At 32.9% G+C, this 72,089-nt stretch overlaps 5 protein-coding genes and 4 pseudogenes across 9 annotated transcripts; 2 read left to right on the plus strand and 7 right to left on the minus strand.

Moving 5' to 3' along the window:
- Positions 1 to 2,050: 2,050 nt before the first annotated feature.
- ATSUV3 (ATP-dependent RNA helicase) lies at positions 2,051 to 7,129 on the plus strand. The gene is made up of 16 exons (XM_088488491.1): positions 2,051 to 2,428; positions 2,505 to 2,634; positions 2,853 to 2,974; positions 3,062 to 3,252; positions 3,584 to 3,724; positions 3,921 to 4,043; positions 4,165 to 4,242; positions 4,510 to 4,678; positions 4,869 to 4,981; positions 5,182 to 5,262; positions 5,523 to 5,588; positions 5,890 to 5,954; positions 6,246 to 6,291; positions 6,372 to 6,488; positions 6,707 to 6,798; positions 6,886 to 7,129. The coding sequence occupies exons 1-16, from the start codon at positions 2,380 to 2,382 to the stop codon at positions 7,001 to 7,003; spliced, it is 1,701 nt and encodes a 566-aa protein (XP_088344617.1). The 5' UTR covers positions 2,051 to 2,379; the 3' UTR covers positions 7,004 to 7,129.
- A 367-nt stretch (positions 7,130 to 7,496) lies between these two features.
- On the minus strand, positions 7,497 to 10,815 carry LOC107640303 (pentatricopeptide repeat-containing protein At3g22670, mitochondrial-like; annotated as a pseudogene).
- Positions 10,816 to 16,858: 6,043 nt separating this feature from the next.
- Positions 16,859 to 19,587, plus strand: LOC148563529 (protein RDM1-like). 4 transcript variants are annotated; one of them, XM_088488728.1, is made up of 5 exons: positions 16,859 to 17,057; positions 17,123 to 17,289; positions 17,846 to 17,919; positions 18,147 to 18,380; positions 19,012 to 19,587. In XM_088488728.1, the coding sequence occupies exons 4-5, from the start codon at positions 18,281 to 18,283 to the stop codon at positions 19,398 to 19,400; spliced, it is 489 nt and encodes a 162-aa protein (XP_088344854.1). In that variant the 5' UTR covers positions 16,859 to 17,057; positions 17,123 to 17,289; positions 17,846 to 17,919; positions 18,147 to 18,280; the 3' UTR covers positions 19,401 to 19,587. The 4 variants fall into 4 exon arrangements, with proteins under 4 accessions (XP_088344854.1, XP_088344855.1, XP_088344857.1 ...); XM_088488729.1 differs by having other exon boundaries at positions 18,150 to 18,380; XM_088488731.1 differs by having other exon boundaries at positions 18,262 to 18,380.
- On the minus strand, positions 19,576 to 22,136 carry LOC107643229 (pentatricopeptide repeat-containing protein At3g22690 pseudogene; annotated as a pseudogene). The gene has a single exon (XR_015883671.1). The product of XR_015883671.1 is annotated as a pentatricopeptide repeat-containing protein At3g22690 pseudogene (transcript).
- A 988-nt stretch (positions 22,137 to 23,124) lies between these two features.
- On the minus strand, positions 23,125 to 26,863 carry LOC107643231 (serine/threonine-protein kinase 54). The gene is made up of 7 exons (XM_016346821.3): positions 26,443 to 26,863; positions 25,446 to 25,796; positions 24,753 to 24,874; positions 24,261 to 24,472; positions 23,997 to 24,171; positions 23,755 to 23,889; positions 23,125 to 23,665 (listed from the first exon to the last, which is right to left on the minus strand). The coding sequence occupies exons 2-7, from the start codon at positions 25,762 to 25,764 to the stop codon at positions 23,459 to 23,461; spliced, it is 1,170 nt and encodes a 389-aa protein (XP_016202307.1). The 5' UTR covers positions 25,765 to 25,796; positions 26,443 to 26,863; the 3' UTR covers positions 23,125 to 23,458.
- A 7,807-nt stretch (positions 26,864 to 34,670) lies between these two features.
- On the minus strand, positions 34,671 to 35,689 carry LOC148563530 (uncharacterized). Its single transcript, XM_088486843.1, has 4 exons — positions 35,538 to 35,689; positions 35,279 to 35,338; positions 34,988 to 35,048; positions 34,671 to 34,913 (listed from the first exon to the last, which is right to left on the minus strand). Exons 1-4 carry the CDS (start codon positions 35,687 to 35,689, stop codon positions 34,671 to 34,673), a joined length of 516 nt encoding a protein of 171 aa, XP_088342969.1.
- A 12,816-nt stretch (positions 35,690 to 48,505) lies between these two features.
- LOC148563531 (uncharacterized) lies at positions 48,506 to 49,668 on the minus strand. Its single transcript, XM_088488982.1, has 4 exons — positions 49,651 to 49,668; positions 49,315 to 49,507; positions 48,879 to 49,184; positions 48,506 to 48,688 (listed from the first exon to the last, which is right to left on the minus strand). The coding sequence occupies exons 2-4, from the start codon at positions 49,453 to 49,455 to the stop codon at positions 48,515 to 48,517; spliced, it is 621 nt and encodes a 206-aa protein (XP_088345108.1). The 5' UTR covers positions 49,456 to 49,507; positions 49,651 to 49,668; the 3' UTR covers positions 48,506 to 48,514.
- LOC148563532 (replication protein A 70 kDa DNA-binding subunit B-like) lies at positions 49,663 to 51,726 on the minus strand (annotated as a pseudogene).
- An 18,167-nt stretch (positions 51,727 to 69,893) lies between these two features.
- On the minus strand, positions 69,894 to 70,581 carry LOC148563533 (cytochrome P450 84A1 pseudogene; annotated as a pseudogene).
- Positions 70,582 to 72,089: the final 1,508 nt, after the last annotated feature.

The following is a 72,089-nucleotide window of genomic DNA, read 5'->3' on the forward strand; positions in this document are numbered from 1 at the left end:
AAGTAAAGCTCAGTAAAACACGGGGTATACATATAGAAATAACCCCAATCTCCCCTCTTTTCACACACTCTCTGATCACTGTCACAAGGAAGCAACTCAATACCCACATTCGAACTATCCTTAACCAACTTCAAAGCCTTAAGCTCACGAAGTGATTCCTCGTCACAGCAGGAAGAAGAACGAGTCTTCACATCCACGTGTACCCAATGATAAGGGTTTTCACTTTTCACTTCAACCACCTTTTCCTTTTCTTTTTCTTTCTCTCTCTCTTTTTCTCTTTCCCTAACCATCATGAAGGTAAAATGACAAAGGGAAGGACAAAGAAACTAACCTCTGATAATCATGTCTTTTTCACTTAAGTAGAAGAACTTTGGGTCAACTTTCGTGTCCTTTTTCAAAAGAAAAATAGTAATAAAAGTGCATTATAACCCACTAACTTAATGGGTAATTTGAAAATGTAATTGTTCAAATACCCAGGAAGCTTCCAAGGCCCAAATCCAATCAGAGAAGTTAAATCATGAATTTATTACAAACACGACTCACAAGCTAAATTTATTATTAATTTTCATTTTGTCATTATGTTTTAACATACAGCCCAAGCTTGAGGAATGTCAACACGCGTTGAGCTTGGGGGCTAGCATAGTTATCCATAACTGAGGTATAACCACATTCTAAAGCTCAAATTGCTAAAGCGTAAGTTTGGCAAGTCATGCTTGGGGGCTATGTACCATATCCCTTATACGTCAAAAAAACCGAATTATACTTCGGTCAAATTAAATAAAATTAAGATCAAATCAAACCCCTCAATGTAACCAAACTGTATCCTAACAAACCTCTTCCCCAAAATCTCGTCCTGATGTCGGCCACAAGGATCTCGGCACCAACTAACGAATAATTCAGCCTCGATCAAACTATAAATCAGGGTGAGGGTCGATGATATGGGGCAGAGCATTCAACACCACCATACTGATTATATACTCATTTTCTTAAGTGATTCTTCGTTGACTTGAGCGTCGGAGTCATTTTTACAAGTCTCATGCTTGAATTCGAGTTCACAAGGGTACTCCAATTCCAGATCGAGCTGTCAGACGCACCAAACAGACTACATAAGAAGGTCTCTAGAAGCTATATCTTCATTGGTAATTAGGTTAGAGACTTTGTTGCAAAAAAGTCTCTCAAGTCCGACGATAAAATTATCTTCTATTGATATTCTTAAACTAATCACTTTGGACTTTAGTCCCGTTTAAATTAAAAAAAAAACTAATTGCTTTTATTTTCTGTTTACATGCATGAGAAATAAAGATTTTTTAAATTATTTTTATATGTAATATTCAAAAGATAGACTATTAACTAAATTCTAAACTTAAATCATAAATATTAAATTTAAATTTTAAATTCTCATAGTGTAAAAATAAAGTGTTGGCCAATATTGATAAAAAAATCTAATTGCTTAACTTTTTTTTTCATGTAAAAAAGTAGATTAATATAAAAAATAAAATTGCGTCTATCTTTAATCAGTTTTTAAAATAATTAAAAATAGAGATATAAGATAAAATTTAAACTAGTCCAAAATCATACATATATTGCAACTATTATATTGCAGTTAAGCAAGCAAAGAGATTATATTGCAACTATTATATAGAACTAGTAACAATTATCTTATCAACAAGAAAAGCCAAAGACATATATTACTAGACCAAAAAAAAAAAAATATATGACAACTAAATGGTAATTAATAACTAAATGTGTCTTATAAAAAAAAGCTAAAGAAATATATTATAAGACAAAGAATTAAAAACATGAGAAACAAATGGTAACTAATAAATAAGTTTAAGACATCAACATACATATTTGTGTCTAAATTCATGATGTATATAAAAACTAACAAACATAGTCACGATTTTAAAATGCTGCCTAAAACTAATACTCTAATAGCATCGGTGGATATAAATTGCATTATTGCATAACTGGATAACTGATCATGTACGCATTATCCTACACGCAATAAAGTGATACTTATGAAATTTTACTTATATCGAGCTAGGTATCTAAAAAAATAAGGAAAAGCATATTCGCAGCTTGAATTGAATTGAATCACTTTTCTCCTTTGCTGCGGGAGCTGCTCCTTACTAAAATAGTTTTTTGGCGGTGAGAGAGAGAGAGAGAGAGAGAGAGAGAGAGAGAGAGGGGAGGGAGGCAGAGAGCGAGGTTCGCTGCTTCTGTTGTGTTTCGATCATCCATCCTAACGCCAATTGCGTGGTGTTAATGTTAATGTTTATCCCCTTCTTCCATTTCTTCCTCTTTTGACTTTCTTCTTCTTCTTCTTCTTCTTCTTCTTCTTCTTCTCTCTTCAACTCACTTTCTTCTCTTCCAATATTAATGGCTTCCTTCTTCCTTCGCCGCAAAATATTCTCTCGCTCTCTACTAGGTTCGCTCTCGTTACTCTCTTCTACCGGCTATCATTTCCGTCCAATTATTCATTCCCCGTGCAAATTTGTTTCCAGGTAGTAAGGATCCTCTTCGTGCCTACTTCCAATTCAAATTTGATTGCTTAAGTAGTGCTTCTTCCACCAAGGTGCATCCATACACCACCTCTACTCATGGTTCCATCAGAAACGATTTCACTGACTTGACGTAAGCTTACATTGCATTGCTTTTCAATCTGCTCTCTTTACATTAGTTTCGGAACTTTGCACGAAACCTGTTTGTGATAATGCTCTTTTGTATTCGTTACTGAAATTCTTAATTGCTATTTATCATTTGATAATTAAGTTAAAAGCTGCACTGGCATTGATATTGATTTTATCATTTTATGGTTCTGAAGCCTCATGATTGATTTTTGGTTGTTTTAGCTCCCCTCATACTTGGTATCCACAGGCCAGAAGGAAACATCGCAGGATTATCCTGCATGTTGGTCCCACAAATAGTGGTAAAACGCATCAGGCTTTGAAGCAACTTGAGTCAAGTGATTCTGGTAACTCCATTTTTACAGTGTAGGATAGCCAAGAAAGAGGGAGGATGAGAGCTTTGTAAATGGGCTAAGTATTTTTGCGCTATGCAGGTTTATATTGTGGTCCTTTAAGATTGTTGGCATGGGAGATAGCAAAACGGCTGAACAAGGCAAATGTTCTTTGTGACCTTATTACTGGTCAGGAGAGAGAGGAGGTTGATGGTGCCAAACATAAGTCTGTTACAGTAGAAATGGCCGATGTATCATTTGATTATCAGTGTGCCGTCGTTGATGAAATTCAGGCAAGTCAATTTTTCATTGTGAATCCTTTTTTCAAATTGTGTCCTGTGTAGCTTGTAGGAACATTTGGTTTCATATGAGGCTAGATTATAAGTTTCAGGTTCAAGTCTCATCTTGATTGTGTCATGTAAGTTTTTCAGTTTCAAAACTGTTATTAAATTTATAATTAAGAGAGTATCTATTTCAGTAAAGTGTCTACATGTGAGGAGGCATAGGTAACTCAGGGAGATTTTTTTTTTTTTTTAATGAAAATACTACCTTATAGGTTTTTCATTGGTCTACTAGTTGTGACTTATTTCCACTACTAATCTTCATCTATCTTTCTGCATCCAGATGTTAGGATGTACTAGCAGAGGTCATTCATTTACACGTGCTTTATTAGGAATAGCTGCTGATGAACTTCATCTCTGTGGTGATCCAGCTTCTGTTCCCCTTATTCAAGAGATATTGAAAGTTACTGGTGATGATGTTGAGGTATCAGAAAAACATCGCCTAGACCAAACAAGCAATTATTTCCTTTTCTTCTTTTATTTTGGTGGTGGTGGCAGTAAGCAATGAGGGCCAAGCCAGTAGAGTAGACTGATTATAGTTATTGCTATTTTCATTCCTGTGGATTTTCCATTTTGGTAATTACTGATCGATAAAATTCTCTCCCTCATGTGTGCTGCAGGTTCACTATTATGAGAGGTTATCACCCTTAGTGCCATTGAAGGTCCCTCTTGGATCCTATTCTAATATAAGAAATGGTGATTGCATTGTAACCTTTTCACGCCGAGACATTTACAAATTAAAGGTGAGATCTTACAATTTTTATATCAGAATATTTTTTTTTGTGAATTTACTTGCATATTTCATTCGCTTGTCTTATATACACAATGGACTAACTAGTAAAAGTTGGCATTCACATTGTTCAGAAGAAAATTGAGAATCAAGGAAAGCATCTTTGTTCAGTAGTATATGGTTCGCTGCCACCAGAAACTCGAACAAGGCAGGTGTGGACTCTTACCTAAGTTTTAATTTCCCTGTTGACTTTCACTTGTTTCACGGAAATCTGATATTTGAATTTCAAGTTTTACTCTTTCCATACAAAAATTTATGCTATTTGTTTCCTTATTTAGAAAACTTCACGTGTGCCAACAATTGACAATAAATATCATGCTAGGCAAAATCAGTTGTGCTCCAGTGTTATTTATAATGGATTGTATTTGGATGGCAACCCTTAAGGATTTTCTGAGTTGAAATTTTAATTAGGACTTCAGGCAAGCATGTTCAATGATGCAACAAGCGAGTTTGATGTTCTAGTGGCCAGTGATGCCATCGGAATGGGTCTTAATTTAAACATATCTAGGATCATATTTTCAACCTTGAAGAAGTTTGATGGTTTTGAATTTCGGGACCTGACTGTACCTGAAATAAAACAGATTGCAGGTAACACAAGATTCAACTAAGTAGATAGACACCTTTTTGAAATAAAGAAAAAAAATAAAGTCAAGAATTGTTCTTTATGTCATGTTATTAGAAATTAACCAAATTATATTTTTATATTCTATTCAAATTTGGAGACTTGGATATTTGAATCTTATTTTATTCCGGTGTTTTTGAATGCATATTATTGCAGGGAGAGCTGGTAGATATGGGTCAAATTTTCCTGTTGGAGAAGTAACATGCATAAATGCAGGGGATCTACCCTTGCTTCATTCATCTTTAAACTCCCCATCACCCACTTTAAAGGTAACTTGACTTCGATCACTGTATATGTATGTGTTCCTGGACCAAAAAAGTTGATGAAGAAGAAAAAATGAACAAGAAGGCTCACTTTAAGTATGAATCACTTTATGTCAAGCCTTTTGTTGATAACTTGATATGAATAAATTTCTTTATTTCAAGACTTCTATTTTGATGATTTATGTTTAACGCTTAATCTGATGCAGTGTGCTGGATTACTTCCTACTTTTGATCTAATGTATATGTATTCACGTCTGCATCCCGAATATGGTTTCTGTCAAATACTGGTATGGTATATCTTCCTGTTACTGCCAGCCCTATCTTCCAATCTTTTATCTATTGGTATACCAGTCAAATTGTTTACCCTATGCAAATGCAAGTATCAAGTTTGGTGATTGGTAATTACTTGCTAAGAGAACAAGATGATTTGTCCGCTCTATCCATCAAACTATCAACCTTGAAGATCACTAGACCTGTTAACTTGTAAATGTTTTTATCTTGTAATTCCCAAAACTAAATGTTGATTAAAATTTCTTTTATGTTGCAGGACCATTTCCTTGGCAATGCCAAATTATCCGCAAATTATTTCATTGTTAATTGTGAACAATTATTGGTATGTCTTTTTTATAGACCCATTTAATTGCCACCATTGCATAGAAGTATTGGAAAATTTTCAAATGTAGGTGTTCTAGTAATTTTAACTGTTGGTTTCAATTAATAATTATATATATTTTTTATAATTGAGATCAACGGTTAAAACCATTGGAACATCGATGTTCTTGGTACATTTGAAATTCTTCCAAAAGTATTTCCTTTTTATTCAGCAGAAATATCAATTACCAAATATTTCCATTATTTGATTATCGCTTATTGACTTCTCTTTTAATTATTATGTGGGTACATGGTGGCACTAGAAAGTGGCTGCTGTTATTGATGAATTCCCCCTATCATTGCATGATAAATACCTTTTTTGTATCAGGTACATTATGTTTTCAGAAAATAATAAATTTTCAGAATGTAAGGCCTAGTTTATAGGATTGTTAGATGAATTGAAAACCCAACGGAATGAACAAATTAGGGTGCCCGAACTTTGTATCCCTTAAAAATTTCAAGGAATTAGATAACAAATGCCTTTAAGTAGATAAGAATAGTAACTTGGAAGTTTTTGAAGCATTCAATACATTGAAAGTGTATTGAAAATTTTAAAAACTTGAATTTTCAATGAAATCTTCCTTAACAAGTCTCCTTGTTAACCAAATCCAATTTTCAGTCCAGCTGACATGGACGATGAGATCTCAGCTCAAGGCCTGACACAGGTAGTAACAATATTTCTTCATAAAGTATGTTGTCGTTACTTTGAATGGTCATAAATATGACACAACTTATGATGAACCAGTTTGCAGAGAACTATGCAAAGAGAGGCCTTGTTCGGCTTCGAGAAATATTTACACCAGGGACACTTACTGTGCCCAAGACACCGGCTGCTCTTAAGGAGCTTGAATCAATCCACAAGGTGAGAGTTTTTCTTTTTTTTTTTTTTTTTTTTCAAAAATAACCTTTAAAATTCTTTTTGGGTTGAAAGGTGATGGTCATGCATAATTTCCATCACTTCAATGACCATTTTAATAATCTCGTGCTTTACGGAATGGGCAATATTTTCTTTCGTTAGGTTGGTGAAATATTTTTACGTCCATTTTTCAACTGATATTATAAATGGTGCCTAAATGGTAGGTTCTTGATCTCTATGTTTGGTTGAGTTTTCGATTGGAAGAATCTTTTCCAGATCGGGAGCTGGCTGCATCCCAAAAGGCCATTTGTAGCATGTGAGTCTCTTGCCTTGTGTTAATGACTTAATGTCGGTGTTGCCCATTTTACTCCTGACGATATATTTATGAATTTGAATTTATAAGGTTGATTGAAGAATTCCTGGAAAGACTAGGGTGGCAGATGCCAATGGCCAGAAGGTTGCCTTCGCGTAAAATGTCGACTTCTCTGTCATCTCATCATCACACCAGGCGATCTTTATAGCTACTTGCCCCCGTAGTCTTTGACTACACATGTATTCTTTTTTAACAACCCCTCTCTCCCTCCCTCCCTTTACATGTATTCATACTGTTTACATTGTTTCATAAAAGGAAATTAGAAATTAATTCATATGATTCTTTTTTCACTTTCAATAGAATAACAGATCCAACTGAAAATGCTTGTCAATCTTGGAGATTTTCTTTTCTCCTCCCCTCTTTGGGTGATTTCCTTCCATTGTTCGCTTAGAGCTTTCATGGAATTTTATACCATGAGTATTATAAAACGCACTTGCCTTAAAATTACAAAATGGGTGTATATATAGCATACTCATGAATCCAACTTTGCACAAGTTAGGAACCACCGTTACTGGTATCATTTTTAGAATATGTAGGTTCCTTTTTCTCATGGGAAAGGGGGGGGGGGGGGGTGAGGGGGTGAAATGAGGGAATCTAATCACTAGGAAAATTTGCTTTCTTGGAACTGAATCCTACTTCCGGAAACACCACTAACTAGTAACGAGATTGTTGCGTTGGATCTGTGCCATCAAATCCTCGATGTGTTGCTTCTCTTTGATCATGTTCTTGGAGTCGAGTTCTCCCAGCAGTAGCTTCAGCGTGACTTCCTTTGGAGTTAATCCCTGCAACACCATCTACTCAGAATGAGGAAGCACTCTCAAGCTTTCCGCTTCTACACATACCATGCACCAAAAGCGTGTAAGTTCCCACTTCAGGGCTTAAGTCATTTCTCAACATGTGATCCAACAGAAACCTGAGCACCTTCATCCTCTTCTTCCTGCAGCACATCTTCAACAATGGATGATATGTCTCAAGTTCAGGCTTACATGAGCTATCTTCCATCTCCTTGAGCAACCTCAGGGCAGTCTCTTCCCTCTGGTGAGTACAAGCAATACTAATCATAGTATTGTAAGTCATCACATCCCTCACAACACCTTGTTTTGGCATATCCTCAAACACATCACGAGCATCTTTAATCCTACCAGCTTTGCCAAGAATGAATATCAATGAGCTATAAAATGCCGTGTCAGGCACACACCCATCAACCTTCATCTTTCCATACAACTCCAAAGCTTCTTTGAGCAAGCATCACAATTGTGTAAGTCACAGCATTAGGGGTGCAACCATTTCCCCTCATCTCCTCCATAACTCGGTCCACTTTGCGAAAATCCTTCTCGCGGCAATATGATTCAACGAAAGTAGTGTATGAGAACGCATCAGGGTGAAACCCATGTTCCTTCATGTCCTCCATTGCTTTCTTGGCCCATTCAAATTTCCTAACTTTGCACCACCCATGTATCAAAACATTGAAAGAATGGGAATTCAAAGGAACCGAACCCTTGAACTCCAAAAGAGCATCATGGGCATGCTCAACACTATTCCCTTTCATCAATGCATCCATGAGAGCATTCAACATTGCTGTGTCCTGTTTGACACCAAACTTCCCCATTCTGCGAAACACTTAAATGGCATATTCATGCTTGCCAGCCTTTGCAAGCCTCCTCATAACCTTAACCAATGTGTCCGAGGTAACGTACCCTTGTTGAAGATGAGCCATTTCCTCCAGTAACTCCCACATGAGATCGAAATTCTTCGACTTTGCCAGGATATCGACCATGAAAATGTATAGTTGAGGAGAATGCTCATAACCTGTTTGTTTTGCCCATGTGAAAAACCCAAAAGCCGAGACCCAATCATTACTGAATCTCTTCAGAATCTGTTCAACCAAACCTTTTGAAACCTTAAAACCGCTCAGTTGAGCAAGTGCTTGAGCGACTTTCTTAGGGTTAGGATTTGGTTGAATTAGTTCCACATTGTTTAGGATAGCAAATGGGTGGCCTAGGCTATAAATATGAGGCTAAATTCTCCATATTTTTTGCACCAGTCGGAAACATTTAAAGCTTGTATCTGACTTTTCTTTTCCTCATATTTGCTTTGAGAGTGTGGGTGTAATGGGGTGCCGGTGTTAGAGAGAAAGAAGTCTATGTGTTGAAACAATTTTCACATAGTGATATTCTTTTGTTGTCATTTGACAATGGCCGTGGTTTTTTTCTCCAGTAATTGGGGTTTTTCACGTTAAATTCTTGTGTTGTAATTGTGTCTATTTTATTTCTCTGTGAAAGGTATTTTCTCAAGGGAGAATGGTGTACTATTCCCAACATGTGGTATCAGAGCTTCGGTTCGGTGGGATTTATTCTTAGTATGCTCTGTAGTTGCAGCCTAGTCTGACCTTCCACATCAGAAAAGAATTTTGTCCTGTGGCTTGAGGTTGATCTTTGGTTGCTGTTGTTGTTGCTGGAAGGCAGTATGACACTATGAGAGTGCAGTTTGGAAAGGTTCTGGCTAAGGAAAGACTTGGTATTTAAGTGTGTCCATTGTAACCCACCTCTCTTTCCTGGGGACCCTTCCTAGTGCACGGTCTACAGTTGAGTTATACTATTCTAGTATACAGTTGCAACAATGTCAGGATATTCAAGTGCTGTGAAGTTTGAAATAGAGAAATTTGATGGAAGAATCAATTTTGACTTGTAGCAAATACAAGTCAAGGATGTGTTGATACAATCAGGTTTGCACAAGGCGTTGAAGGAGAAGTATCCTCATGGTATTGCCGCACTGCCATGGATAAGGATAAGTTGTGGCAATCGGGTCCACAATTGCACACGGGCATTGGTTGGCGTTGAGATGCAAGGTGTGTGGTGGAGTTATGTCGATGGCTGAAGAACTTTCAGGAAAAGCCAATTTGGAAGTTACACTATGAATTTTCAGCAAGGTTTCGATCTATACCAAGGCGAAATGTTTGGAGTGGTCTAATTCCAAGTGAGTATACTTTCATGGTGGAGTATGATAGTTCTCTGAACTATGATTGTTGGTATAGACAATGGCAGCAAAGAATTGTCGGTGTTGACTATGGAAACTGAAGATGTGTGACTATTTCAATCAAGGTGGAGATTGTTAGGATTTGGTTGAATTAGTCCCACATTTCTTAGGATAGCAAATGGAGTGGGTGACCTAGGCTATAAATATGAGGCTAAGTTCTCCATATTTTTTGCACCAGTTGGAAACACTTAAAGCTTGTATCTGACTTTTCTTTTCCTCTATACTCTTTGATTAGAGAGTGTTGTGAGGTGTAGTTAAATATTTGCTTTGAAAGTGTGGGTGTACTGGAGTGCCGGTGTTAGAGAGAAAGAAGTCTATGTGTTGTAACAATTTTCACATAGTGATATTCTTTGGTTGTCATTTGACAACGACCGTGGTTTTTTTCTCCAATAATTGGGGTTTTCCACGTTAAATTCTTGTATTGTGATTGTGTCTATTTTATTTCTCTGCAAAAGGTATTTTCTTAAGGGGGAATGGTGTATTATTCCCAACACTCAGGAGATGGGTGCTTTTCCTTTAGAAGGGTGGTGATTGCTTCGACCTCTCCAAGGTTGTTTGGCTAGGAAGTTGGGGTGATGACAAATTTGGGAGTGGGATGAATGAGGTGGCCGTCGACCCAAGGAGCAAGTGAAGGGATAACGAAGTCTTCGTCGTAGTCGCCATTGGGAGAGGTTGGGTTTTCGGAGAATTTGACCCAAACAGGGAGTTCGTACAACTCGGGGGTTGGCTGCGTGGTTGAATCAGCCACGGTGTTGGAGAAGCAGTAGAAGCCACTGAAAGCAGTGGTTCGTGTAGAAAGATTCTTGCGGAGTGCGGACGAAGTGGTTCAGGAATCGTAATTTGGAGAGCATTTTGGCTTTGCTTGAAGTCAGCACACGAATAGAATTGTATATAGCTTATAATTCTATTCAATCTGTACCGCATTCATTGGATTGATACGATATTTGTAATTTTTTTAAGTTGGATATATCTGTATAATTTAAAAAAAAATTGTTTTAAAGTCTTTTTAATTTTAGAAAATTAATTTTTTTACATGTTTAAGCCTATTTATTCCTAAAATATTATCAATAAAAATTCTCTTGAATAACGAAAGAAAAATAATAATACAAGATCTAAGTTTAATTATTCTAAGTTAAAGTACAACATAAAAAATTAAAAATAAGATATCATAAAATTCATAAAACAACACACTAAAATTCATATCATATTAGGGTTTATTTTCTTAAACTATGCTATTTATATGAGACGTGTGGATATGCAGATCGGATCCGCAGATATCACTGCCAAATCCATAATCTGATCCGATGGCTCTGCAAATTAGATAATATCCGTAAAATTTGGATCGGATGTGGTTAATTACCGCAGATATTATCCAATTCATGTACAGCACTAGGAATAGAGGTGAGAACCGAATCAGTGATTGAACTAATCGGATTACCAAATTACTAGTTAATTGGTGGATTATAAATTAAATTAATTAATCTGATCATGTTTAAATAAAAATATAAAATAATCACTTAACAAGCATTAAACTTATATTAATAGAAAATCAGAAAAGCTCTACATCCATGTAATTTTTTCATCCAAGTTATCCAAGTAACTTCAATCAGACGTGCCTCTCCAACCCCCTTACGCGTTTGTTATACACGCGCCTCATATAACGTAAACCTTGTTCTCTTCTCGTGTTTTTGTTCTTCTTCTTCTTCTTCTTTTTCAACCTAATAAAATTTGTCGTTCTCCTCTGTTCGCATTTTTCTTCTCTGCTCGCATTCTTCATTATTGATCTGCATTAGATTTAACGTAATAAGATCCGTCGTTCTTCTTCTTCGTTTTCTTCTTAGATCTACACTTCTGAATGGAAACAATGAATGATTCAACTTCAAATCAGTTGAATGAGGTTATTACATTGAGACAGCTACGAAATGATTGTTGCATGATATCACAATAATCTTAAACACTGAACAAAGTAAAAGGAGGCTACCGAACCGAACAACATTTATTTGGTGAATCAAAATCACAAAGGCCACCGAACCGAACAATATTCATGTGGTGAATAAATGGTGATCGACTTTCAATCAACAAGAATAGTATTTCTCCTCCTCTTCCTCCCCATCCTTCTTCTTTCAAATTCGCGCACGTAGGTTCTTCTTCTGCTTCTTCTTCTTCGCGCACGCAGATTCTTCTTCTTCTTCTTCTCCTTCTTCTTTTGTTATAATCATCTCCAACAACACCAACATTTTGCTCGGTTAAGTGGAGTTGCTCATTTTGATTCACTTGATTATTAATGTATTCAGTTGAGTCCTTGTGCATGCAGAAATATTTTTATTACTGATTGAATGTTTATCATATTTTATTCAGCACATGATTGGTATTTGGTTCAGTGGTGTTGGTCATTTTGGTTCACCTGATTGTTATGTGTTCAGTTGACTTCTTTTGCATGGAAAAATGTTATTCTTTATGATTGAATGTTTATAACGTTTTATTCAGCACATGAATGTTGCTCGGTTCAGTGGAGTTGCTCATTTTGATTTACTTGATTGTTAGTGTGTTCAATTGAGTCTTTGTGCATGTAGAAATATTTTTCTTGATGATTAAATATTTTATGACGTTTTATTCAGCACATGAATGATGTTCGGTTCAGTAGAGTTGGCCATTTCGGTTCATTTCTGTTCTGCACAATTTAAAACTCTTCCTCCTCACCTTCTACTGCTTCTTCACCAGGGAGAGAAAGAGGAAAAGACAAAAAAAAAATACAGCAGCAATAACAATAAAAGAATGAAGATAATGAGAAAACACGTGAAGAAGAAGGAACACAAAAAAAAAGGAGGAGAATGAGGAAGAGGAGGAAGGCAAATCTATGTTGCTGCTTTTGTTCGTTTCTGGTTGTTCTTTGCCAAATCTTCTCGCGATTCTTCTCCAGTAGTGGTTTTCGCAGAGAACATGACTTAAATTTGAGTGATTTTGAGAGAGATTCGAAGAAGGGGAGCGATTTCGTGTTGAGGAAGAAGTAACGTTTTTTCATAATGAACGCGAAGTAACGAAGGGTTTTTGAGCGTGTGTTTGAACTCGTCATTACTGCGCGTGACTCTATTTGAACTTGGGCCAACTTGGTTACATGATTACATGAATGTGTAGCGCGCCCGATAGAAAATATATATTTTCACTAACATACTAACAACAATCAATTATCAATTTTTAAAAATAACTAATAAAAAAATTTCAATTAACGTTAAGTTTATATTAAAATAATTAAATAAGAATAACAATCAAATATTAAACCTACATTAAAAGGACATCAATTAAGTATTATACATTAAAACAATAATAATTGCAATATTAAAACAACAACAATAAAATATTCTATACAAATTTCAATTAGCATCAAATTTCTATTTTAAACTTATATTAAAATAGCAACAATTTATATACAAATTCTAATTGCTTTTAAATTTGCGAAAGTATCATGCTATATAAATTCCAATTAACGTCAATTTATCTATGCTACACAACATTGAAAAAGTAAATAAATAAAAGCTCACCTCTGTAGAAATTCAAAAGCAAAATCAAATCCTCAATGTTCTAATAGAATTTCATAGTATTCCGATCACAGAACCAAAGCCAGAAGAAGCATGAGGCAAAGAGGGTCAAAATTAACAAACATTAACCATTGTAACTATATTAAAACAGGATTTGTAGCAGCAATCATTCAAATGGCTAAATCATTAAAAATTAATCATCAAATAACTAAAAAAAACTCACCTTGACTGCACACAAGGAAGAGGGAAACAGAGGACTAAGACACAGTGAAGCACAGTAGAAGGGCGCGGTGATGCAGAAGAAGACGCGTACGGCGCGGCGCCGAGACGGGGCCAGCGAGAGGCAACGACAGAAAAGATTGAGGCTTTGAAGAGTAGGTTGGAGCCTTGGAGGGTGGCTTCTTTGAAGAGTAGTTTTTTTTTTCAAAGAATTTTAATTTTGAACCGGTTCTCATTCAAAAACTTGTCGATTTATTAATTTTTAATAAAATCCGTCGATTTATCAGTTTTTAATAAAACCGGTCAGATCAAATCGATTTTATTGGTTCTTATCCTTTTTAGATCTTATGTTCAACCCAAATCAATTTTGAGGCCGGGTCACCAATTTTTCGATCCGATTGTCTGAATCGGTCCAACTTTTATAACTATGGTCACAAGTTTTACTCAGTGGCCGAAGCTGACCTTTTATTGATAGCTGACTAGTTTATGTTTAAAACATAGGTAACCTTTATTTGTCTTTTATTTTTGAAAAAGTGAAATATAGATATATGACCTTTTAATTCAAGAACAAATGCGTTATTCAAAATTGAAAAATACAAAACTATCCCTCGTCATTTGAATTGCATGACATATGAGTCCTCCCGTATAATTTTCTTAGCCAAACGTAATAGAGTTGGTTGATGTGGCAGGCCAGATACTCATGTATCACTTATGTCTCTATTATGGAGCTGACATTGTCTGTTTTAAAAAGGTAATGGGACAATTTGGTTCCCATCATTCAAAACTACATTTTTTTGAAGTGAGGAATGTTTTGTTTCATCCCTGACAATACATAATGACAACGATGCCCATTACACATAGAATTACATTATGTCCTAGCATAATAGAAGATCATAGTTCTGAAAATCAGACCAGACTAATCAGTTGGACCAATCTAACCGTGAACCGATAGCATCAATGCTTTGGTTCATCACCTGAAACTGTTCAATTAGAAATTGGATGTGAACCGTTGAATCGATGGGTTTTATTGAAAGATGCTGTTTCGATAAGCTTTAAACAAAAAAAAAGGAAAGAAAGATGCCAACCTTGTGACCCCGCCAGGCCGCCACCACCCCTTCCTTAAGATTTGAGATTTCAGAAAACAACAAATATGAGCTGCCCATGGGAGCCATTACTGCCGTCCGTCGCACCTGGGCTTCTCTCTTCATCCTATCGGAGTTCTCTAAGTCTCCAATCCCCGTTTTCTCTCAGACTCACCAATCGCAGACGCGCAACTTCTTCCTCAAGCATCCGTCATCTTTGTCTGCTCGCTGTCGTGCTAGCTATCGTCTTCGTCTGCTCTCTGCTTACTGTCGTCTTTGTCTAATCTCTGCTCACTGTCGTGTTCATATGCTCTCTCCTCGCCGTCGTCGTCGTCTGCTCTCTGCTTGCGGTCGTCTTTTTCTGCTAACTCTACTCGCCGTCGTGCTCGCCATCTCAGACCAAAGGTCAATGCTCACTACTCACTTGTTCGTTTTTTTTTATTTTTTTAATGCTCTATTCGGAAATCAAATTACAGGTTTATTAATTGATTATTGAATGTTTTGTGATTTTATTGAATGATTAGTTGATTAGTTTTGGCTGTTTTGTTGTGCTGTTGTTGTGCTGATGTTTTGTGATTTCTTTGCTGTATGTGTGTTTGTGTTGTGTTTTACTATTTTGTGATTTAATTATGCTTAGATGGTGAATGTCTTCATGATTTATTGATTTCAGTTATGTAGGATTTTGTAATTTCTTTGTAATTTGCATAGTAATGTGCTGCTGGAGATTGAATTGTTGCTATTTTGTGTTTGTGTTTTACTGTTTTGTGACTTAATTATGCCTAGATGGTGACTGTCTTCATGATTTATTGATTTCAGTTATATAGGATTTTGTGATTTTTTTGCTTAGTGATATGCTATTGGAGACTGAATTGCTGCTATTTTGTATTTGTGTTTGTGTTTTACTATTTTGTAACTTAATTATGCTTAGATGGTGACTGTCTTCATGATTTATTGATTTTAGTTATATAGTGTTTTGTGATTTCTTTGCGTAGTGATGTGCTGCTGGAGATTGAATTGTTGCTGTTTTGTTTTTGACTTTTTGTGTTTAAATTTTGAGTTTGTACTTAAACAAGTTCATAAGCCTTTGCTTGATGACATTTTATGTAGTATTTTAAATTTAGAAGACATCTTAGATTTATAGTAGACTAAAATTATATTTTAAAATATTTATTTATAATTTATTTATTATTTTATTATAACAATTTTTCCTATTGAACCACGGTTGAATTGGTTGGACTAGTGAATCAGTGACTAAAACCATAGTTATCAAACCCGGCTTGACCCGGTCGATTCGACCGGAAATCCGGTCATCTGGCCGAGCCGAGCCACTCGTTGAACCGGCCGTGCAATGAACCCGGTGGAACCCGGTTCGACCCGACGAGTTTTGATGAAAAATGGTGACCCGGCCGGGTGATTTGACCCGGTCCGGGTGGTAAAATTTTTTTAAAATGTTGAAACAGTGTCGTTCCATTTCATCCCACCCCTCCCCCCTTTCGTTGAAATTGTGAAAGACCCTAGGCTAATCCCCCTTCCCCCATTGCCTCCAAATCTCTAATGGCATCTGAGACTCTTTGAGCTAGTGTAACCGCCGATACCCCACCAGCCAACCTCGTCTCTCCGTCAGCTCTCCGTCGTTCGAGCTATACAATTGGCAGTCCCTCACGGCCTCACTTTCACCCTCATGAATCACGACCTCACCCTCGTCACTCTTCAGGACATATTTGCCAAATCATTTCGTAGAGTATCAACCTCTTCAAGAGTTAAAAACGGTGGTGAATCTTTCAATATCCAATCCAAATGGTCATCAAATGCATCAAGACAAATTGAATCATAGCTTTGCTTTCTCATTAGATTCCTATGTTATCAAGTTATGTAATTACTAAACTAAAGATTAAATTGATATCAACATCAATTATGACAGTTGAGAGCATAGATATAAAAACCGGATTGATGATGGTAGTCGGATTGAAAAACCGGGGAACCGATCTCAAGATCAGTCCGAGTTGAGCATAGAATCGGAGAAGAATAAAATCCAATGAAAACCGGTTTGACCGGCCCTGTATTGAAAACCGGTTCGAAATTAAAATTAAAAAAAAAAAATCCCTAATGTTCAAAGAAGCCCCCCTCCAACCTACTGTCTCACACTCCCGGCACTAAAACACGGCAGAGGCAGAGCTCAAAGCCTCAACTTCTCTGTCGCAGCCTCTCGCCGGCCCTCATCCCCTCTTCGCCGCTCGCGTCTTCTTCTGCATCACCGCGCCGCTCGCATCTTCCGCTGTGCTTCGCCGTGGCTTGGTTCCTGTCTCCCTCTTCTCTGTGTGCGGCCAAAGTGAGTTTTTTTTTTCTATTTTTTTTAGTTATTCAATTATAATTTTTAATGATTTGGCCATTCAGGTGATTGTAGCTGTTGATCCGGTTTTAATGTAGCTGCAATGGTTATTTTTTGCTGATTCTGACCCTCTCTGCCTCGTGCTTCCTCTGGCTTTGGTTCTGTGATCGGAATACTGTGACATTTTATTGGAACACTGAGGCTTTGGTTCTGCTTCTGAACTTCTGCAGAGGTGAGCTTTTTTTTTCAATGCAGTGTAGAATATATAAATTGATGTTAATTGGAATTTGTATAGAATGACACTTGATCGCAAATTTGAAAGCAATTGGAATTTGTATATAAATTGTTGCTGTTTTAATGTAAGTTTAAAATAGAAATTTGATGCTAATTGGAATTTGCATAGAATACTTGATACTTGATTGTTGCTGTTGTTTTAATGTAAGTTTAATACTTAATTGATGCTGTTTTAATTTAGGTTTAATATTTGATTGTTACTCTTATTTAATTGTTTTAATGTAGGTGTAATGCTAATTGAAATTTTCCTATTAGTTACTTTTAAAAATTGATAATTGTCGATTGTTGTTACTGTGTTAGTGAAGATATATTTTCTATTAATGTAGGTTTAATACTTGTTAATTGACTATTTTATATTTTTATTTAAGTAGGACCGGTTACTTACCGGTTAAACTAGTGACTCAGTAGTCTGATCAGTTCGATTACCAGTTCGGTTCTGACAACTATTGGTGATAAAGAAACTATGTTTAATCTTTTGTTCTCTTTGCTTATAGGTTGTGGCCGCAGAACTTGAATTGAATCATGGATGCTGTTTGATGTACTGGTGACCTGACGACTTTGATTGCAGGTGATTCTTTTAAGTTCTTTTCTTACAAATCATGTAGTTTTCTTTTTAAGAAATGTAAAGGTTATTGGGTTTGTATTTATCAAGTGATATTTAATGTTTATGTTAACTAGTATTTTGGGTATACTAATTGAATTAAACTCTATATTCTCTTATTTTATTTTGAAAAATATAATGCAATCATATTATTCTGACTTAACATTTAGTCAGTCACCAATTTTATTTTTTAGTAGTACCACAGCTGTATGCCTGTATTGGTGCAACGATGCATTTAAAGGTATAGAAGCAGCTGTGGGTGTAAGTGGGAAGTGCGTGCAAAATCAGTCTCTCTTTCACTGATTCCAGACCCAGAAAGGGTTTAGCAATGAAGAGGAGCTCTCCATGGGATGAGCCTGTTCAGAATCCTGATTCTTCTTCCAACGACATTCCTCTCCCAATTACCTCCATTGACCTCACCTCCCAAGGTCGTCTTCTCCTCCATTTTTTCCTCCATTATTGTTATTAATGCCTTTCAAGTTTCAATTTCACTCCACTCATAGATCATCTTGTTATTCTTATTCAACTCTTATTTACTACTACTCCTATGACTTCTAGGGTTACATGCATAGATTTTTGTGCTTTCCTGGAGTAATTAAAATTTCAACAATCAATGAAATTCACCACCTCGCATTTAACTTATACAAACTTGAATCAACCCATTCCAAGAATAGTAAATCAAAAGTATTTATGCCACCACTCTATCCTTTCCGTTTGATTCATGTGTCATGTTATTTACTCTCAAATTTTTTGTTTCTTATTACTAATGCAAAGTTAATTTTTGTTGTAATACAATTATGTAGCTTTCAATGCCCATAACATGTGTAACCAAATAATCAATAAGTGATGTGTTATGTTTTGGTATTTTTTACACATTCTCCGAATTATTTGTTTTGATGATTGCTTCAACTACAACAATATCGGCTCAGAAAACACGTAAAACTCTTTCGATGAGTGGTTTGGAAATAAATTGTGCACGCGTTTCTTATTATCTATAGACCATATGCTGCTTTGCATTCTTATGAATATAATTATTCATAAGCTCATGCTTGAGTGCAGATATACTCATTAGACGGGCAGAAATATATCAGGAGTACATGAAGCAGATACCAATACCAAGTCAACGAGGCTCTGTCATCCCGTTTAATTCATGGATGGGATTAGGCAAATCAATAAAGCAACTCTATGGGCAGCCTCTCCATTACCTCACAAATGTTATCCTGAAGCAATGGGATCAGTTGAGACTTAACAGCAAGGATGAATACAAACCCTTAGACAACTTGATTCATCCGACCAAAGCCGAAGCCACCATCTGGCTCATGGAAGAAGTCCATCGACAGACATCATCGCATTTTCAGATTGCCGAACTTTGGAAGCTGGATCCAATGTACAATTGTTCTGTTGATGCCATTTTTCCAACTTTAGAGAAGCATTGTGAAACCAGTTAGTTTAAAGGCTTTGTTAAGTATCCTGCAAAATGTTTACTTGCTAGGTTTTGGCAAAGAAAACTTGAACAGCTCTCTTGATCATCTCGTCCCAATTCTTTTGTTTGACTAGTCATCTGTTTTGGGGCTTCTTTTTTCTGTTGTATGTGAATATTCTAGTTCAATGGTCAAGAGTAAATTGATTTGTCAATCAGATGTGAGAAATCCCACTTTATATTAACCGATTACCAATAACCTCTACAAGAACAAAATCCATCCCTGAAAAAATGGTACCTATTATTATCTCTAACAATGATTTCCCTACTGTATAATTTTGACACTAATTCAGCAAATGAGTGACAATCAGAACACATTCTAAGATTTTTGACAACCCTTATGGGTGCACCTTGATCAGTAGTGATGAGTCCATAAGCCATGGCTAGTTTTTCACTGTGCCTACTGAGCAAATGCTCTTTCTCCTGCTCATCAACATCAAGTAAGACATTGGTTGTATTAGGGACGTATCCAGCCTCGCTTAGCCTGCAGTTTATCTCCTGTAGCATTAATCCAATTTGAGTATACTCTGCGTGCGATTCATCACCCGAGGTAAACTCTTGTATCTGTCCCTGAACCTCTATTGAGCTTGATCCAGGCACTTTCTGGATCCCTTTTTCTTTCATCTGCAGCCTCACTCTTGCAACTTCATTCCATTTTCCAGCTGATGCATATATGTTGGATAACAACACATGAATGCCAACCTTTCCAGGGTCCAGTTGAGTTATCTTCTCAGCTGCATATTGTGCCATTTCGACATTATTATGTTTCCGACAAGCAGCTACAAGAGAGCCCCATATAACATCATTAGGTTCCATAGGCATACTTTGTATAACATCAAGAGCTTCTTCCAACAACCCAGCTCGACCAAGCAAATCAACCATACATCCATAGTGAACAATCCGAGGACTAATTCCATGAGTTGTCTTCATTGACCTGAAAAGTTGCCTACCTTGGTCCACAGAGCCACCATGGCTACATGAAGTCAATAATGCCACAAAAACAACATCGTCTGGTCTAACCCCTTGTTTGAGCATCTCATTGAAAAGCTCAATTGCCCCCTTTGTATTTCCTTCCATTGCCATAACGCCGATGGCAGCAGTCCAAGCTGACACATCCCGTTTGTCCATTTTCGTGAAAATACGCAAAGCACTCTGGGGATCACCACACCTAGAAAACATATCAACCAAAGCTGTGCCAAGCTGCTTGTCAATCTGAATGTCATTTCTCTCAATGTAGGTATAGACCCACTTAGCAAGATCAAGAGCTCCTAGATATCCACAAGCAGAAGCAACACCAACCATGGTCACTCTGTCTGCTTCAATTCCCTGGTTTTGCATCTCCCTGAATAGCTCAATTGCTTCCTGAAACATGCTTACTTGAACCAAAGCACCAATCATAGTATTCCAAGAGACAAGATCACACTCTGGCATCTCATCAAAGATTTTCCAAGCTAATTCCACATCACCATCCCTGATCAAACCAGCAATTAGCGAATTCCACGTCACCACTGTCTTGTTTGGCATCTGCTCAAATACCTTGCACCCAGATTCTCTCTCACCACATTTCATGTACATGTCTATGATGGCATTGGAAATGTTTTCCCAGCCTTCAAGTCCATTTCTTAAGACATAAGCATGGGACGACTTCCCAACAATTAGATCACCTAACTGCGCGCAGGCCGCAATTGTAGATAACATTGTTACCTTATCTGGGCATGGTCCCTGTTGCAGCATTTCACGCAAAACTACTAGCACTTCAGCTGGCAGCCCATGTTGGGCATAATTCGACATGATAGTATTGTACATAACCAAATTCCTATCAACACATTCATAAAAAATTTTGCTTGCATTATCTATATCTCCACATTTCATGTACATATCAACGAGTGCATTCCCCATGACAGCATTAAGCTTGACCCCCAACTTACCAATATAAGAAGAAACTTTTTTCCCCAAATCAAGATCCTTCAACTTGGCACAAGCAGATATAACACAAACCATAGTAACCGGATTGGGTTGAATCCCAGTGTCAACCATCTCAAAGAACAGAGAAACAGCTTCCTTGGGCAAGTCCCTCCCAACATACCCATTGATCAAACTAGTCCAAGACACAACATTTCTCTCAAGCATTCCATCAAACACCTTGCGTCCCAAGTCAACTCTGCCACATTCCGCGTAGAAATGTATGAGAGAGTTTCTGACGAAGATATTTCCCTGGAAACCCATCTTAAGAAGAGCGCCATGAACTTGAAGACCCTCAGCAAAAGCCATAACTTTGGAGCACGCACTCAGCAAGGACGGGAAGGTGAACTTATCGGGTAAAATGCCCATCTCCGCCATGTGAATGTAGAGCAAGATAGCTTGGTCGCAAAGGCCAGTTGAAGCGTAACCTCTGAGCAGAGAGTTGCAGGCGAACAAGGAAACTGCGGCTGTTTCTTCATAGAAATAATCGAAAGATTTTCGAGCGTAGTCGAGGCTGTGGTAGGTTCCCACGTCGACGTAAGCGGCGATGAGGTTGTTGAGGTAAGAAGCGCTGTGAGAAAGGCCATTCTTGATGAAGTGGCAGTGTAACTGCTTGAGCTCCGTGAGGGTGTCGCAACTTCCAATAACCTTTAGAAATGACGTGCTGGTGATGGGTTTCGGAGGCTGGGTAGCTGGGGAAATGGCCACACAAGAGGGAGGAAGGGCCGTCGCGGCCATGTTTGTGTGTGTATAAGTTGAATGGGAGAAAATTGTAAAAATAAATATTTTAAAATTAATATTTTTTAAAAAATAACAATTACTAAAGATTTAATTATACGTTTTTATTTAATATAAGAATTTAATTACAAATTTTAAAATTAAAAAATATAAAAATGAATAAAATAATTAATAATTTACTTGCTTATGTGCTTTAAATTTATTTTTTAATTTTTTTTTAATAACCAAATAGTTCTAGTTTTTTTAAAGTTAGATGATTTTAAATTTTCAAGTTTAAACTAAGGCGCTATTTGGTTAATATGATTCTATTTATTATTAGTTTTTTTTTAATTTAAAATTTGAAATTTTCTTTTTTTTTTTCTTAACCAATTTTTGAAGTTGTTTATTATTTAAACTTAAAATTTAAACTTTGATAAGATAACCGATGTTATAATTAACTTAATAAATATATTAATATAATGTGTCTTGTTAATATACTTTTTTATAATTAATTAAATATATAATAATAATAATAAACATCGAGTTAATTAATATGATAAATATTTTATATTTTAATCGAAATTTTTAAATTCAAATTTTATAAATATTTTTTTATAAATTATATATAATAAAATATAATTTTTAAAAAATAAAATTATACATAAAACATTTTCCCAATCTTGATTATATACAATAGATTAGTATGGTAACATTTTCCCAATCTTGATTATATTCAAATTGGTTATTCCCTCTTCCGTGAGCTTTTGACAATACAAGAGTTAATGAGGGATATTTTCGCCATTTCATGACTTACTACACGACGAAAAAAATTTGAATAACCTGATCGTACCATGAACACGGGTGTTCCATTTTTTGTCAGGAGACTGATAATTTTTCTATATTTTATATCCAAATACCTTTGTTATTTCTGATTTTTTTGTAAAAAATGTAATTCTGATTAATTGACCTACTCTCACTCTATAAATAAGAATGAATGTGTAGGTACTTGGTACTTGGTAGCAACGCGCCATTATTAATAGGGGAAATTTTCATTAGATGTATCAAACCCCCCTTTCATTTTTCCATGCACAGATGAAACCAGTTTTCAGGACTATATCTAAGAAGCAATGAATTCACCCCTTCAATCAAAAATTCCAAAAAAAAAAAAAACGAAAAATCCCTCTCTCTTTTTTTCCTTCTCTCTTGACCATCATTATTTTGAGTCAATCAAGAAGGGAAGTTGAGTTGAAAACTGGCAACAACCATAAAACACAAATTGCCAGTTCCACTGCTTCTCACCCCATCTCTTACAAGACATGAAAAGATGGGATAATTAAAAGGACTCAGTTAGGGACCTCTGGCTGGTGCAAAACAGAAGCAACCTGGACTCTCATCTTCAGGTATCATTCCCCCACCTCTGCTTGTATCCAGTGCTTCTAGCATTGTCACCACGTCCTTCATTTCCGGCCGTTTGTTTGGATTCGCATCCCAGCATCTTTTCATGATATTTGCCATGCCACTTGGACAACATCTCGGAATATCTGGTCGTAAATTCTGACAAACAACAGGAAATCCGTGAATCATAGCCATAGACAAACATGCTGTTGTAAATTGTTCTTTAGACAGTTCGTCTTATGACTAACCTGACGAACAACTGCAGACGATATATCAGCGAAGCTTAGATTTGGATAAGGCATGTCACAGCAATAAATTTCCCACAAGCAGATGCCGAAGCTATACACATCACATCTCCTGTTGTAAGGTTTACCATCCAGGACCTACACATGATAATGCCAAGATTAAAGCCACCTCTTGTTTCCAATCTTGAAAAACATGATTCATATGATGCTTATTATTTTTCAAAAAAGCATCAGCACTTCAATACCTCGGGCGCCATATATCCAAGTGTTCCGGTTTCACCCGTCATGTCACTTGGATTCAAAGCTTCAACACGAGCAACTCCAAAATCAGCTATTTTCAGTTTCCGGCTGGTATCTAGTAACATGTTCTCTGTTTTAACATCTCGATGAACAATCCTCATTGAGTGTAGATAGCTAAGACTGCAAATTTTAGGGGGAAAAATACATTTTATTTTAATATTAGATTTAAAATTTCTAAGTATAGAATTATTACAGAACACAGTACTCACCCCCTGGCAAGGTCTAAAGCCAGCTGTACCACAATCTTATAAGCAAGTTTCCTCCTCCTATTCTTTATCAAGTATTGTTTTAGCGTTCCGCCAGGGAGAAACTCAACAATGACACAACATGCCCTTGAAGGGGGAGGAGGATTGTTATCAAAACTTGAAGGGTTTTTAGGGGGAATCTTAAGATTTGAAGTACCCATTGAAGCTCCGACAAACTGTTTCAGAAATTAATACAGACATCATTATTAAGCTGAGCAGTTATTTCTAGAAGCAAATTTAGTTGATAATCTTGAAACTAATTCATACCGCTCTGAGAAAGGAAAGAAATACTCAAAAAAAGAAAACTAAGCATGTGGATAATATCAGAGCAAAGTTCGAATTTTGCTCTGAAGTATGCTATCTGTAATAGCCACATTTTTTTTATCAACATTGTCATGTGTCAAATAATGATCATTAATAAAACAAGTGAGAGTGAAGAAGACTTTGAGGTTTTACTTTGGTGACATTTGGATGGTCAAGTTTGTGCCAAACAGCGACTTCCTGCCTAAAAGATGCACGTAAAGCGGCAGTTTCAGCAGCAGTAGCTACACCATCCTCACCCCAGTCCAAAACTTTCACTATAAAAATTCAAGACGGCAGCATAGTGGTTATAAAAGCAATATTTTCATTCTGAAATATGCTTGCAGACTCAAAAGGATATTATAATTAGAATGATGCTTTTAAATTCAACATATGCATACCATTCTAACACTTTTGCCTTTTCTCAGCAAAACAAGACAAATGCCACTTTTCTTTTGTCATTAATGTATTATTATAATTAGAATTAGTTACTTTTCGTTTGATAAAAATCAACATAAATTCAAGTAATATAAACATCAAGGTTTCAGTCAGCCAGCACTTGCCATTAGAAGCAATTTCACTTTATTATTAAAAAACAGATGTGCCTTCCAACACACAGATGATAAAAGGAAGAAATTTCGCTTTTCTGTCAAATTTCATTTTTCTTTTTCTTGGAAAACATGCCAGAAGAGATATTAGATCACAAGTTATTTTGAAAACTCCATTGCGGATTTGAGACCATATTCTCTTGCAGATAATATCATTAGCCAAATGTTTAAATAATAAAAATGTTGAAAGACATCAAATGGAAAACATATTAAAAAAAAAAGGTTAATGAGATGCAAATACCTGCAACATCTTTTGTATCATAAGTGCCCCTGTAAACAGTTCCATAAGCGCCATGAGCAACTGCATACCTTAAATCCAATTTGGCCAAATCAATCTCCCACTCCTCCTTTGGCCTTTTAACGTCGAGGCTCATCGTTCTCGACCAAACCTTGCTCAGGTGCTTTTCTAGCTGGGCATCCAAACTCTTGAGATCAATTTTATCAGCTCTGAAGATCATATCTTTGCTGCTCTGGTTTCCAGTACCCTTCATCTTTGAATTCAGAGCTCCTACCGCTTCACATTCTGGTTTCCTCCTCCCATTCTCACCATCCGAATCCATCTTCAACACCCTAAATTATCGAATTTCGACAACTAGGATGGCAACCAACTAAGTTATTTAGACAGCAGAATTATTTTCAAAAAAGAAAAAAGAATTTGAAATATTTGTGTACAACATATATTTTCTAAAGAGAAAATGATAACGGCAATTGTAAAACCTCCTTTCTTATATACCCTTAAGGCCTAGAATTTTTTTCCCTTTTGGTATGAACACTCAAGCCCAGAAAACTGACTCATCGTGATTAAAACCAAGAACTCATTCCTGGCCAACCACTTATTCTATTGACTTCTAAATATGAAGAAATAGTAGCAGAATAAGAAAAAGTAAACTTCTTAGAAAACGACCCAATTCGCACTATTCCTGACCAAGACCAACCATCCAGAAAAAATTAAAAAACAAAATAAAGATTTCAAGCATACAAGAAAAAAGAAAATAAATAAAGGTATCTTCGAAAGTACAAACCTTTAAGAGAATCAAGCAAACAATGAAGGAAACTAAAAACTTGCAAGGACCCCCACAGAAAGCAAAATAACAACAGATTAAGAATTACGCTAAATAAGAGATAGCAACAGAAGCCACAGGCGAGAAAATTGACTTTTTTTTAGGCCACCCAAAATTTTCTTCCTTACTTCTTTTTTCTTTGAACAAAAAATAAAAGTGGGTGCGTGAGATGGATACCTTTTAAGGTGTTGGAGGAATCAAAGGGTTTGTTTGGGTTTGGAAACAAGAGAGAAAGTAAGTTTTGCAGTTGTTGTCATCACCAATTCAGAGACGTTGCCCAAGAGAACGAAGGCTACATTGAAATTGAGGGTTCAGTTTCTGCCTTGTTCTGAATTGTTGCAAAAAGGAGCGATTTTGAAGGGTGAAACCGATTCCAAGCCAGCATGCAGACCACCCCAAATTGAAACCAGCGGTGATGGAATCGCTGGTGTTCCCTAAAATGAGGTGGACGAACAAAACAAAACAATCTCTGAGAGACAGAGATAGAGAGAGAGGCTGTTATGTTATGTTATATTAAAAGCCTTGTTTTTCTGTTTCCTTTTAAAACCAATATATATTCTTAGTCCAACAAATTTTATTAAATGAATTTCATTTCCATGTACGCTAAGATTAAGATCTTTGCTTTTGCATTGGTACCATTGTTAAGTGTAACGGTTTGTTTGGTTCATGACAAATCAAGCATCTTTTGTGTTCGTTATTTTTGCGTAGCTGATGACTCAGGATAGGTGTTTTCCTCTTTCCTATTATTCCTTCGTTTTCAGTATTTGTTTTATTTATATTTGTGGTGTTTTTTTTATGGCTATTTATGTTGTTAATATAAAAAATAATTATTTTTATTAATATGACGTTATATAATTGAATATGTATGTTTAGTGTATATTAAAATTAAATTTATATTTTTAAATATCAACAAAAACTTTTTTTTTTTTAAACATGAGTAGTAAGTTTAAAAAATAAAATAAATAAGTTCTGTACAATTTTTTGTTATATTTAAATAAATGAGAGAGAGAGTCGTTATTTTTGTGGCTGAGGGTACTTAATTGTATGGGACCAAATAAAGAAGGACAAATATACATGGAGTTGCCCTTTGGATTTGGAATTTTTCACTAGCAACCATTGAAAAATGTCCATCGCACATAGTTTCTGTCATTTTCCTTGTTCCGGCAAATAAATTACTATTAGACACCCACATACTTATGAAATGGAATACACTTTTGACTCTTAAGAGATAAGTCTGAACATGTTGGAAAGAAACTCAACCCTGTATTGGCAGTATTGTCTATACTATACTATACATGGTAAGGTTAATGTAAAAAGAATCTTACTAGAGAGTCAATAAAATATTTGTATAATATGTATAATGAGTTATTTATTTAGTTTAATATGAGTTAAAAAATGAACATTTAGGGTAAAATATTACTAATTTCTCAAACACAATACATCTATACTATCTAGAATAATCATCCAAGTATCAAGGATAATAAATATCTGATATCCTACTGAATCGAACATCTCTAAACTTCCATTGTACAGATACCCCATTGGCTCCCTATACTTCCTCATGTAAAAAAACCTAAAAACAAACTATTTTCATAGGAATTAAGTTACACAAGCCTATACAACAACAACAACAAAGTTTTGTCTCACTAAGTAGAGCCAATTACATGAATCAAACGATATTATTGAACTTTATCATGTATCATGTTAATAGAAAGACCGTTTACATGTAAATCTCGTTTGACCACCTCCAGGATGGTCTTCTTAGATCTTCCTCTACCTTTCACCCCTTGTCCATCTTCCATCTCATCCACTCTCCTGATTGGGTGTTCTGTCGGTCTTTTTCTCACATTTATGAACCACCTGAGACGCGATTCTACCATCTTTTTCACAATAGATACTACTCCAACTCTCTCTCTTATATCTTCATTCCTTATTCTATCCAATCGCGTATAACCACTCATCCATTTCAATGTAACACCCTACCACACAGAGTCTTATGCTTAAGTCATAAAATTGAGGTGGTGAGATATTACGACCTCTAAAAATAAAAATATACATACAAAATAGTTGAAAAGTTTTATATCTATGAGCCTTTGAAGAAAAATTTAAAACAAAAGTCGTAACACTTATGTAAACAGAAACTTGCGTGAAAAGAAGCGTAAGATACATATATAGGAATAATAAAAAGGGAGTGTTAAAGATACAATTAATAAGGTTTCCAACTCGGTTCGCAAAGATAAACCGGCCAAAGCATATAAGTATATATATACATATATATAAGAGAATCCCAAAATGACCCAAAGCAGAAAAGACAGCCTATTTCTCCGAGTCAACCTCTAAGAGGGACAATCATAAAATACAGGGCGGAGAATCTATATACATATATAAATATAAACAAAATACGTCCCTGAGTCCCAAGAGTTCTTCGCTTCATCAGAGTTTCCAGAATACAGAGTGGTGCTTCTCAACCTGCATCTGAAAAATACAGAATATGTATGGGATGAGAATCGGGGGTTCTCAGAATGGTTAAGGTGCCCACATATATAATAAATAAGGTCCCAAAAAACCAGAGGCAATCCTAGAACTTCAATACTCAGATTATAAGACCTAAAGGAACAAACTGAACCATAAATTTGGTTATAACTCCCTAAGGTAAAGCCAAAGTATAACCCTAACTTTGTAGTTTAACTTCTGTCTCCTTTAACTCTAACCCTTGGTTTCACTTTCAAATAACATAATATTCTATATATTTTACCGCTTACTACTAAATCATTGTTAAACAACCCTTACCACTGACCCAGCCAATCACGGCCTATGGCCCAAATCAAACCAGCTCAGCCTCTGGTCCAAATAAATTCAACCGGACCTCTGGCCCATTTCAAATCAAATCAACATTATCACATGTCCACCACCAAGGTACTCAAAACAGAAAGACAATCACAAACACAAGCAAATAAAAGGCAAACACATTTAAAGAATAATTACAGCAAGTATCATAGTTATCAGTTAAATAGAATTTATTAGATAGGCAAACCAAAATAATTATGCACACCCAAACAAAGCAAGCAAATGCAACATGATACATGCATGTCCTACTGGCCGTGAGCTCACGTGTCGGTTATATCACCAGAACCCGACACATCTGGTAGCCAAGCCAGACATTTGTCTCTCGGTTGCGCATCTCCAGGAAGATCATAAACAAAGGAGAGTGCCTTTCCACATCGAAGGAGTGTGCCTTTCCACCTTCTCCTGGAGGATATACGAAGGAGAGTGTCTTTCCACATCGAAGGAGCGTGCCTTTTCACCTCGCAACCAAAGAAGAATGTGGGGGGAACAATACGAAGGAGAGTGCCTTTCCACCTTTCCCACATCTCCATCACGACAAGAGAGGGAACTTCCGTCCTCAACTTGCCATTCGAATACATTTTCAAGTTAACAAGCAAGCGGGATCCCACCCAAACCTTGTCCTCTCGACCATTCCGGCCACACACACATCTCGACCATTCCGGCCACACACAGTCATCCCTAATCTTATCATTAACATCTCAATTCAGTTACTCTAGACCATCGTTCACTTTTTGCACTAAACTTTCAACGGGCATAACTCTTTCGTTTTAAAACATTTTTCATCCGTTCTTTAAACGACATAAACTTCACGGATCCAATTTTCATATAAAATAAGTTTGAAATCATTCAGGGATCCGGAAGTCAAGTTATGGCTCGCTGAAGTTCAGCTAAAAATCAAACTCTTCACAAAAGCTCATAAACCTCTATTTTCACCAACCCAACTCAATACTAACACTCTAAACATACAAACAGCACCACAACCTTTCAATTCAGTATCATAATTCCACATTCTATCAAAACCAAGCATACCTCCATTAATCACACTTATCCCAATTAATCTCAATTATACACACAATTCTCAATTAATAAATATTCATATAGTCTTGTTCATTTTTCTCATTCATCACCATCAAAATCACCATTCATCAACCTAGTTCACCAACCACAAGCACATTCACATCATGATTTGTTAAATCTAATCAAGCATCATCAATTCTACATACATTGTTAACTAAATCACTAAACATGTCCCAAACTCGTAGTTCAACTTATCCTAGGTCGTCTATCTTAAGTTTTCACAAGACATTATATATTAAATACGAAAAACCAAAATCATACTTTGGCTGATTTTCCGATAACCTGGAATACCTCAAGCGTTTTCGAACCACAAGCTCCACAACTCCAGCCCCCCCTCACCAACGATATCCGGCCTTTAAAGCTAATCCTCAAGCTTCCAATTTCTCAAATTAACTTCAACCGATAACCAATTTCAATCTAACATCACAATTATCACTATAATCAATATAGAGTTCACTAAATCAACATTTCACAAAGGGTTGGAGGGTTCTTACCTTGTCCATAGTTCAAGTGAGTCAAACCCAACAAAAATTCGCAAGCTAACTCGAACCTAAACACCGAAATCATACAAAACTTGACATGCATTCATATTGAATTTTGAAAACTGAAAGGGGAAGATCTGAGTGTACTAGATTGAATTTCTTACCAAATTAGTTTGCTTTGTAGAGAATTCCGAGTCGAACGCTGGCCGCTGACGGCTCGTCAATCGGAGCTCCGGATCAAAAATTACATGGATTAGAAGTTGAATTGAAATTGAAACCTAGGTTTTTTTCTCCTTCCCTTACCTTGCATGGCTTCAGTGTTCTTGGCTGAAGGGAAGAAGAGAATTGGCTCTTCTTATATGAGGTTGGGCTGATGGGTTGGGCCTTAGGCCCATTTTGGATCCGGTTCAATCGGTTCGGTTCGTTCGATCCAATCTTGAGTCAAATTCTTTAAAATTAGTGTCAAAATTCTTGTTTTAATTAGTTCTATCTCACTAAATTATAAAATTTTATTTTCTAATTTATTTGATTAATAATTAATTTATTAACTAATTATTCACGAATTACTTGGGGTTTACACTCAACATCTTCATCTCTGCCACACTTAGCTTATGTTTGTACTCCCTTTTGGTCACCCAACACTCTATACTATAAATCATAGCCGGTCTGATAGTAGTACGATAGAATTTACCTTTAACTTTTAAATGCACATTTTTGTCACATATAAAATCAGACGCATTCCACCATTTTGACCAACTTGCTTAAATCCTATGATTTACATGTTGTTCAATCTCTCCATTATCTTGTATGCTATAACTACATTTAATAAGTCTAAATTATATTCGTGGTATTATTATATATAATAAAAAATGTTAAGTGATCGAACAAGTTATTCTTGTAATTAAATCTAACTAAATCTTTTTTCTTTTGATATTTTTTTAACTAAATTTTCTAGTTATCGGTTCTTAAGTTATTGAATCAATTTAATTACTATAATAACTTGATCATATAATATTATTGTAGAATAATAATAGGAAAACAATAATCTATCATAGAATAATAACAGAGAAACAATAATCTAAAGTTATCTTATTTAATTTGACATTTATAATTTTACGTATATAAAATTCAAAATTACATACTTATTATATTTAATATAATACATTTGTTTCAAAAATAATTAATAAATATAAAATAAAAAAAACTTTAGATCGATTTGAACTAGTTTTTATTAGCTTTCAAAGATTTTCGATTATACAATGTCATGTCCTTCTATTTTCTCATAGGCTGCATTTGTTTATAGAGACAGGAGAGAACATGATACGGAGACCAGAGACAATAGGACGGAAACACTAAAAATTATTCTTTGTGTATTGTATTTGGATACGATATACAAGACACTAATGTATTGTTCAGTATTATGTTTGGATACACATAGACAAAACTAAAATATTATATGAAATGACTAAAATAGTCATGTGATTCCAAATTTTCTACATCAAATACAAACTAATTTAATAAAGAATGAGAGTACATAGGAGTACAAACGAAACTTGAAAAAATATTTGAAGAGGCAAAAAATTTTAATAAAGAAATATATAATAGTATTTAAATTAAAATAAAATTTATAAATTTAATTATTTTATTTTTAAATTTATTATTAATATGTAGGAATACATATGGTTAAGATTAACAAAAAAAATAAATCTAAGTTTGATTAATAAAAATTTTTGTTTAGGTTAATAAGTCAAATTAATTTTAAATAAAAATCAATTTTAAAAAAGAATCCATTTTTACATGAAAAAAATTAGTTTTTGCACATAAAAATCTATTTTTATTTAGAAAACCAATTTTTTTTTATCTAAAAACTGATTTTTTTTTAAATTATATAAAATCAATTATAACTTATAAATTATTTTTTAGTATTTTAAAAGATAAATTTTACTTTTTGATAATATTTATCTTTCAAAAGTTTCAAGACTAATTATTTTTATTATTATTTTTATTACAAATCAAATAATATAATACAAGGTTAAAATGGTATTGAAGTAAAAACAATAAGAAGGAAAGAATTATCAACCCCAATAAAAAATTCTACAAAAAAAAAGAGAGTACCTAAAAAAGAAAGAGATAGAGAAAGAGCATGAAGAAGAAAGTACCTCTCTGAGAACAACGCAATAGAAATAATAAGAAGGGGTAATAGTGAAATAATAAAAAATATCTATGCACAAAAAGGAAAACAAAATTTATAAAAAAGTCCGTGTCCACTCTTCCAAATCACGTGTCTATTGGGCTGCGTTTGTTTTTAAAGACAGGACAGAACATGACACTAAAACGGAGACAATAAGACAGAGACACTAAAAATTATCTTTTGTTTATTGTGTTTGGATATGATGGACAAGACACTAATATAATGTCTAGTATTATGTTTGAATACACATAAACAAGACTAAAATATTATATGAAATGACTAAAATAGCTCTGTGATTCCAAATTTTCTACATCAATACAAATTAATTTAATAAAAAATAAGAATACGTAGGAGTACAGACGGAACTTGAAAAAAATATTTGAAGAGGCAAAAAATTTTAATAAAAAAATATATTAATATTTATATTAAAATAAAATTTATAAATATAATTATTTTATTTTAAAATTTATTATTAATATATAGGAATACATATGGTTAAGATTAACAAAAAAAATAAATTTAAGTTTGATTAATAAAAAATTTTGTTTAAGTTAATAAGCCAAATTAATTTTAAATAAAAAACTAATTTTAAAAAAAATTCATTTTTACATGAAAAAACAATTAGTTTTTGCATATAAAAATCTATTTTTATTTAAAAAAAAACTAATTTTTTTTTATCTAAAAACTGATTTTTCTTTATAAAAAACTGATTTTTCTTTAAATTATATAAAATCAATTACAATTTATAAATTATTTTTTAACATTTTAAAAGATTAATTTTATTTTTGCTAATATTTATCTTTCAAAAGTTTTAAGATTAATTATTTTTGTTATTATTTTTATTACAAATCAAATAATATAATATAAAGTTAAAATGATATTGAAGTAAAACGATAAAAAGAAAAGAATTATCTACCTCCAATAAAAAATTCTACAGAAAGGAGAGAGTACTTGGAAAAGAAAGAGATAGAGGAAGAATAGGAAGAAAAAAAAGTATCTCTGAACAACACAATAGGAAAAAATAAGAAGGGGTAATAGTGAAAAAAAAGGAAAACAAAATTTATAAAATTGTCCGTGTCCACTCTTCCAAATTCCGTGTCCAAAATTGTCCTTCGTGAAAGAGTGGACACAAAAGTATAAAAAACTGTCTCGGAGACAATATGTCCACTGTCCATGTCTCTGCTTCCAAACACTTTTTAAACAAGTGTTGTCCATGTCTCCGTGTCCTGCCCCCAAAAACAAACGCTACCTTGTTGTCCTTCGTAAAAGAATGGACACAAAAATATAAAAAATTGTCTTGGAGACAATGTATTCAGTGTCCATATCTCTACTTCCAAATACTTTTTAAACATGTGTTGTCCATATCTCTGTGTCTTGCCTCCAAAAACAAACGTTACAATAGTGCTTCATTAATAAGTAAGTGAAATAGTAGTATTATACAGACTACTAGCGTGAAGACCCGTGCAGTTGCACGGGATTACAGTTTTATGAACATATTGAAAAATGAAACTATTCAATATATCTAAAATATTTTAGACAAAGAATCATACCTGACCTCAATATTATAGTTTAAAAAAAAAACATAATAATTTGATTGTCATTACAAGAGAAGAAAAAACAAAGTCAAATACTTCACATTTGTTTAGAGCAACTATTCACACCGTATAACAAAAGATTACATAAATTAAGTAACAAATTTACCCACTACGCATATTTTAAATTTTAGAGCATGAAAAGGCTAAGTTTCAAAATGTAATACATATCCAAAGTAACATAAAAAAGTTTCAAACCAACTAAAGTACTACTTCCTAGTTACAGAAACTCAAATCTTTCGAAACCATCTCAAACACACATGAATCTCTGGTTTTAAGTTTGTGTATTTTCACAAAATCTTTCCATTTAGGACCAATTTTGTATTCTCGTTCTTTGCCTTTACTTTTCAAAACATTCATTTCAAAGCTTGTAGTAATCTTTGATTCCTCAACAACAAACTTCCAATTTTCTGATCCTCCTGACTCAAGTAGTAACTTAGCAAATTGATACGGGATATACTGTGTAAAAAAATTAATTTCACAAAAAAATTAAAGTAACCAATAAATATAAAACTATCATTATGCAAACTTACAACTCGATCAGCCTTGACATCATGCTTAGTCAATGTCTTGCAATGATATAGAACAACATATCTGTTTGTTTCAATGATAATTTATAAAAAAATATCATCAAACTAAAAATGATAACAATCAAAGAGATGTAAGATGATGTTATATAAAATATTTTGAAATAGAAAGTAATTCTTCTACCTAATATATTTTGATTGTAACAAACTTAACTACCAATTAGTTTATACAGAGAATGATAAAATCAAGAACTCATGTAACACTAGTATAATATTAAATAAAAAAAATGAATATACCCTCTCTTTTTTGTCATTGATCTATTCTGGATAGTGCTTGCTTTTGAATTGTTCAAAGAACTACAAGTGCAAGTAATAAAAAAAAGCGAAAAAATTCAAAAATAATTGAAAAAAACAGATAACCGAAGAAGCAAATAGCAACATAATATTATTCAATAAATTATAGACATATTTGAAAATAAATATGTTAATAAATACAATAATTTAAGTATAACATGTACAAAATTAACAATAATTAAAAAAAACTGTAAATTCTAACCTTTTCATATTCTCATGCATCCCATTATCCTCTATACCAGAAACAACATCATCCAATACATCAAAGTAGTTTAACCATAATTTATCCTGGATAACTTTTAATAAAGATATTTCAATAATATCTTTAACATAGTGAGATTCATAAAAATCCATATAAGATTGGATTATTTCGCTTATCCATAGGAGCCATAAAAAATATTCCACTTGTGACATACATTAAACAAATTCTCACCATGCTTTTGAAGTTATAGAAAGCAAATAACTTCTCTACCTCATATGAAGGTATCCAGATTTTTTTTCCTCAAGTTTTTATTTTAAGCTTGATACAATTATCACAGAGATCAATTAGAACAATTTCATATTTCAACTCAGCACCATATCTAGCAATTATTCTATCTGGAACCAACACATCATTCTAAAAAAAAAAAACACTTATCACATATATTTAATTTATTATAATAATTTTATTAATTCGGTTACATGTAACTTATATGTTTTTTACATGGTTACAAAAAAAAGCACAAATTATATATTAATTTAAATGTGTACCCATCTTTTGTATGCACCGAATATAATTTTTATTCTTTATCAATTGGCCAATGTTGTCTTGTGCCAAAGAAACGTCTAAATCAACTCCATTCAGTATGTTTACAACACAGAACAAAAAATCATTAATAAAAGACACAAATAATACAATATCTACCTTTTGCGATCACTTCTACATACAACAACACTCATGGTGGGAGAACAGTGCTTGAAAAACTTCTTTGGTTTATCTGCAAACAGACAAAAAGAAAGGAACAACAGTAACTTTTTATTAATGTAACTTTTTTATAACAAAAAATGTGATAATAATAGTAACATCATAAATGAGTTATTTCAAAAAACAGCATTCCACCTTGTCACAAAGCATGTTTGGACTCCTCATATTTAGACTCGAAAAATCAACTTATCAACTCAATCTTTTCAAAACTCAAAACTTCACTTAATCAAATTAATGAAAGGAAAGTTACCAACAGAGAAAAAACATGCAAAAGAAGAAACAACGAATAAAAGATGGTGTGTTGGGAGTACAATGATCAGGGTAAAACTTTACCTTGTTGTTCAATTTTTTGACGATTTAGATGATGCTCGAGTCCATTGATAACAGCACGAAGTTTGTAGTCTCAATCTGTCAACAACCCAAGAAAAAGGGTTGTCTGCAAATAAGCTACCCAGGACGTTGCTATCAGACGAGTTGGGGGTGTTGACATGCACTATAGTCGACGACGCCTTTGTATGTTGTAAGAGGTTATGCGGTTTGATTGTGAAAAAGTTGGGTCTTAGGGTTTCTTGGTTGAGTAAGGTGAGACGTCAGAGAGAGAGATGACGAAGGGCCACTAGATTCACTTTTGTTTCCTTTTTCTTTTTTGAAGGGGTGGGGGAGTTCGTGGCTTTTGATTTTTCTATATTTACCTTTTGATTATTTTTTAAAAGATAAGAACAAAAATATAGGGAAGGTGATGGGTTCTAATATTGTTAGAGATAAAAATAAATTAGTAAAATATAAAAATTATTTAGATATTATTTTTTTATATGTGCCTAATAAATAATTTTTATAATATAACAAAAAATGTAAACTTGATTAAGGAAATAATTTTTTATATTTATTCTTTAATAGATCTTCTAATTTATCAACAAACTAAAAAATAAATTAAATATATGAATTATTTTTCACTTACAAAGTGATTTTTTAATTTTTATTTAATTAAGAAAATATTTAATATAAAAATTAATTTTTTATATTTAATTTTTAATAGATCTTCTAATAATTATAACGAATAAAATTTGCTTTAAATATATGAATTATTTTTCACTTACCAAATAAAAGTTTTACATTTTATTAAGTTAAGATTACATTTAAAAAGTCAAAATGTCTTTTTTTAAGGTTATTTTATCAAACTACAATTCAATTTTTCAACTATTTCTCAAAAATCTACGAAAAAATTATCTACAAATCATAGGATTTATTATTTTTAAATAATAAATACAGAAGTGTATATATTAAAATTTGTTAAATATTCAAAAAAATAGACTGAAATTAATGATTATCTAAAAAAGGTTTAAACATTTTTTTCAATAATAATAATAATAACTAAAAATTTTATCACTTTTTTTTATCTTGTATTGAATATTATAGATATCACTATTTTCTTTATATCTTCCAAAACCGTACAACCTTTAACCATGAATGCGAAATTAATAATAATAAATATCATAATAATAACAATCTCACATATTATCCATATTAAATTGGATATATTTTATTTTTAGATTATATGATAGTATATTATATTATTTGAAATTGAATTTAAAATAGTTCATCAAAAAAGTAATTTTCTACTTTTTCATAAAGATACTATATCGACAATATTTTAATATTTCTAGCATTTTAATAGTATAATTATTATTTTCTATTGTAATACTATTATTATTATTGTTATTGTTGTTGTTCTTGTACTACTAGTATGAAAAAATATTTTTTTACAAATAATTATAATGATATATATAATATTTTTCATTGTATAAGAATACATACACTATATTAATAATAAAAAATAACAAACGTAATTTTTTTATGAAGATGAAAAATATCTCAATTAATAATAAAAATATCTCACATTGTTACAAAAAGATATTCATTTTATTGTGGATCATGGTTCACATTGACTCGGATCAAGACATATGTAATTAAATCAATACCATACTATATTGATATATTATTACTCTTGATATAGGAAATAATTTTTTATATTTATTCTTTAATAGATCTTTTAATATTCTAACGTATAAAAAAGTAGATTAAATATATGAATTATTTTTCACTTACAAAATAAATTTTTATATTTTATTAAATTAAGACTACATTTGAAAAGTTAAAATACCCCTTTTTTCAAAAGTTATTTTATTAAAAAATTAAAGTTTATAAGAATCAAAATTATAATTTACTATGGATCATACCAAAAATATTAAACCACTGGAGGATTGAATTTTGTCACTGTATCATTTGAGTCATATATTGTTCATGTTTTTGCGCAAGTACTACAAATTATATGTACTACTCAGTTATAAATGCTTGGAATCAACCAAAAAAAATTGCTGGTAATTAATAGCATCAATTAAGTTTGGTTTTTTTATTGTACAAAGTTACACCCATTGAATAACATAAAAAAAATGAAGACGATGAAATGAATTACTTTTCAAACAATATAATATATAGGTACCATAATAGTGTCAGATATAGAAACCACTATAATGAGTGGTTTTGACCCTAGCACACAGTTTTACAAAAAAACCAACACAATTTGAAATTTTATTTATACCAATTATCATTCCAACCATTCCATTCACCCAAAACCTGATAAAAAGTAGCTGAGTTTTCAATCCTTTGTAGTTGCCTGCATGAAGTTAGCATACAAACAATCAAATGAAAAACAACGTAAGTATTCTAGTTGATATATATTTTTTAATTTTTTCATTTATATAATTTATATTCTTTCATGTTAAATTCAGCAACCACAATGACTTTTTAAATCTATTAATAGCATGGGGGAAAACCCACATCACAGAGACCAAAGTAGATGTGGCCAAGCATACAACTGTATTTTTTTTTTATTAAAATAAGCAGTAAGATCTCAAACTAAACTTTACTTATACAAAACATTTGGAAAATCTAGATAATGCATAATATTTCAATTTATATATTTTTTTATCCCAGATACTTGTATTTTGAATTTCATAATAAAATATACTTTTAAATTTATGTTTATTTCTTTTTCATGCATAATACTTATAGCATGTTATTTATTTATTATCTAACATGTATGTTATATTTTTTTTTCAGATGATTTAAAAGAATTGTGTCGAAAAAGAATAAGAAAAGAATCCAGCCCTTACAATGATGAAGCTACCAAACAATAAGGAACAAGAAGTTTGTTAGCAGTGAATGAAAAAAAGATTAAGTTTGGTTGCAAAATGGTTGGGAAAAGGTTGTGAAATTATGTCATTTGAAATATGAATTTTTATTAACATTTGAGTAGAAAGAAAGAGATGATATAAAATCAGTGATTATTATGTCACTTAGAATATGAATTTTTATTAACATTTGAGTAGAAAGAAAGAGCAAGTTATAGAATTAGATATCATGATAGTTATGTTTTAGACAAAAATTACAATTTAGATTATGATGCTAATGTAAAATATGAATAAAGAATTCTTTTCTAACATAATTTTCATAGCTATGTTTTACCGAAATATGTGTTATCTTAATTCTGTAATGATAACTATAAGAAAAGTAGTGGTAGTTTGTAAAGAAGAACTCACCGAGAGTTAAACAGCAAAATATCTTTTCAAGCGCTAAAGTCAGGTCCCTATAGAAAGCATAATTGTTGAGATCCATATTGCAATCCAGTCATGCCATGCTTAATTGCCATGTCAGAAAGAACTCTATAGAAGTGACCTTCAAAAACACCAAATTCATCGTGCATTGCTAACATTTCTAATGCTAATCATGGACTAACATTTCAAGACCACTCCCACTATAGGCCTTTCCTTTCAAATCTAGCCACAAAATAAAGGATTTTCATAATACCTATGTTGTTTCATCCAATAGTGAAACATCATATATAAGCAGAACATGGATGTATAAACATTTCAATTTCAGATGTGTACTCAAGAAAGAGAAGATTTTGATAAAACCCCATCAAAGCATTAATACTGTGGAAGAATGTTTCCATGCATATAATGCATCAAACCTTCCAGTGTACTGAAAACATATATACTCGTCATCGAGAGTCTGGACTTTTAAATCAGGTTGTTCAGTAATTATTTATCCAAAGAAAACAATTCAAACTAAAATACATAAAGTTTCTTAAAACAATGAAACTGTTATATACCTTAGACATTAGTGGCTCATAAGTTGTTTCAAATAAATAGGCCAAGGTTGTGCCACTATCAATTATTGACCCTTGTCTCTTCCCTTGTTGAGATGCATCTGTTGATAGACTAAAAAAAACTATGGCCAACTTGAACCCCCGTCATATTGACACTGTAATGAGGCCTAATATTTTTTTCCCATGTCAAATATGTCAAAGTATGAATTTTTGAAAAGGAAATATCATAAACAGAAGAATAAAGACTTAGTATTCAAGCATGCAAAACCTTTCATATGGTTAAAAAACAAAATTATCCCGAATGAGCAATTTATAACAACGAATAAAGTATATTTGAGAAGTAACATACTGGTCTGGTAATAATCGAGTCACATTCACCTTAGGCTGCACAACATGTCCAATAGCAAAAATACAATATCCATTTACTCCATTTAAACAATGAGCAAACATCTTTTTCACTTTGCCAGAAGAAGCAAGTCGTGAAATGAATGAAGAATTAGCTTTTTCAAATCCAGGTATTCCATCAAGTGCTTCTTCATTTGATGACTTTCGATCTCCAAACTAGCTAGCACGACAACTGAAAAAACCAAACTCTCATGTTAAATTGGAAGGAAGGAAAAATAAAAAATAGAAGACATATTTAAGCATATCAAGTTAATTTATCATACACAAAAAAATAATTAGCAAAGCATCACAACACAATTGCCTCTAAAAAATCATAAACTTATTCAATACCAATGAAAGGTTTATCTTGGAGTTTGACCTAAGTCTCCAAAGTCCAAACAAATAAACTAAAAAGCCACCATCTTTGGTAAAACTGATAAATTTCACTAATGGAAGAGTTTAAATTTAAGCAATGAAATGGTATTAATGGAAACTATTAACACTTAATATACCAAATAATGATAAAAAAGAGAAGATAAATCATTGTCATCTGATGATTTGAATAAGACAAAGCGACTGTTTATAAATTTAAAAACAACCATATGACCTCCACACATGCATAATAACATACATTACTTCCATGAGAAAACTCACCCAAATATAACACTTCCATATATAAAAAACCATCTACATTCTTTGTTACTAACACAATTGACAATTTTTTCATATATAACTCTCTGTTCTTCATTCAACTTCAATAAATTTGAATCATGCTCCTAGATTAATAAAGCAATATCATTACATTTCCCGTAACATCATAGAGTTACTGAATTAAGAAACCAATTGCATATCTGGACATGGCATACCGGCATAATCTCTTAACGACTTTCCATTATTTTGGAGCAACTTCTCAATCTCAATCAGACAGAAAGTCTGTAATTCACTTTCAGTCATTTGTAACCCTATAATTACAAGTTGCTTAGAAACCCAAAATAAAGATTTAGCATCTAGATTAAAAACAAACTGTGTGTTTATATACACATGTGTGCACGCACGGACACGCGTGCATATGAATCTATACATACACACAAACAATTTCTATTAGACAAGTTTCACAATTTAATAAAAAAAATCATACCTAGAAATCCAAGTTCTCGTCGTCTATAATAAAGGATACCATCATATAACAACGTCCAAGTTTCCTTCCAAACAAACAATGGCCACATAATAGAACCAGATAACAACAATGTCATAAAAAACTTCCTTAACTGCTCTTTCGATGACAAATCAGCAACTTCTTTAATAGCTTAAACAAATCATTATCATCAACCAAAAAACCCACAGCTAAACATGCATCTTGAAATGTATCATGTACAATTGAATTAACTGTTCTTATACTTCGGAAACTGGTGCAACCTCTTTGAACATTCAACAATAATCGCATGTAAAACAATTCACCTGTAGATGGATGAGCAAAACTTAATCTACCAATTGAAAACCCCTTTCGTCTTGGCATCCATTCCCTAGATTCTGGATCATATATAGATTTACTTGGATACTCAACATATGTCAAACATTACCCTTCAGCATATCACCTATTAACTAACATCCAAGCAGTAAACATCGTCATCAAATCTCTATTCCAAACAAATACTGAACTAACAATGTCATTATCATCAAACACAACATACTGTTGATTTGGCAAATGAAAAGTCATTCGCTGCACAGCAGGCCATCTATGATGTATATGTTGGGAATAATACACCATTCCCCCTTGAGAAGATACCTTCACAGAGAAATAAAATAGACACAATCACAACACAAGAATTTAACGTGGAAACTCCAATTACCGGAGAAAAAACCACGGCCGTTGTCAAATGACAACCAGAGAATATCACTATGTGAAAATTGTTACAACACATAGGCTTTTTTCTCTCTAACACCGGCACCCCAGTACATCCACACTCTCTCAAAGCAAATATCTAACTACACCTCACAACACTCTCTAATCAAAGAGTACAGAGGAAAAGAAAAATCAGATACAAGCTTAAAGTGTTTCTGACTGGTGCAAAAACAAATGGAGAACTTAGCCTCATATTTATAGCCTAGGCCACCCACTCCATTTGCTATCCTAAGCAATGTGTGACTAATTCAACCAAATCCTAACAATCTCCACCTTGATTGAAATAGTCACACATCTTCAGCTTCCATGGTCAACACCGACAATTCTTTGCTGCCATTGTCTATACCGACAATCATAGTTCAGAGAACTATCATACTCCACCATGAAAGTATACTCACTTGGAGTTAGACCACTCCAAGCATTTCGCCTTGGTACAGATCGAAACCTTGCTGAAAATTCATGGTGCAACTTCCAAATTGGCTTTTCCTGGAAGTTCTTCAACCATCGACCTAACTCCGCCACACACCTTGCATCTCAACGCCAACCAATGCCTGTGTGCAATTGTGGACCCGATTGCCACAACTTATCCTTATCCATGGCAGTGCGGCAATACCATGAGGATACTTCTTGTCTTCTAGAGAACATCATCTTCTCTCATAGAGAGAGCAACCAGAGATCTTCTCCTTCAACGCCTTGTGCAAACCTGATTGTATCAACACATCCTTGACTTGTATTTGCCACAAGCCAAAATTGATTCTTCCATCAAATTTCTCTATTTCAAGCTTCACAGCACTTGAATATCCTGACATTGTTGCAACCGTATACTTGAATAGTATAACTCAACTGTAGACCGTGCACTAGGAAGGGTCCCCAGGAAAGAGAGGTGGGTCACAATGGACACACTTAAATACCAAGTCTTTCCTTAGCCAGAACCTTTCCAAACTGCACTCTCACAGTGTCACACTGCCTTCCAGCAACAACAACAGCAACCAAAGATCAACCTCAAGCCACAGGACAAAATCCCACCGAACCGAAGCTCTGATACCACATGTTAGGAATAATACACCATTCCCCCTTGAGAAGATACCTTCACAGAGAAATAAAATAGACACAATCACAACACAAGAATTTAACGTGGAAACTCCAATTACCGGAGAAAAAACCACGGCCGTTGTCAAATGACAACCAGAGAATATCACTATGTGAAAATTGTTACAACACATAGACTTCTTTCTCTCTAACACCGGCACCCCAGTACACCCACACTCTCTCAAAGCAAATATCTAACTACACCTCACAACACTCTCTAATCAAAGAGTACAGAGGAAAAGAAAAATCAGATACAAGCTTAAAGTGTTTCTGACTGGTGCAAAAACAAATGGAGAACTTAGCCTCATATTTATAGCCTAGGCCACCCACTCCATTTGCTGTCCTAAGCAATGTGGGACTAATTCAACCAAATCCTAACAGTATATCATATGCAAATATTCTCCACATGGACTCTGAAGGAGAAAGATAACGATAATCATAATACTATTTAATCTCATCCACAACCTGCGAGTTTTGACAACCACTCGTTGATTGGTCCATTGTAGCAGTCAAACGATCAAGGCCCTTGTTGACATACTTAAAAAGATATTTGATAACATTTGACTTGTTGCAAAATTCTAAGTTTATGTGAGACTGATATTTCATTAACAATAACGGATTATAAGGTACAACAAATCTGTTATCAATATCTGTACCGCTCAACTTGACAGTAATACCCATGTCACGATGTTTATATACTGGATAACCATCATCATCAAATATAGTCTCATTCACAAACTGCTTAGGGTAAAACTTTAAACATTTACCATCTTTCATACAGGGAGAAGCCGGCCGTATTCTACCACACGGACCATGAATCATATATTTTGTGACCATCCTATACAAATTAATTCATCAATAAGTTCAACATTCTGCAACATGTTTCTTCTATTAAGCCAAAGCAAAAAATATGCATGGGGTAATCCTCTTTTTTGAAACTCAATTGTATACATACTTACATAAAATAACAATTGATAAATCAATAAATATAAAAATAAACTATACAATAAAAACAAATTATAAGTTAGTCCTGAAAAAAATATAAAATCAAAGAAATACAAAAAATATACCAGCATTGAGAGGAGAAAAAAAAGTGCCATCTTTAAGGTCAGTTAGAAGACACTTTAGCTTAGCATGAAAAACTCGACAAAAAATATCCGGTCTATCAGCAATTGGAATCCCTTCACGACAGGTATATCTTTGAAATTTAGGCCAATTTAGATTACAAGTAATAGTGAGGAATAAATCAGGATAACCATAATGCTTGCAAATTGCCATGGTATTCTGGCAATTATTAAACATATCATGTTTACCACTTGTAAAAGAAGATGATAGTATAACCCTTGTCCTAATTGAGGATGCTTCAACATCACCACATTGCATAGCTTCCTCTATACCATGCAAAAACTCCCCTCTAATTGTACTTTGTTTCTTCCTGATTTCAAAGAGTCTCTATGATTCTATCGATGCAAAATAATCAACAACAAATTGTTGGAACAACCTCCTAGCTTTGTGAATGATGCTTCCCTCATCTTCTCTCATTTGTAATAAAAAACTCACAAATTCACGCAAAGACATCCTCATCCTTCTTCCACGTACGTAAGTATTGTGAACCCCTCGATACAGGATGTTCAATTGATACCCATCCTCACCATAAGGAAAAAGTAAAGGATACTGTAATGGCAAGTATAAAGCATGAGTTTCATAAATCCGTTGCAATTGACCACTGGTGGACTAAACAATAACATCACGACCACGATCAGATGATTTGAAATCTCCAACTATCAAAGCAGCAATCTCATCACACGAAGGATAATTGTAAATTCTTGGATCATGTACTCGCTGAGAAAACAATCTCAAACAAAATTCTTGCGAATGATGATACTCATAAAATTGTCGAGTTCTCTGAAATAATTGGGCTATAACATTGTGTTCATCAATCATTTGCATTAGACCAATTATCAATTCGTTATCTATTTCAGTTATTTGCCTACAGAAAGACATAATACAACAATTTATTTAAAATCTCTCTAGTCCATAGTATAAAATAAAAAATTAAAAATCATACACATATAATAGAAAATAATCATAATAATAATCAACCATAGAAGTAGAAAAGAACATACCCGAAAATCCCCTGGCGATTGACTACTTCATGCTGTGTGTCATAAATATATAACTGTGCAAATTTTAGATTTTCACCAATAGTTGGTAGCAAACTCCCAATTCTATGATAAACTTGCCATTTATGATAAATTGAGGTGGTCCACTACCATCATTAATTGAGTCATGCACTTTACTTCCAAACAAAATGAATGCAAACATACTATTGTACGATCTGATATTTTTTTGAAAATGCAAACACTTATTATCACGACCATCTATAAGGTTACAATAATTCTGGAGGCCTTTGCAAATAGGACAATTGAACTTTTTCTTTCGAGCATCAAAGTGTAAATATTGGTTGATTTACTATTGAATATTTTTCAACGCGCTCTAATAACTAAAAGTTTATCCCACAAAATGAACAAGTGTAATCAGCATCACCAATATCAAGACACCATGTATAGATTTCAAACAGAAAGAAAAATCACTGCAATCACCTTACACCACAAATACGTTGAAAAGGGATGACAAGTATCTATCAATATTTTGCTTATAGAAATGCAATGAACCAAAAATGATGTAAAATAATCATTCATAGATCATCATATTTAAAACCAAAATTTTTATTCTCTATTATCACTTGTATTGGAATTTCCTTTGCATTTATAAATTTACATTTATATATAGATAAATACATTTACTATGCATCACATCTCCATATTTGTAATCGAAAAAATCAAACAGATAATAATAAATATGCGATAAAAATTAGTGTGAATAAATTAAATAAATCAATACATACAAATTAAATCAAACGATAAAAAGAAATATTATCATATAACAAAACAAACAGTTAAAAAAAAAACAAATACCTTGGAGCTCACTTTGCAAAAAAAGAGCATGATCAATCAGAGAACCAAATAGATTACATGAATTTATGGAAGGATCATATATATCTGATTCATCTATTTTTTGTAAAAAAAAAAATCATAGAGTAAGCATAATTAATCTTTGATATTTTAAATACATGTTACACACATATCATTTATAATACGAAATAAAAAAGAATCCCCCAGAAAATAAAAATAAAATTAAACATAGAATATGAAATAGTAAAAAAATTAAAGGAAACTAATATTCAAGATACATTCAAGATACATTAATAGTACCTGAAATTAATAAATTTTGTGTTAGACCGCTAGCATCTCGATCAACACATACATCATCTGATATTTAAAAAAATCAAAAGAACATTCAAATAAAGAAAGAAATAAAATAGTATTAAGAAAAATTATAAAAAACAAGTAAAAATGAAAGCCCATATATAAAAAAAATCCACAATAACAACAACAAATATGATAGGTGAAAAGGAATGAAAATCTACAATATTTAGCCATTAAGAAAAAAGAAAAATAACCTATAGTATTTGTGGATGTAGTGCTAGGTAATGAGGCAACAACATTTCCTATAAAATATCACAAACAACAATGAGCACCGTACAATATATACCATATGTAACATTTAGTTGAGAAATACGTAAAAAAATTTACCTGGACTATGTGAATGTTGAGATCTTTGACTTCATTTTCTTTTTAAACATTCTTTTCTATATAGCCTTGCAGAAGCACATAAGTGAGACATTTAAACTTGATTTCTCTCACAAAAACAATAGAAGATAAATACACCACTATGCAACAAAGAATCTTCAACATGACACTTGAGTAATTTTTTTTGTGAAAGGATACCAACAAATCACTTCAACAAACAAAACTATACACATATATATAAACACACACGCATATATAGATATCTATGAATTAAAGCTACAATAGGAATGAGAGAAAAAATCTAAAACCTAAATATTTAATATGCATGTGAGGCTAGTCTAACAAAAATATGTAGAAAACGTGACTCACCAACCATAGTATTTAAGCTATACCTAATAACACAATATACCTAGTACATAGCTAGCTAAAAGAACAACATATAACTCATAATTCCTTGTTTGACACTCGCAGTAATCTTGCATGTTTATCCTTTAATATTGACAAAATTGTTATTATTATTATTATTATTATTATTATTATTATTATTATTATTATTATTATTATTATTATCTTCTAGCTGCGACATTATAAAAAGAAAAATATCTTGCTAGGATACTTGAATAACTACAAACCAACCGTTAACGAAATTAAAAGTACACAATACATGAATAAATAGAAAAGTTGCTGGATTTCATTTTGTCTTGTACTTTCACAAGAACGTACATACATATATTTAAATAAACATCATATGTGCAAATTCAAAATAACCTAAAATCCATAACCTGACCATATCACATCATTTATACAGGACACTATGTACAATCCCTAGCAAAATAGAAACAAACAAAGGTGAACTATCAAACCATGTTAGTCTTTGGACACAACTCAAAAAATGGATGGGACAAAGAGACAACATCTTCATATCCGTTTGAAACATTGGATTCAGTGCATATAACTTAACTATTTCTTAGATTAGTAGACTATTTCATAGTAACACCAGCAGCTCCATTAAAACATCTCAAAGATCACAGTTCTTGAGAACCTTGGAAGTTGGGCCAAGCTCCTCATCAGCAACATCATCAAAAGCTTTCTTCAGATTTCTCTTAACCTTTCCACCCCTAGGAGGATTGTAAACAGTCTCTTTCTTGATCACGTGAACATGGGATCCATCAAGAACAGCAGAAAGTACATCCTACCATGCAAAAGAATGGAATAATTGAATAAATGTAAATAGCAGAGAACATGCAACCATATAGATAGACAAATAATCTTAATTTTCCAGCCCAATAAAATTTATTATCGTCCGTAATGCATGGAACACAATAAATAATTTAACCAACCAACACATTCATAATTTAAATCACTCCCAATAAACAAATTACCGTAGTTTTCCTGGGAGGAGAATTCAAGAGGACCTCAATTTCGAGGCTGCACTTCCTATCAACAAGTACACTATCATCAACAATTTTCCCTTTCTCTTTTATAATATCAACTTCACTACTTATATCATCCAATCTAGGAATTTCAGCACCCTTTTCACCAAGAAAATCAATCAAAGGCCTGCAGTTTGTCTTTATATTGGAACAATTCCCATCAGAAGTGATACCCTCATCCAGCACCTCACACGGATCCTTCTTGCCAACAATATATCCATGGTCACTTGAAGGGATCTTTTCCAAATAACCATCCTAAACACGATTTATTAAAAAAATAAAAGAAAATCAAACGAAAAAAAACCAATAAAGAAGAAGGAAGGAATAAACTAAAACAACATTATGAGACAGGTACATATCAAATACACGAGTTTGAAGATACAACCTTCGTATGCTCATCATCCGCATTATAGTTAGGCAACTCAAACATGGCAATAATAGCAGCATCATCGCAAACTCTTCTTACACGGAAAGTTTCGAAATATTTGTCTGCACCAACACTCTTGGTATCTATATTAAGAAGCATTTTTTTCCAGCAATTGCTGGAACATCACAGGATAACTATCTCCACAAACAACCTGTGAAATAATTTGAACACATGGTTCTTAGAAAACTCAAGGACCAAATACACACTCAAACACAGTCAACAAACAATTATATATGGCACAAACAGATCTTATCCACTATTAAACTCAACAACAGAAAAAAGAATAAAACATACACTTGCATCCTTTTAAACCTCTCCAAACAGATCAGCACATGATTTTTTAAATAAGTAAGCAGCCTCACGATCGAATAAGACAAATACACCATGCCCATTATCATCCTCAATAGCTATTTTGATCCTATATCTGACCATAGAAGAATTACCCAATAAGAAATTTAACACAAAAAAAACAACAAAATAACTATAATTAGAAAAATGGAACAAGGAGAATTAAACAACAGAAGGAAAAAGAATGAAAAAAAACAGAGAAGATCACACAGAAAGAAATAAACACAACATACTTAGGAGTCACATTGGTAACATAGTGCTGACAAAAATCACAATAATATGCACCACCTTGAGGCTGAATTGACTTCTCACAAACACAAGCTGAATACCACCAAGGTCCCTCATCCACAATAGATCTCACAGTACCCAAAATCACAAAAGACCCTTCCTATTATAACATAAAAAATAAACATTGAGATATAAATGGAAAACATAATTTTTTATAAGTTTTTCATCAAAAGACAACTAAGTCAAAATTGACTAAAAACATGGAAAAACTTACTAAACCTCATTGTTATCATGGAGTTCCTCAATAGTGCATCTCTTAGTAAGCCGCATAAAATCATATTCCAATGAAACACCCTTGTCCTCATTAGCAATAAACAATGGTTGTGTTCCATTGATATCTTGGTCAACCATACTAATCATCATAGAAGAATAAGAAAAAAAAAAAGAAAGATCCGGAAAAAAAAAATAGAAACAATATCAACTAAACTTAAAACACAAATAAAGAGAATAAAATGAAATTATATTAACCAAGTTAAAACTATAAATAAGAACACCAATGAACTAAACATGTCATTTATTAAGATACTATCCAATAACCTGTTTTTGAAATCAAATACTTCAGCCAAATCAGGATTAAAGAATAGGCGAGTAGCATGCATAACATTTTGGAGACCAACTTATCCTACAAAACACCCAGCTGAATAAATAAATAAGGAAAAACAGGAAACTAAATATAAAACAGAGAAATTTCAGAAGAAATTGGGAAGCCTAGACATTATAATATTCACTATCCCTAAAGAATTTAACTTTGGCAAGTTGGATCACAACAACTGGCTGCTCCATATAATCAGAACCTAAGAAACGATACACTTCATCCACGCATTCCCCAAATAGTGCACAGCGTATTGTCAACCTAAAAAAAATATTTTTTAAAAACTTAGATCCATTAACAATTCAATATAAAACACCACTAAAAACTAACAGGACAGTGCTTAACATAAATAATAGGTGACCAATACAAAACACAATCAACTTCTATATAAGACACATAAAACAAACTCTTTTGAAGATAATTCAAGAATAATAATCTTCATCACTTTGCCATCTTTCACATACTCTTTCTCTTCACCGACAAAAGTTAGCAAACCAATAACATCTATCCAAAAAACAAACATAAATAAAATTACAGTTCAAAAGTGCACGCTTCCATAAAAATTAACCAAAAAAAAGGCAACAAACTGAAACAAAAAAAGAAAATGAAGGGAGACTAAGTAAACATAATCTTCAGTCATTTTTAAGAGCTCGTCAAATGGACAAAAACTAAAACATGTCTTGGGAATAGCATTATTAGGGACAGGAATAACAGTTGTATGGTTAAGGAAAACCAACTTAAACTCATGTTCTGCTGCCCTATAATTGCCTTGGTTTGGAACAACACTAAAATATGACATTCGGTATGTTTGACTCTCAATAATATTCTCTTTAAACTTATTTATGAGCTGTTTCTTAACAATTGCCTGGATTTTGTTAGACTGCATAAGAAAATAACAACAAATAAAAAAAACAGTTACAACAACTACAATTCAAGAGGAAAGAAAGCCCTAAATAAAATCAACCCAAAACTAACAATGAATAGCCACTCACATCTTTATCAACAAGAAGAATTTCCATTGAATTTGCAACATCATGATTTCCAAATGAAGGAACAATCCAAGTTCTTAGTACCCTAACTTTAAGTCTCCATGCCTCTCTTGGAGGGTGGATCTTAGAGATAGAATCAAATGGAGGAGGCATTGGCTCAACCACCAAACACAATAAAGAAAACTAAGAAAATAAATAGAAACAAAAAACAAAGGATTTCAGAGAAGGAAGGAGGTGCATTGGACCATACAACCAAAGAGTCCTTTTTATAGACAAGCTAAGAAATCACCAAAATATTTGAATTTGAATATCTCAAAGAAATGGTGGAAAAATATGTATCACATAGCATACTTCATCTAAAATCTATCACATACATATCTATACATCCATACATATGTAGCTACCACAATTAAGAACACATATGCTATCCTCTCTGGGCACCAATTGAATAAGAAAGGACAGATTCCAACAAATCTCATACCATTATAAAGTAATAGAATAGAATACCCTAAAACCCACTAACATCTAATCTATTTGAACATGTGTGCATATACATATGAGGAACAAATTGAATAGAAAATGACATCTATTAGTAAATCTCACCTGACTATTATACTATTATAGAATAATAAGAGAATTGATTAAAAGGGACTAATAAATATAATATTTCACACTATCATAGAGATATAAAATATCTTATAACCCACCAATATCTAAGTGAACTTACTAAATCAATATAAACCATTAACAACTAAATTCCAAAACTTCAAATGCAGGAAAAGAAAAATAAAAAAATCAACTAAAGATAAATATAATTATCAACCAACAAATCAATTAGAATAATCAATCACAAACAAAATAAAAATAAAAAGAGCAGCAATATCAAAAGAACATTAATATTTTCAAAAAATCAATTAGGCATTCAACCTAAATATATAACACTTAATAGAAAATGGTTAGAATACCAATATTAACTTATAAGTCAAATCCAACATAATTTCTTGGATAATGTATTTCTAGTATAGGTAGTAACTATATATCTATATCTATATATTATATATTAATATTAATATATTAAGTAAATTATAGTTCATTGCCTAAGTGATTTGATAGGTGCAATCTATAACTAGAATCTAAAACAGTCCAAAGAAGGAAAAGTCACAAACTGTCCCAACTTTCTAAACCAAAAAAGTTGAGTTGACACATATGGTACCTAGTAATAATAAATAAAGTAAAATATACTTGAAAATACCAACTACCCCTGTCAATCACATCAAATCATCAATCATCACAACAAACAATAAAAACCTATAAAAAGCAGTCAACATATCATCCATGATGTAGGGTGAGAAAAAAATAAAATAAATAAGTTACCCCACTTTTTAACTAATATTTTATCTAACAAAAAATATTTTTTAAAATTAAATAACAAGAGAGATGTATTTTAAAATTTTAAAGAGAATAAATTTAAAAATTTTAATATCTCTACTAAATAAAGGACAAAGTTCTCATTTTGATATTATTGGCACATTTTCCATCTATTTTCATCTCATGAATGAATGAAGAGAAAAGAATTACATGAACTCCAACTCATTTTTTCCTTTTTTTTTTTAAATTTTCTCTCCTAAACCAAACAACAACAAAAATTTATTTTCCACCCATTTTCTCTTGTTACATTTTCTTTTGACTCATATTTCTCCAAAGCAAACAATGTGTAAAAACAATGAGTAGAATAAATTAAAAAATATATAAAAATTAAATTAAATTCATATTCAGAGAGAAAATACATTGAGTCACCATTTAATACTATTTCAATGGAAAAATAGATTATTCAACAAATCTAATGCTATTATAAAGTCATAAATTACCCTATAATCCACCCACACCAAACTGAATCCTTTTACCTCATAATAGACTTCTGATACATAGATTATTAACTTTTACCAAATCCATTTAACAAAAGTACATAAGTCAATATAGGTATATAAAATTATTGCATAAGAAACACCACACTAAACTGAACCTAAGAAATAAATTCTACACTTATTTAAAATGTAATTTTACATATATAGGAGTTAGAAAAAAAATGAGATCTTATTGGAAATACAAAATATCTTTCTCAATCACATCAATCCTGATAACTAAGATGAGAGGCCTATAAAAAATAAACAAACACATCACTCACCATGGAAATTTAAAAAAAAAAGACAAAATAAAATAAATAAACTACTATACTTTGGGAAAACCATTTTGTTGAAAAATTGGAACACATTATAAACAAATTAAATCTCATAAAGTAGTAAACCATTATCACATGAGCATATTAAAAAGAAGACAATAAAAAAATATACAAAATACGCAAAGAGACAAGAAAAATCCTCTGATGTTGCAGTGTCTGAATAAATTTTTCAATCATGTATTAGACCAAAGAGTAATATTAGACCCACTAACCATAAGAGACAAAAAATCACACTATTAGTAATACGAAGCAACAACTCAAACCATTAAAAAAAATTAAAATCAACATACAATTAATCATACTAACTATGAAAGAAAAAATAACATGCACCTTTAAAATTGTATAACACTAAAATCGAGAGCATATCTAAAATTAGCACTAAAAAAAAGCTCAGTTCTTCACATAATCACTTAAATGAAGAGCATATATAAAATTATCACAATTACACCGTAGCAAATTTAAAGTAAAATTCAACCAAGATGACGTGAAGACAATTTTTTTCAACCAACGAAAATAGTCCAGACAAAAAAAAACAGCTACTCACAAGAAAAGCAAGACAAAAACCACAATTGAAAAAATTTGAAAATCGAAAAAGGCATGAACTTCATACTAATAGTAACACCAAAAAACATGAATAAAAAAATCAATTGAAATTAAAATACAAACAAAATGTGAAAACTCCAACAATTATCAAGATACAATGTGTTTGAATAGTGAGCAAGAATAACACAAAATTCTTTCATTGTATCAAAGTTTGAACAATTTTTCTTAAAATAGGTATGAAAAAAAAATTATTTAACTTAAATTGTTGCTAGAAGGAATTTTTCTCCAAAGCCAACAGCTAACCCAGAGTGGAGAAAAAATTCTTCAGATCAACTGGTTCAACCAGCTAATCGATGTCCAGCTCCAGCCAATAGTTAGCCACCAATAGAGATTTTGAGGATCCATTGAAGATGAAGTTACTTAGTAAGCTACTTAATCAATACACAATTTTTGTAGCCAACAACTGTAAACATCAGTAATTTACCTAAAAATACACAATTTCTATCTAAAATTACAATAAATTTATGTTAAAACAACATAATCACAGACAACTTCCAATGGTTTACTAATACTATTATCAGTATTAGTATCACCCAGCCGAATAAAATATATACAGGTATCTCAATTAAAAAATAAATACTACAAAACACACAAAGAACACTCACAAATACATAGAGAATCATGAAAAAGAAGGTTTCAATTTATCTTTTCATAAATAAAAGATTTGCAATTTTTTTTCTAATACATCACAGTTATAAAAAAGTAAATTAATATTTATTTGAAACAAAATCAAAGAACACATGGAAAACACATCACCTTCACCATTGGAGACAGCACTACCACTGCGACGATTTGGACCAAAGCAGATGACAGAGACATGAGAAAAAGTAGGACAGCCAAAAGAGGGATTCTCTGAGAAGATGAGTAAGGTTGTAGGTGGTGCAGTGGATCTCTTCGTCCACGAGATAGCTCAATCACAACCAAAAATAAAAAAGACCAAAATATATACATTAGCATAACAACACTATACATGATGAACAGTGGCAAGCTAATAACATTGACCTTCATCTGCTTTTTCTTATCCCATCACTATTCAAAGTCCCAATCAACCAATCCCCTAAATAACACACACAAAAAGAAACAGATACCCAAATAAAAATCAAGACAATAATCCCGACTGTAAAAAAAAATCTAAAGATCAAAAAAGACATAAACTTGATGTTTACAGTAACACCAAAAACTACAGATAATAAACCCTTTCAAATTAAGATACATACAAAACGTGGAAGATCAAACAACCACAAAGGAAAAAAGATAAAATATAAAGTTAAAAATAAAAAAATTTAATATTAATCTAAAAGGAACAAAAAGCCAATAAACCAACCAAATTTACAACCAACACAAAAACTTTCACATACAATGAAAAATATGGCACATCTATTCAATTCTTCTCATAAATAAGACTCTATCGTTATTTGACTAAAAAAATAAGTGTTATACATATTGACTCATAAAAATAAACAATATCTCAGTTATATCATTTTCAACAAATACACTATATCATTTTTAATAAAAGACATCGTGAAATTAGACACAATTCAAAATATCAAGGTTTGAACAATTTTTCTTAGAATAGATAAGAAGAAAAATTATTTAACTTAACTTGGTGCTAGAAGAAATATTTCTCCGAAGCCAGCAGCTAACCCAGAGAGGAGCAAAAATTCTTCAGATCACCTGGTTCAACCAGCTAATCGATATCCAGCCAATAGTTAGCTACCAATAGAGATTTTGAGGACCCATTGGATATGAAGTTGCTTAGTAAGCTACTTAACCAATACACAATTTCTATAACCAACAACTATAAATATCAGTAATCTACCTAAAAATACACAATTTCTATCTAAAATTACAATAAACTTATGCTAAAATAACATAATCACAGGCAACTTCCAATGGTTTAGTAATACTATTATCAGTATTAGTATCACCCAGCCGAATAAAATATATACAGGTATCTCAATTAAAAAATAAATACTATAAAACACTCAAAGAACACTCATAAATACATAGAGAATCATGGAAAAGAAGGTTTCAATTTATCTTTTCACAAATAAAAGATTTGCAATTTTTTTTCTAATACATCACAGTTACAAAAAAGTAAATTAATATTTATTTGAAACAAAATCAACGAACACATAGAAAACACATCACCTTCACTATTGGAGACAGCACTACCACTGTGATGATTTGGACCAAAGCAGATGATAGAGACATGAGAGAAAGTAGGACGGCCAAAAGGGAGATTCTCTGAGAAGATGAGCAAGGTTGTAGGTGGTACAATGGATCTCTTCGTCCACGAGACAGCTCAATCACAACCAAAAATAAAAACACCAAAACATATACATTAGCATAAGAACACTATACATGATGAACAGTGGTAAGCTAATAACATTGACCTTCATCTGCTTTTCCTTATCCTATCACTATTCAAAGTCCCAATCCACCAATCAAAATAATAAGGGATACAAAACATTTTACTGATATAAAATAATAAATAATAAAAAACATACTAACAAAAATTCAGAGGAAGTAAATTTTGAAAAGTATTCAAAATCATAATTGAAAGGCAATCTCATTTATCACATAGTAACAAAATCTATAAAGGAAACTTTCATGCTTTAGGCAAGAATAAAACAAATGATACAGCAAGTTACCTTCATAAAATACAATTGTCCCTCTGAGTCGCATATATGAGAACACATGTTAAATAGCCTTGGAGATGATTTTACACTATCTGAATCATAATGAGAGAACTCTCCAGCTAGGTAGAGTCTAGCACGGAGAAGCCTTATATCAGAAAATTTTCGTACATTCTCCACCAAAGCAAAGACATATATGGTGGCCAATTTTTTTCCATCTACAAACTGCAGGGTAGTAGGTACATTGATCAGCAGAATTCAAATATTTCATGTTAGGTCTGATTGGATGAACAGGAAGCATATCAACAACAATATTTTCTGGTTTCCTGAAAAATCAATGCAAAGTAAATATCTGACTACAATTACACTGCTACATTATAGACATTTAGTAACATTTACCCCTTAACATTTATTAAAATGTTAGTAATTATAACAAAATTACATCTTAAATAACATTTATGCTAAAATGTTATCAAATACATTTATTTTTTTTAAATGTTACTTATTCCTAATTAGTTATTCACATTTACAGGAACAAGCAAACCTCCTTGGTCACAAAATCAAAATATCTCACTCCTCACATCCAAATCTCGCCCACGCTGTGATCTAATCACTTATTCCTTCGCGTGTTTGCTTCAATCTTGATTTCGTTGGATTTCAATCCCAATCTCACTCTTGCTCGATCTTGATCTCGCTCTCGCTCTCGCTCGATTCTCGATCTCGCCCTCGCTCTCGCTCGATTCTCGATCTCGCTCGATCTTGATTCTCGATATCTCTCTGGTGAGGCTGCAACCTTTGAAATTGTCGCCAATCTGCTCTCCTAAGTCATTATTGCCTTTGTGATCATTGCTGCTCCTCTGTCCCCCTCATTGTAAGTGTCTCTGCTTTCCGCTTGCAGTCATTGTCACCATCGCTCTGTAGGTAGGTCATCATTCCATCCTCAATGTGTTAATTTATGTTATGAATTCATGGCCAACCCTTAATTTAGTGCTTTTTATTACGAATATGTTAATATATGCATTGATTTTTATTACTGTATTTGTTAATTTTTGTAAATTACCTTGATTGTTGAGTATAGGCTGGTAATGTTGATGTCCTGAATTGTTACTATGCTCATGGGAAGGATAATGAGAACTTTCAAAGGTGAAGTTATTGGATGCTTGATGAGTAAGTTTCTGTCATTCTGTTGAAGTTAGTGTTGGGAATAAAACACCATTCCCCCTTGAGAAAACACCTTTGACAGAGAAATAAAATAGACACAATCACAACACAAGAATTTAACGTGGAAACTCCAATTACCGGAGAAAAAACCACGGCCGTTGTCAAATGACAACCAGAGAATATCACTATGTGAAAATTGTTACAACACATAGACTTCTTTCTCTCACCGGCACCCCAGTACACCCACACTCTCTCAAAGCAAATATCTAACTACACCTCACAACACTCTCTAATAAAGAGTACAGAGGAAAAGAAAAATCAGATACAAGCTTAAAGTGTTTCTGACTGGTGCAAAAACAAATGGAGAACTTAGCCTCATATTTATAGCCTAGGCCACCCACTCCATTTGCTATCCTGAGCAATGTGGGACTAATTCAACCAAATCCTAACAATCTCCACCTTGATTGAAATAGTCACACATCTTCAGCTTCCATTGTCAACACCGACAATTCTTTGCTGCCATTGTCTATACCGACAATCATAGTTCAGAGAACTATCATACTCCACCATGAAAGTATACTCACTTGGAATTAGACCACTCCAAGCATTTCACCTTGGTACAGATCGAAACCTTGCTGAAAATTCATGGTGCAACTTCCAAATTGGCTTTTCCTGGAAGTTCTTCAGCCATCGACCTAACTCCGCCACACACCTTGCATCTCAACGCCAACCAATGCCCGTGTGTAATTGTGGACCCGATTGCCACAACTCATCCTTATCCATGGCAGTGCGGTAATACCATGAGGATACTTCTTGTCTTCTAGAGAACATCATCTTCTCTCATAGAGAGAGCAACCAGAGATCTTCTCCTTCAATGCCTTGTGCAAACCTGATTGTATCAACATATCCTTGACTTGTATTTGCCATAAGCCAAAATTGATTCTTCCATCAAATTTCTCTATTTCAAGTTTCACAGCACTTGAATATCCTGACATTGTTGCAACCGTATACTGGAATAGTATAACTCAACCGTGCACTAGGAAAGGGTCCCCAGGAAAGAGAGGTGGGTCACAATGGACACACTTAAATACCAAGTCTTTCCTTAGCCAGAACCTTTCCAAACAGCACTCTCACAGTGTCACACTGCCTTCCAGCAACAACAACAACCAAAGATCAACCTCAAGCCACAGGACAAAATTCTTTTCTGATGTGGAAGGTCAGACTAGGCTGCAACCACAGAGCATACTAAGAATAAATCCCACCGAACCGAAGCTCTTGATACCACTTGTTGGGAATAAAACACCATTCCCCCTTGAGAAAACACCTTTGACAGAGAAATAAAATAGACACAATCACAACACAAGAATTTAACGTGGAAACTCCAATTACCGGAGAAAAAACCACGGCCGTTGTCAAATGACAACCAGAGAATATCACTATGTGAAAATTGTTACAACACATAGACTTCTTTCTCTCACCGGCACCCCAGTACACCCACACTCTCTCAAAGCAAATATCTAACTACACCTCACAACACTCTCTAATAAAGAGTACAGAGGAAAAGAAAAATCAGATACAAGCTTAAAGTGTTTCTGACTGGTGCAAAAACAAATGGAGAACTTAGCCTCATATTTATAGCCTAGGCCACCCACTCCATTTGCTATCCTGAGCAATGTGGGACTAATTCAACCAAATCCTAACAGTTAGGGTCTGTAATGCATATTCCTAATTTCTTTCATTACATTCAGAATGATACTTAGAGGCTTATTGGCATTTTTGGTAATATTGTTGAGTTATTAATAGATTGAGTCTTAATTTTGCATTAGTTAAAACTTGTGGAAATTTGTTTTGTAATGATGTTTAATTTGTTCTTAATCCAAACTTGGACCTTGCAAACAAACATCGTTTGTTAGGTTTTATAATAAAAGATCGAGATTAAATATATTTTGAAAACTGATAAAGTCGCTGGCTGAAGCAGGCTACCCTGCAGCTGCATCTGACTCATTTTGATCCTCGGGTTAACTAGAAAATGCCATAGGGGGATCTTAAAGGGCTTATCACTTAAATTGCTAGTGTTGATCATTTTTCATGTCAACTTAAACATTGTTTTTGTCTGCAGGCAGTTAGAGCACATTGTTCTTGTACATTATCGTGATATTAAAGAGGTATGTTTTTTATCTATTGTTTTGCATTTTTGTCTTAAAATTATTTGGATAAGATGTTATATTGAAACCAGAATCAAGTAAATCTGGTGTAGGTTAAAAATAACTATGGTGAATTTCTCACTCTAATGTGATCTATTGTTCTATTATGCCATGCTGCATAATTTATAATGTTACAAGTCTAGCATCTCACATTCCTCTGCAGCTCCAGTATCCTTGGTTGGTAGCTCTCAAACAAGTTCAGTGCCTTCCTCTGTTAAAATAGAGTCACCTATAACTGAAATTCAAACATCTGTTTCATCAACTGAAAATGAAGTTGAGCAGGCTGGACGAGCTTCAGTGTGTGATGATCGACACTCAGAGAATGGTCCTCAAGTCTTGTCTCATGCTCGGCCTATTGACACTTCAATTCCTCACAATGCACGGCTGCTTGGACATGAAGCCACTGGTAAGTACTGGTTGTACTTTAAGAAAAAAGGTATCAGTAATTCATATTTTCAGATATTTGCTATTCATATTTATTTTATTTTTAAATTTTATTGTTGTTAATCTGGTGATATTTAAGTGGAAAATGAACAAAGATATTTAAGACGAATTAGTTAAGGATAAGTCCCTCTCTTCTTACGCATTTCGTTTTGGGCCTAGTGCTCCATCTCATTACCCATTCTATTACACCATATTCTAACCTTATTATTATTATTATCATTATTATAATAATAATAAACATGGTCCCTGCTTTATATTTGAGCCCACATAATAATAAAACTGATATTCTATTTCTGCTATCTATTTATGATGATTATTTTTTTCTTCCTGTGATTTATTTGGAGTGAGGAGAATGTATATTTACTTTGTAAGAAGTTGTGTACTGATGGGATGACCAATTCTGAAGGATCTAATATTTTTGTTGTTTTCATTTCCAATGAAAAGAAGCAGGCATGTACCATGTCATATACATTATTATTTATTCTTAGTCTTAGGGGAGATTTGTAATTTGCTTGCTAGTTTTGTTGTTCAAGGTGATTCACCTTGCTTAGTAACTTTAATTTTTTTCCGCACCCGTGAAAATGTGGAGGAAATATCCAGCTCCACTCGACCCTCTCATTCGTTCCAATAAGCCAAAGGATAAAAGGTAAATTTAACTAACTACCACTCTCACCCTCACTCTGGCTAATTCCTCTGCATTTTTGTCTTCATGTATTTTTGTTTATTCAATTCATTTCACGTGCTTAAATGATAATGAGGGATGAAGATTATGGATAAAGTTTTGAATTTTGTGCTAATGGGTAATTGAGTCAATTGCAAATTTGAAGAAATGTGAGCTGAAAAGTGAAGAAGATAGAAGTAAAGGAGACTACTTCAGCTTCAGGTTCTAATTTTTTCTTTATATATGTGTGTGTTAGTTGTTTCAGATACAATTAGCATAGAAATTAAACTGTCATTTCTTACAATAATAGTAATTTTGAAACTGAAAATGGTGCTGGGGCATGCAGGTTAAAATCTGCAATGGAAAGGTAATAGAAGTGGTAGCTTCAGAGAAAAGGGTTTTATACTATTAGAAAACAATCTCTGCAAAGTCACACTTTGGTTGATCTTCTGCAATAGCTAAGTCGAGGTTTCGCTAATGTATGTATTTTTCATGCTGCACTATTTTTTGTGTTGGTTGTTTTCTGGTTACTAATCATGAACTTGTTGCTGTAATGGAACATATTCATGTTTTAAGTTTTAACATTTTCTATATTCTGTGTTGGTTGTTCTATAAATTTTAAACAAGCACAATTTTAAAATTCAAGTTTTCTATTGAAATCCTTTTAAATAATTTTCTGATTGGTGCAGGCATATGAATCTTTAATGAAAGCTTTCTCTGAATATAACAATGTAATATTTATACCAATTGATTTTATTTTTTCTTTTAAATAAAAAAGTGTTTCCTTTTTCTTTTCCTAACAATTTATCTCGTTCAGTTTGGCAATCTTCCATATGGATTCCGAGCAAATACCTGGCTTGTTCCTCCATCTGTTGCCGAGTCACTTTCAAACTTTCCTACCCTTTCTGCTGAGGACGAAAGCTGGGGTGGTAATGGTGGTGGCCAAGGTAGAAATGGTGAATATGAGCTTAGACAATGGGCTTTAGATTTTGCAGTATTGGCTTCTCTTCCTGCAAAATAGAAGAGGAGAGAGTGGTCAAAGATAAAAAAGCTTTCCTACTGTACAGTTGATTTGTTGATACCTCGATATTCATGGCCATCAAAGGCAATACAGCATGTCATGGAATCCAATATAAAGAATGAATCAAATTCTCCAATTTCAATTCTGCATGAAGAGCGCGTAGGAGACTTGTCAGTTATTGTCAAATGCGATATTCGCAATGGAAATAGAAAGTATGATTCTATATCTAATGAATCCAGTCTGCATAAGGAGGATGCTCAGAAGAATTTTCTCAAAGATTTGACTGCAGATGAAAGTGTAATTGTTCATGTAAGTTGTAATCCTGTCTAAGAAATTTGCAAAAGAATCAGAATGAACTTTGCTTACTTTAAATTTTGCACAAAACTTGTACAATAATTATTGATTAATGAAAGAGTCTATAAAAATTTTATTTTGTGAATTTGTGAATTTAATAAAATATTTTATGTTGTAGTAATTAATTTTAGTATATTTATATTGTTTATAATATAAAATAAAAAATAGTATAATATAACTAAAAAAATATTACTAAAGATCTTTTGTAACATTTTTTAAGTGTTATAAAAAATATCTACGATAACATTTTTCTAAGTGTTACATAAGAAATCTATTGTAATATTTTTTTAAGTGTTACAAAAAATATCTATGGTAACATTTTTTAAGTGTTACAAAAATTATCTATTGTAACATTTCTCTAAGTGTTACTAAGAAATGTCTATTGTAACATTTCTCAAAATATTATTATAGAATATCTTTTGTAACATTTTTACTAAATATTATTAAATCTATAGAAAAATATTAGTAAAACTCTTTAGTAACATAGGGTATATTTAACATTTATTAAAATATTACTAATATACATAGGTAACATTTTAATATGATTTGGTAATATTTTTTAAATGTTAGTAAAAATCAATTATGTAATAGTGTTAAAGAAACATACATTTGTTTCCCTTCAAGTAACAGGCAACCAAAATCTATTTAAAAATCACTTCCAATAACTCTATCAATCTATACTCTATATATCCACAATATGATCAGTAATTAGTAGCGAATTTTATGCAAAATTCTATAATAATGAAGATTGGGAGAAAAGCAATGCTTCCATTTGGAAACACTGCAGCAACAAGACTCATATATCAATGCAACATCCAAGCAAAAAACAGTATGGTAGAAACAGTATACTATAATACTTTCTCTTTGGAGAGCAGTAAAAGACCATTCTGTGATACCGATTCTCCTTCGTTCTGGTTAGTGTGGAATTTTTTTCAATTTCTGAGATTTTCATAATACAAAAAACTAGGGATATAAAACATAGTGATTCAAAATAGTAATTATAAAAAATAGTGATTCAAAATAAAATCCCTCTTTCAAATAAACTTTTAATTCAATAAGCTCGACACTATCACACTGATCATAGCCAATATCAAATCAAACTACACTAAGAAGAAATGATAATCACACCAAGGACAAAAATAACACAACAAAAACCCTCCACAAACTTAAAAATCAAACGAACTATAAAACAAATCACAATCACAGAAAGCCACAAACGACATTGGGAAAAAAGAGAAACGATTTTCATTTTGTATTTTATGAACAAAAAAGGAAAAAAACAGAGCGATTGAGATATTATATCAAATCTAACACAATATCATACCTTCGAGGCAAATTTTGATCCACTCCGGCGACTAATCAGATCAGAAACCCTCGCAGAAATCGGAGCTGATGGAATAGAAAATGAAAAGGTTCTTCCGATGAAATCTGTTGATAGATCTCATCATGACAATCGATCGTTCCTCCTCAGCTAGAAAATCAAAAGGTTCTTCCGATGAAATCTGTTGCAAGATCTCATCACGATAATCGATCGTTCCTCCTCAGCGCCTCTCTACAACTCCACAGATTTCCATCATAATCCTTGGAGAGCGCTTCATGATTCACACTACAGGAGATGCGTTAAAATTCCAAAGGAAAAAAATGGAATCAAAATAAGAACTCCATCAGAATGAAGGTTTCCCAAAGGAAGAGAAAGAAAGGAATAGGACAAAAACGAAAGAAAGAGGAGAAAAAAGAGAGCAAGCGAACGATGACAAAAGTGGCAAGAGTGATCCAAAAAAAGAGAAAGAAGAAAGAAAGAAGCTCAATTTGAAAAAATTGGAAGAGATGAATAGGGTTTCAATAAGAAAGAGACAAGAAGAGAACGAAGAAACATCATAAATAAAGAGAAGACAAAGAAGATGAGTTGTAAAGTACGACCCTTAAAGTAACATTTAAAAAAAAATTCAAAAAAACCACAAAATACTACTTCGAATAAGAATCCTCCTCTATATCATTGTTATATAGATAGATATAGATTAATTAATCTCATATAAGGTTGACAACAGCATCACCATCGCTCCTATTAATTAATGGTAGAGATTTCTTTACGAACAATGATGTGTTGGTATTAATTTAAAATAAATTTGTGGAAATTAAATCAAATTTAAAATTAATGGTTAAACGCGTATAAGCATAAAAGTTATCTTTTAGACTTTTTGACTAATAAGACAATTATAGAAAATGAATAATTAAAAGGTCATTATTGAAAAAAAATATATAATGGAGATCAAATGAAATTTTAGAGCAAAAAATTCAAATAAGTCAAGGTGAGAAAATTTTTACACAAATCTGCCAAACTAAAATTTGCTTCATAAATCTATTCATGCACATTTATATGTAGTTCGAACCAGCTAAATTCGAATTTCATTTCTACATAATTCGAATCAGCTGGGTTCGAATTATACACAAACACACGCACACACTAATTCGAATCTACCTAATTCGAATTACACACAGTGATTCGAACTACACGCACGCACGCGTTTTTAAGTAATTCGAATTTGACTGATTCTAATTATTCATTGTATAATTCGAATTATGCTGTTAAAAAATTAATAATTTATTAAAAAAAATTTATTAAAAAATTTATTAAAAAATTAATAATTTAAAAATTAAAAAAATATATATTTTATTTCATACATTAAAAAAAACTAACAAAATATTTAATTACGAGACTTCTTTAAAATATTAATGATCTATCAATTCGAATTCCATACAATACTCTTTTGTCCATTTTTAATAGCTCATGAATATTTTTTAATAAATTTTTTTAATAAATTTATTTAAATTATACTACAAAAAATATTTTATCCTATGCAAAACTATTTAAAAAAAATGGCTTAAAAATGTTAGGAGTACTATAAAAATTTGTAATGTTCTAATAACTTAGGTAAATACATGCATGTACTCAAATTTTAAATAAAATACTCTACATAGTCAATAATAATTTAGAAATGAAAGAAAATATTTTATTCCATACAAAACAATTAAAAAATATATTTTATTCTATATAAAATAATTTTTAAAAAATGGCTTAAAAGATATTATGAGTACTATAAAAGTTTGTAATATTCTAGTGATTTAAGTAAATACATGATAAAAATATTTTTTCTCTAATTTCTAAATTATTATTGACTATGTAGAGTATTTCTTTAATGTCCTAAGTCATTAGGATATTACAAATTTTTATAGTACTCCTAACATCTTTTAAGCCATTTTTTAAATTATTTTGCATAGAATAAAATATTTTTTTGTGGTATAATTTAAATAAATTTATTAAAAAATATTCATGATAATTTTTTAATAAAATTATTTAAATTATATGGTGAGATATTACATGATTCGAATTACGCATGGGGAAATTCGAATCACTCTGATTCAAATTATATGGTGAGCAATTCGAATTCTATACAATACTCTTCTACCTATTCTTGATAACTCATGAATATTTTTTAGCTGTAGCTGTGTGTGTATTTGTGTATAATTCGAACCCAGCTGATTCGAATTATGTAGAAATAGAGTTCGAATTTAGCTGGTTCGAACTACATATAAACGTGCATTGGTAGATTCATGAAACAGTTTTCGGTTTGACTTATTCGTGTAAAATTTTGCTTCCTTTGATTTATTATTGTGATTTGCTCGAAATTTTATGAATATGTATCTCGTGTATATTCATTATTCATATGTTATTGAATGTCCAATTGCTGACTTTTTTTAATAAAAAAAAGGAGGGGACATTTTGACATCATCATTATTCTCTAGTAACACTAATTTTTCTTTAGAAAATTAACTAAACTTATACTACAAACCGATATGATAACTAATACCAATCTTAATTTCTATGGGATCTTTCTTAATTTGGACAAAAAAGTATCGTCCTCTTGTATATGTTTAATCAAGCTGAATTTTAGCTGTATGAAACAATTAAATAAGCAGATAAATACGCAATAGTTTGGCATTGCTTTGATGCAACTATATATTTAGAAATCAAGAAGCTAAGTTTTGATATGTTCCATATAATATATATAATACATGATATTAATTGATTAGACGAAGTACACATACACCTGCTTATATGACGAAACATTGTTTGATGAAGGGTAAAATAATTAATAAGATGGCGACAAAACTCAAAGAGTGGGTGATAGACTGATAGTAATATCGGAGACCCTATTATTGTCTTGCTTGGGGTAGGGTATATATGTTCTGTATTTGATATATGTATATATATGTATGTCAACGGCAACCGTCATTCTACATGCTCCATCGATTGTCTCAAAGAAATTTAAAGTTAATTATAACTATGATTGTCTAAGGTGCGTGTCTAATCATTAGACTTTGTTTTATTTCGTTTTCTTTATTTACTTCAATTCAGGGGTGCTTTATTTCTTTATTTTTTTTCGTAGAAAATCATTTTTTTTTCACACGAAATCTCTGTTTAACAGATTAAAAATTAATTTATTATAAAATAAAATTTTATTTAAAATTTTATCATAAGTTAATTAATTATTATATATACAATAAAAAGTTTGAATTTTTAATATTTATTTAATTAAATTAATAAATTAATTACTATATCAAATTAAATTGATTTGATCTTTTTATTTAGAGTAAACTATCATTTGTACCCATAAAAGTTGAAAACGCTGACATATCTATCCATAAAAAAAGGAAATTACCATTTGTATCTATAAAAAATAGTTTTTACAAGCAAAATTATCCAAACCCTAAAAAATTACCTAAAATCCCTAAATTATCTTTATCTTCACCACCACACCACCTCTTTCACCCAATCACCTTTCTAACCCTAACCCTCTTCACCCAGCCACCACCCCCCTTTTCCTTTCTAATCTCAAATTCCACCACCATCTCATTTCCTTTATCACTACTATCACCACCACCACCACTATACCTCCATCATCATCTTCTTCACATACAGCAGCAGCAGCAGCAACAACAACAACAACAATAGAAAAAGCAGAGAAAAAATGGTTCTTCCTCACTGAACAACGTCAACGACGATGGTGGCAGTGACACCCACCGGCGCTGTCGCCTTCTCCTCCTTCTCCGATCTCTTGCGTAACGACAGCGACGGACTCAATCAATGGCGGCAACAGATGTGACGGAGCCGGCAGCAGCAGGGCGCGACGGCGGCGACAGCTCCCCCTTCCTTGGTTCTGGCTCGCATCTCCTCTTGGGCTCCCTCAACAACGGTGACGATGATGCGATAGCGGCAGCGAGTCCCCACGTTGTCAGTGTGGTCTCGCTCCCCATCCTCTTCTCTTCTTCTTCCTCGGGTGGGGGTGTGTGTGTAATGTCTTCGTGTGTGAGTTTTGGAGGGAAAGGGGGTGGTGGCTGGGTGAAGGAGGTGGTAGTGGAATTTAAGATTAGAAAGGGAAAGAGGGGTGGTGGCTGGGTGAAGAGGGTTAGGGTTAGAAAGGTGATTGGGTGAAGGAAGTGGTGTGGTGGTGAAGATAAGGAATTTTGCAGGTAAGAGAGAGTGTGGGGGGCAAAGAATTTGAAGATGGTTCTATTGTTGTTGATGATGGTGAAGCCCTTTTTCTGGGTTGAGAATTCGAAGAAGCAGAAGAAAAAGAGAAAAGCAAAACACAGAAGGAAAGCGAGAGAAAGAGAAAGAGGAAGGAGTTGGCAGAGTTGACAGATTATGGCAGCGGCGACGAGCTCAGAAAATAGAAGGAGAGAGAGAGGATGGGTTAGTGGTGGTGGTGGCAGTGGTGGGGAAAAGATGAGAACATTGAGAGAGAGAGAGAGGAGAGGGGGGAGGGGAGGAGATGATAGTGGTAGTGATGGAGAGAAGAGTAATTTAGGAATTTTATTTAATTTTTTAGGGTTTAGATAATTTTGCTTGTAAAAACTTTTTTTTATGGGTACAAATGGTAATTTCCTTTTTATGGGTAGATATGTCAGCGTTTTCAACTTTCGTGAGTACAAATAGTAGTTTACTCTTTTATTTAAAATAAATAACTATTTCTGACTATTAAAGATTCACACGTTGATAAAATTAACCAAAAAAAAAAACTAACTTTATACTTATAAAAAATGAATTAGAGAAGCACTAGAAAGTAGAAACCAAATTTATTGTCTTTAGCTATTATTTAGCTATCAAATCAATTTCTTTAGTATAATTTCTATAGTCTAGTAATCCAACAATATATTTTATCTCATACTTTAAAATATTAATGGCTAACTGACAATTAAAAACAATAAATTTTAATGGCTCTTTAACATTCCTTAATGAATTATGTTCGACAAAAGTGACCAATCGTTAATTTTTTTTTATTAATTCTATTAAAAAAGTAGCCAAAATATCTAAACTACCCTCGTTTCTTTCCTTATTTTCATCCTTTTAAATTTTCTGTGAATAACAAATTGTTTACTTGGTTTGTGCTTGTAGGTCGAGTCAATACAAAGGATCGACTAAGTAGATTGGACATCATTGAACCAAGTGATAACGTCTGCGTTATGTGTAGCAAGAAAATTGAATCTGTACAACATCTGTTTGTCACGTGTGAGTATGCTTGGCAGGTGTGGTGCGCATGGATTAGTCATGTGGGTCGTGTTTGGAGCATCTCAACTGCCATACAAGAACATTTTGAGAGTTGGAGGACTATGCCTTTGAAAAAAGACGTGCGGAAAACATGGTTAGTTGGATTCTTCTCAATTAGATGGAACATCTGGCTATGTAGAAATGAACTTATCTTCCAGAATAAGACAACAAATGTGGTAGACTGTGTGACTAGGTCGTTTTGTTGCTCTAGAGAGTGGTGCAAAGGTTAACTCGTGTTGTTGATGGCTATGTCGGAGATGACATAGAAGTTGCTAAATTTCATGTATTGTATCTTTGTATGCTCCACTGCATGTGTTGAACTTGTTTTTTTTAAAAAAAAAAAAAACAAAATTGCTATCCATTTTTTTCAAATTTTAAACACTATCACTGTATGGTCACTACAATTACTGCCAACACTATCCTTATACCACGACTACCACCACTGCTAACACTACCATCAACACAACACAACAACAAATAGAGACATAAAGAATGATACTTAAAAAAAAGGAGATAAACAGCAACACCAACAAATAAAGAGCACGCACTTTGTGGAAAAGCGACAAAGCGAGTGGCTCTGGGAGCGGCCAGTTCGAAGATGTCGCTCGAGTCCATCTCGCTCAGCTTCATCCCACCAAGAAGCTCCCATGTGAAGCAATGGAGTAGATGGGCCACCGCCAGCTCAAGTGCATATAGCCTCAACTGCGTCACCGAGCAAGACCTTCGACCCGATCCAAATGGTATAAATTGGAAGTTGCTTCCCTTGAAATCTGGAACGTTAGCCTTGAAGAACCGCCAAGGCTTGAACAACTCGACTCTTCTCAGCTGCTTGGATCCCTTCCTATGGCCTACACGTTGATCATGATGCGTGCCCATTTTGCGATAAAATCGCCTCTGATGGTTGTTTCTTCTGCTGTTTCATGGAGGAGGAGGAGGGGATCGACGGGTGGAGGCAAAGTAGGGTCTCCTTAAGTGCGCATCGAAGGTAAGCAAGTTTTTCGGAGTTAGATTTCTCGATCTGATGGTTCAGGACCACAACTTGGACTAGCTCTTGTTGAACCAAATCAATGGAAAAGGAAAAACGTAAAAAGAAAAGGGAGAAGAAGGCGTTGCCGGCAGTGACGGATCCAGAAAATTTATGTTGGGGAGCAAAAATAATAGACATTACTATCAAAAGATATATTAATTTAAATTTAAAAAAATAAAAATGCACATTAATTATTCGAATACAAAAAAAAACTAAAAATAAATTTGTCCCTAACTTTCTTCTCTTCAAATCTTGAAGGTACTTCTCTTCTAAATTAGTAAATTGATTAATTCACTTTAGAAATTTATATGCAACATAATTACATATAATAGAATAGAACGAAAGATAAACAAATAAATAATAAGGATCAATAAATTGAGAATAAAATAAAATATATAAATTCATTAAGAGAATAAAAAAATAGATTAATACCTAAACTATAATTGTTTGAATTAAAAGTTGTAGTTGAAAATATCAAAAAGAGAAATAATAAAATTGAAAGATACATAGAATCATAGAGAGTTATATAAAACAAAATAGAGAATTTAAAATTTACCTTTTGATGAAGAAAAGATGATCACTAGACAAGGAATAGAAAAAGAAGGTTGAAAATATAAAATTAAGAAGAGGATTTAAGAGAATAAATGAGTGACGGATGTGATTTGAGAATGGAAGAAGACTTAATTTGATTAGGTTAACTAATAGTCAAAATGATAGAAAAATAAAATGAGTTTGAAACTTTTAATAATTAGGCTTAGTTTATTTATAGTGGGATCATTTAAAATTTAAAATGTAGGTCCGTACCTGGTTGCCGGCAAAAGGTTGTGCCTGGTTGCCGGCAAAAGGTTGTCACTGCATACAAAGAACATAATGAAAAACACAAGATAGAGGAGGAGATAGAAAAATAAAAAAGAGAAAAAAACAAATGAAGAGGCGACAGCGTGGGAAAGCCACCATTACCGGCATCTCTGCCGCGTGTGGAGAAGAAAGAAAAAGGATTTGGAGAAAAAAGAAAAGGAATCTGACCGAAAAAATAGATGTGAACAAAAGAGGTGAAAATATAATTAAAAATAGATAAAGGATGGATAGTTAGCAATAGTGAGTGACTACAAAGACAAAGAACAAAATTGTTAAAGATAATAAGGCGGAGTTAATTTAGATATTTTAATTAAATTTTTAATAAAATTAATAAAAGATTAATAATTATTTATTTTTTTCTAAGATAATTCATCTTTTATAAATACAATTTTATTTTTATTTTTTTGTAGTTAGTTTTATTGGTATATAAATCTTTTATAATTAAAAATAATTATTTACTCTTTTATTTATATAGTTAAATTTTTTTTTTGGTCATTGTCTGGTGCCCAAAAAGGCCCAGACCAAACTCCCCAAAACCCAACCCGACCCAGTATTGACCTTCTTCTTCCCACAATTGCTTGCTGCAGCTGCGTTCTACTTTCATGGATGATACACCCAAAAATCAATACTACATTGTCGCCTTCTCCATGCAAGAAAGATGCTGCTCCTGCACCTCATCTTTACCGAGTCGATTT

The sequence above is a fragment of the Arachis ipaensis genome, chromosome B5, assembly GCF_059453495.1.
Source record: "Arachis ipaensis isolate K30076 ecotype BB chromosome B5, ASM5945349v1, whole genome shotgun sequence".
Taxonomy (NCBI): domain Eukaryota; kingdom Viridiplantae; phylum Streptophyta; class Magnoliopsida; order Fabales; family Fabaceae; genus Arachis; species Arachis ipaensis.

What these genes read in the sequence shown, in the direction of transcription:
- LOC148563530 (XM_088486843.1), bottom strand. Translation starts at nt 35,689, where the DNA reads ATGGATTTTTATGAATCTCACTATGTTAAAGATATTATTGAAATATCT. An exon ending in TCAATGACAAAAAAGAGAGG is followed by an intron (nt 35,049 to 35,278) that starts GTATATTCATTT and finishes TGAAACAAACAG; the next exon opens with ATATGTTGTTCTATATCATT. An exon ending in ATGTCAAGGCTGATCGAGTT is followed by an intron (nt 34,914 to 34,987) that starts GTAAGTTTGCAT and finishes TTTTTTACACAG; the next exon opens with TATATCCCGTATCAATTTGC.
- ATSUV3 (XM_088488491.1), top strand. Translation starts at nt 2,380, where the DNA reads ATGGCTTCCTTCTTCCTTCGCCGCAAAATATTCTCTCGCTCTCTACTA. An exon ending in GAGACATTTACAAATTAAAG is followed by an intron (nt 4,044 to 4,164) that starts GTGAGATCTTAC and finishes CACATTGTTCAG; the next exon opens with AAGAAAATTGAGAATCAAGG. An exon ending in CAAAAGGCCATTTGTAGCAT is followed by an intron (nt 6,799 to 6,885) that starts GTGAGTCTCTTG and finishes TGAATTTATAAG; the next exon opens with GTTGATTGAAGAATTCCTGG.
- LOC148563529 (XM_088488728.1), top strand. Translation starts at nt 18,281, where the DNA reads ATGAAGAGGAGCTCTCCATGGGATGAGCCTGTTCAGAATCCTGATTCT. An exon ending in CATTGACCTCACCTCCCAAG is followed by an intron (nt 18,381 to 19,011) that starts GTCGTCTTCTCC and finishes GCTTGAGTGCAG; the next exon opens with ATATACTCATTAGACGGGCA.
- LOC148563531 (XM_088488982.1), bottom strand. Translation starts at nt 49,455, where the DNA reads ATGCTTCTTAATATAGATACCAAGAGTGTTGGTGCAGACAAATATTTC. An exon ending in CGGATGATGAGCATACGAAG is followed by an intron (nt 49,185 to 49,314) that starts GTTGTATCTTCA and finishes AATCGTGTTTAG; the next exon opens with GATGGTTATTTGGAAAAGAT. An exon ending in CTCCTCCCAGGAAAACTACG is followed by an intron (nt 48,689 to 48,878) that starts GTAATTTGTTTA and finishes TTTGCATGGTAG; the next exon opens with GATGTACTTTCTGCTGTTCT.
- LOC107643231 (XM_016346821.3), bottom strand. Translation starts at nt 25,764, where the DNA reads ATGGATTCGGATGGTGAGAATGGGAGGAGGAAACCAGAATGTGAAGCG. An exon ending in TTGGATATATGGCGCCCGAG is followed by an intron (nt 23,890 to 23,996) that starts GTATTGAAGTGC and finishes TATCATGTGTAG; the next exon opens with GTCCTGGATGGTAAACCTTA. An exon ending in CGTCTGCAGTTGTTCGTCAG is followed by an intron (nt 23,666 to 23,754) that starts GTTAGTCATAAG and finishes GTTGTTTGTCAG; the next exon opens with AATTTACGACCAGATATTCC.